Below are 70,750 nucleotides of genomic sequence, written 5' to 3'. Positions count from 1 at the left end.
ATTGGACCCATACCTAGTACCATATATAAAAATTAACTCAAAATGGATAAAAGACCTAAATGTAAGACCTAAAACAATAAAACTCTTAGAAGAAAACATAAGGGAAAGCTTTACAACATTGAATTTGGCAATGATTTCATGGCTATGACACCAAAGGCACAAGTAACAAAAGAAAAAATAGGCAAATTGGACTTCATGAAAATTAAACACTTTTGTGCAGCAAAAGACCCTATCAATAGAATAAAAAAGAACGCACAGAATGGGAGAAAATATTTTCCAATCATATATCTGATAAGGAATTAATATCCAGAATATATAGAGAACTCCTAAAATTCAACAACAAAAAAATAAACAACTCAATTCAAAAATGGGCAAAGGACTTGAATAGACAACTCTCCAAAAAGATACAAACAGCCAATAAGTACATGAAAAGATGCTTAACATCACCAATCATTAGGGAAATGCAAATCAAAACTACAATGAGATACCACCTCACACCCATTAGGCTACTATCAAAAAATCAGAAAATAACAAATACTGATGAGGATGTGGAGACATTGGAATCCTTGTGCACTGTTGGTGGGAATTTAAAATGGTACAGCACTGTGGAAAACAACATGGCATTTCCTCAAGAAATTAAATATAGAATTATCATATGATCCAGCAATTCTATTTCTGGATATATACCCAAAAGAATTGAAAGCAAGGTCTTAAAGAAGTAGTTGTACACACATGTTCATGGCAGCTTTTTCACAATAGCTAAAATGTGGGAGTGATCCAAGTATCCATCAATAGATGAATGGATAAACAAAATATGTTACATACGTTCAATGGAATATTATTTAGTCTTAAAAAGATAGGAAATTTTGACATATGCTACAGCATGGATGAATCTTAAGGACATTATGAGAAGAGAAATAAGCCAGTCACAAAAAGACAAATACTGTATGATTCCACTTATATGAGGTACTTAGAGTAGTCAAATTCATAGAGACAGAAAGTAGAAGGGTGGTTGCCAGAGGCTGAGGGGAGTGAGGAATGAGGAGTTGTTGTTAGGATACACAGTTTCAGTTTTACAAGATGAAAAGAGTTAGGGAGACAGATGGTTATGGTGATGGTTGCACAACATTGTGAATGTATTTAATACCACTGAACTGTACACTTAAAAATGGTTAAGATGATAAATTTTATGTTATGTATATTTTACCACAACAAAAAAATTTGAAGGGAAAAAATAGAAACCCTGTACACTATAGTTATCATCTCCCTACCCACCCGCATCTCTCTCAGCTCTAAGCAACCACTAATCTACTTTCTGCCTATAGATTTGCCTATTCTGGACATTTCATATAAATAGAATCATATAATATGTGCTTTTGAGACTGAATTATTTCACTCAGCATAGTGTTTTCAGAGTTCATCCATGTTGCAGTATGTATGCTACATTGTATGTAGAATGTAGTACATTCTTTTTTTATTGCTGAATAATATTCCACTGTATGGATCTGGCACATTTTATTTATGCATTCATCAGTTGGTGGATATTTGGGTTGTTTCCATCTTTAGAGTATCATGAATAATGCTGAAATTAACATCTGTGTACATGTTTTTGTGTGGGCATATATTTTTGTTTCTCATAGATATATTTCTAGGAATGAAATCGCTGGGTCAAATGGTGACTCTATTTTTAACAGTTTGAGGAAGTGCTAGGTTGTTTTCCAAAGTGGCTGCAGCATTTTACATTCCCACCAGCAGTGCATAAGGTCTCCAATTTCTCCACATCCTCACAAACACTTATCATCTGACTTTTTGTCTCTAGTGGGTGGGAAGCGGTATCTCATTGTGGTTTTGCTTTGTATTTCCCTAGTGACTAATAATGTTGAGCATCTTTTCACGTGTTTACTAGCCACTTGTATATCTTCTTTGGAGAAATGTCTATTCAGATTCTTCGCCCATTTTTAAATTGGATTGTCTTTTTATTATTGAGCGGTAAGAGTTCTTTTTATATTCTAGATACAAATCCCTTATCAGATATATTATTTGCAAATATTTTCTCCCATTGTGTGAGTTGTCTTTTAACTTTCTTGATGGTGTCCTTTGAAGCACAAAAGTTTTTAATTTTGATGAAGTCCAATTTATCTATTTTTGTTGTTGTTTTTGCTGTGTTTTGATGTCTGTGATATTGTGACATAATAAGAAATATATATATGTTGATCTTCATCCCCAGTTCCTGGTACAGAACTTCTAGAACCCTTGGAATTTTCTGAGTGATAGGGGTCAGAGGAGCTTCTTTTGTTAATTATAATAAGCCCTTTTCAACCACACTCGAGTTTACACTAATGAGGTGACTCTTGATGGGCCTCTACATAGCTTCAGGATGGGGGCTGGTTTCCAATGGAATTAACCATGTGAGGGCTCCTCCCCTCCCCCCAAACTCCTGGAGATTGAGTTAACCACCAATGGCCAATGATTTAATCAATAATGGAACCTCCATAAAAACCTAAACAACAGGGTCTGGAGAGCCTCCATGTTAGTGAACACATCCATATGCTGGGAAGAAGGTGCACCCCAACTTCATGGAGACAGAAGCTCCTGTGCTTGGGACATTTCTGGTTCTCGACCTATGTACCCCTTCATCTGGGGTTCATTTGTATCCTTTAAAATATCCTTTACAATAAACCAGTAATAGTACGTAAAGTGTTTGCCTGCATTCTTTGAGCCATTCTAACAAATTTTCAAACTCAAGGAAGGGGTTGTCAGAACCTCCAATTTGTAGTCAAGTCAGACAAAAGTTCTGTATCTTGGGCACGCAGTACTTGCAACTGGCCTCTGAAGTGGGGAGCAGTCTAGTGGAACTGAGCCCTTAACCTGTGGAATCTGCACTAACTTCAGGTAGTTCGTGTCAGAATTGAATTAAATTGTAGGACACCCAGTTGATGTCTGCAGAGAACTGGAGAATTGCTTAGTGTGGAAAACCCAGGCAGTTTGTGTCAGAAGTGTTCTCGTGTTATGAGTGGAAACGGCACCATTTAGTGTCATATCTAAGAATCCATTGCCAAATCCAAGGTCATGAAGATGTTTTCTCTTAAGAGTTTAGTAGTTTTACCTCTTATATTTAGTTCTCTGATCCATTTTGTGTCAATTTTTGCATGTGTTGTGAGGTAAGGGCCCAACTCATTCTTTTGCACGTGGCTGTCCAGTTGCCCCATCACCATTTTTTGAAAATACTATCCTTTCTCCATTGAAGGATCTTGGCGGTCTTGTTGAAAATCAGACCATAGACACAGATACATTTCTGGACTCTCAATTTCATTCCTTCCATCTATATGTCAATATTTATGCCAGTACCACACTGTATTGATTACTTTTGCTTTGTAGTAAGTTTCATAATTGGCAACTTTGAGTCCTCCAACTTTGTTCTTCTTTTTCAAGATTGTTTTGGTTATTCTGGATCCCTTGCAATTCTTTATGAAGTTTAGAATAAAGCTGCCATTTTCTACAAAAAGTACAGTTGGATTGCATTGAATCTGCAGACCAATTTGGGGAATATTGTCACCTTAACAATATGAAGTTCCAGTCCATGAACATAGATATTTTTTTCCTTCTCTTTATACCTTCTTTAATTTCTTTCAATTGTGTTTTGTAGTTTTCAGAGAATAAGAAGTCTTGCAGTCCTTTTGTTACACTTATTCCTAAATATTTTATTCTTTTTGATGCTATTGTGAATGGAATTGTTTTCTTAATTTCTTTCTTGGATTATTCATTGCTAGTGTATAGAAATACAATTAATTTTGGTACATTAACCTTTATCTGGCACCTTGCTGAACTTGTTTATTATTTCTAATAGTTTTTTAGTGAATTCCTTAGGATTTTCTATATACAAGATGATGTCATCTGAGAACAGAGATAGATTTTATCTCTTATTTTCCAATTTGAGTGACTTTTATTTCTTTTACTTGCTTAATTTATCTGGCTAGAAGCTGTACTATAATGTTGAATAGAAGTGGTGAGAGTGGACATTTTTGTCTTGTTCCTGATCTGAAGAGGAAAGCAGGCAATCTTTCACCACTGAGTATAATGTTAACTTGGGGTTTTGGTAGACATCCTTTACCATGTTGAGGAAGTTCCCTTCTATTCCAAATTGCTGAGTGTTTTTATTATGAAAAGCTGTTGGATTTTCTCAAATGCATTTTCTGTGTCTGAGATGATCACGTAGTTTTCATTTTTTATTCTAATAATGTGAGGTATTACATTAATTGATTTTCAGATGTTAAATCACTCTTGCATTCCTGGGATATGTCCCAGTTGGTCATAGTGTTTAACTCTTTTTATGTGTTGTTGGATTTCATTTGCCAGTATTCTATTGAGGATTTTGTATCTATATTCGTAGTTTTCCTGTAATGTCTTTATCTGGGTTTGGGATCAGTGTAATACTGGCCTCGTAGAATGAGATGGAAAGTGTTGCCTCCTCTTCTAATTTTTGGAAGAGTTTGGAAAAATTGATATTCATTCTTTAAATTTTTGGAAGAATTCACCAGTGAGGCCATCTGGTCCTGTGCTTTTCTTTGTGAGTAGGTTTTTGATTATTAATTCAATCTCTTTACTTATTGTAGGTCTATTCAGATTGTCTATTTTTTCTTGAAGCAGTTTCAGTAGTTTGTGTCTTTCTAAGAATTTGTCCATTTCATCTGTTATCTAATTCATTGACTTACAGTTTTTCATAGTATACCTTTATAATTATTTTTATTTCTGTAAAGGTGGTAGTAATGTCCCTGCTGCCATTTATGATTCTAGTAATTTGAGTTTTCTCTTTTTTTCTTGGTCAATCTGGCTAAAAGATCAATTTTGTTGATCTTTTCAAATAATCAGTGTTTAATTTCATTGATTTTTTTCTATTATTTTACTATTCTATGTTTCATTAATTTCCACTACAATCTTTGTTATTTCCTTCCTTTAGGTTTAATTTACTCTTATTTCCCAATGTCTTAAGGTGGAAGGTTACGTTGTTGATTTGAGATCTTTCTTCATTTTAATATAGGCATTTGCAGCTATAAATTTCCCTTTAAGAATTGCTTTAGTTGCATCCCATAAGTTTTGGTATGTTGTGTGTTCATTTTCATTTATCTCAAAGTATTTTCTAATTTTACTTTGATTTTTTTCTTTAACTCATTGGTTAAGATTGTTATTTAATTTCCACATATTTGTAAGTTTCCAAAATTTCTTTCTGGTATTTATCCCATTGTGATCAAAGAACACACTTTATATAATTTGAATTCTTTTAAATTTACTGAAGTTTGTTTTATGGCCTAACATATGGTCTATTCTGGAGAATGTTACATGTGCACTTAAGAATGCATATTCTGCTGTTGTTGGGTAGAATGTTCTATAGATGTCTGTTATGTATGTTTGCTTTATAATGTTATTCAAGTCTATTTTCTTGTTGATTTTCTGCCTAGTTGTTCTATTCATTATTGAAAGTGAGATATTGAAGTGAAGATACTTTAGTACTCTATTATTAGATGCATTTGTTTATAATTGTTATATATTCTGATGGATTGACCCTTTTATTCTTGTATAGTGTCCCTCTTTATCTCTAGTAACATTTTTTATTTCAAAGTTTATTTTGTCTGATATTAGTATTACCATGCCAGCTTTCTTGTGGTTGCTGTTTGCATGTTATATCTTTTTCCACCATTTTACTTTATGTCTTAAAATCGAATGTGTTTGTCCTGTAGACAGCATATAGTTGGATCTTGGTTTTTTAAAATACAGTCTGAAAACCTCTGACTTTTGATTGGTTTCTCTAATCCATTAACATTTAATGTTATTATTGATATAGTTGAATTTACATCTACCATTTTATTTTTTGTTTTCTACAACCTTGTAAAACTCTTTTATTAGTTCTGAGAGTTGTTTTGTTTCTTAACATTCCTTAGGATTTTCTACATAGACAATCATGTCACCTGGGAATGGGGACAGTTTTGTTTTTCCCTTTCCAATCTGTATGCCTTTAATTTCCACTTCTTGCATTATAACACTGGCTAAGACTTTCAGTATGATATTGAATAGAAATGGTGGACCTTTTTTTACTTGTTCCTAATATTAAGTAGGAAAGCATTCTTTTTCATGATTAGTGTGATATTAGCTATAAATATTTGTAGATGTTCTTTATCAGGTGGATGAAGTTACCTTCTATTCCTAGTTTGCTAAATTTTTTTAAAAACCATGTACGGATGTTGTATTTTGTCAATACTTTTCCTACCTATATTGATATGATCATATGATTTTTCATCTTTAAACTGTCGATAAGGTGGGTTATATTGATTTTCAAAAATTGAACGAGTGTTGCATTCTTAGGATAAATCCCACTTAATCATAGTTAATTATTCTTTTTATATATTGCTTGATTCAACTTGCTAATATTTTATTGAGTATTTTTGCATCTAGATTCATGAGGGATATTGTAGTTTTCTTTTCTGTACTATCTGGTTTTGTTTTCAGGGTAACGCTGGCCTCATAAAATGAGTTGGAAAGTATTACCTCCTCTTCTATTTTCTGGAATAAGTTATAAAGAATTGGTGCTATTTCCTCTTTAAATCATTTATGGAATACTCCAATGAAACCACATAGACCTGGAGATTGCTTTTCTGGGTGGTTTTAATTACAGATGCAATTTATTTAATAATTATCAGATTATTCATATGATCTATTGCATCAATGGTAAGTTTTGGTAGTTGGTGGTTTTTGAGGAATTGGTCCATTTCATCCACATTTTTGAGTTTATGTACAGTCATATGTCTCTTAATGATAGGGATACATTCTGAGAAATGTGTTGCCAGGCAATTTCATCACTGTGCAAACATCATAGAATGTACTGGAACCTAGATGGTATAGCCTACTATACACCTAGGCTATATGGTACTAATCTTATGGGACCACCATCATTTATGTGGTCTGTCATTGACCAAAACGTCATTATGTGGTGCATGACTATACATAGAATCATTAATTCCACATTTCTTAATTTCTTAATGTGGAAGCTTAGATTAGTGATTTCAGATCTTCTTTTCTAATACAATAAGCACTTAATGCTATAAATTTCCATCTAAGCATTCCTTTAACTGAGCATTCCACAAATTTTGGTATGCTCATTTTCATTTTATTTCAGTTCAAAATATTTCCTAATTTTCCTTGAGACTTCTTCTTTGACCCATGGATGATTTCAGAATGTCCTGTTTAATTTCAAAGTGATTGAAGATTTTCCTGTTATCTTTCTGTTGCTGATATCTAGTTTAATTCCATTATGGTCGAATAACATACTTTGTATGGTTTCAATTTGTTAATTTTTGTTTTATGAATCATGATATGGTCTGTCATGGTGAATATTCTGTAGGCACTTAAAAAAATGCTTACTCTGTGAATGTTGGGTGAAGTGTTCCATAAATGTTGATTAGATCCATTTGGTTGGTGGTCTTGTTACGTTCTTCTATATCTTTGATATATGTCTTCTATATCCTTGATTTTTCTCTCTATGGGTTCTATTTGTTACCGAGAGGGAAGTGTTGGTCTCTAACTACAATTGTGGAGCTGTTTATTCTCCTTTCCATTCTGTCAGTTTTGGCTTTGTGTATTTTGAAGCTCTGTTATTGGGTTTATGCACACTTAGAATTGTAATGTCTTCTTGGTAAATGACCAAGAATATCAATATGTATCAATATGTATATCAACATGTAGTTTTCCTCTTTACTCCTGGTAATTTTTTTCTGAAGTCTACAGATGTTAATATAGTCACTCCAGCTTTCTTTTGATTAATGTTTACATAGTATATCTTTTTCTATACTTTTAAAGTGCTATATCCTTAAATTTGAAGTAAGTTTCTTGTAGAGCATATATAGTTGGGTCATTTTTTTTAATCCATTCTGATAATCTCTATCTTTTAATTGGTGTATTTAGACCATTTATATTTAATGCCATTATTGACCTATTTGGGTTTGGTCTTCCATTTCATTATATGGTTTTTTTTTTGTTCTTTTGTTGTTCCTCTCTTTTCCCTTTCCTGACTTCTTTTGGCTTATTTGAATATTGTTTAGTATTCCATTTTGAGTTATCTATTATAATTTGACTGTATCTCTTTGTATAATTTTTTAGTGATAACTAGGGATTCGAAAATGCATACTGAACTTTTCAGTCTATTTAGAAACAACATTTTACCACTTGAAAGCTTACCACTAGTAGGTCCCTTAACACTCCTCTCTTTTATGTTATAGTTGCCATGTATTACATCTATATTCATTGAATATCCCATCAACAGTGTTACATTTTTTTCTTTCAACTATCAAACGTATTTTAGAAAACTCAAGAGGAGACTAGTCTATTATATTTACCCAGATAGTTATCATTTTTGTTGTTCTTCCTTTATTCCTAATGTTCCAAGCTTCCTACTGGTATCATTTCCCTTCCATCTGAAGCACTTCCTTTAGCAATTCTTTTAGAGCAATTCTGCTGGCTATGAATTTTCTTAGTTTTACTTAATCTGAGAATGTCTTTATTTCGCCTTTATTCCTGAAATGTACTTTCACTGGATATAGAATTCTAGGTTGACAGCTATTTTCTTTCAGCACTTTAAAAATATTGGACCAGGGCCGGCCCCGTGGTTTAGCGGTTGAGTGCGTGCGCTCTGCTGCTGGCGGCCCGGGTTCGGATCCCAGGCACACACCGACGCACCACTTCTCCGGCCATGCTGAGGCCGTGTCCCACATACAGCAACTAGAAGGATGTGCAACTATGACATACAACTATCTGCTGGGGCTTTGGGGGCGAAAAAAGGAGGAGGATTGGCAATAGATGTTAGCTCAGAGCCAGTCTTCCTCAGCAAAAAGAGGAGGATTAGCATGGATGTTAGCTCAGGGCTGATCTCCCTCACAAAAAAAAAAAAAAAATATTGGACCACTTTGTTCTGACCTCCATGGTTTCTGATGAGAAATCTGCCATCATTTGAATTGTTGTTCACATGTAGGTAATGCATTGTTTTCCTTTGGCTTATTTCAAGACTTTTTCTTTGTATTTAGTTTTTAGCAGTTTGATTATGATTTATCTTTGCATGGATTTCTTTGAGTGCATCCTATTTGGGGTTCACTTAGCTTCCTCAGTTTGTAGGTTTATGATTTTGCCAAGCTTACAAAGTTTTCGGCCACTGTTTCTTCATATATTTTTTCAGTGCTACACTCTCTCCTATCCTTCTGGGACAAAAATGTTAGACCTGTTGTTCTCCTCCCACAGGTTTTTAAGGCTCTGTACATTTTTTAAAACCTTCTTTCTCTCTGCTGTACAGATTGGGTAATTTCTGTTGATCTACCTTTAAGTTTACTGACTCCTTTCTGACACCTCTATTCTGCTCTTGAGCCCATCCAGTGAATTTTTTATTTGGTTATTGTGTTTTTCAGTTGCCAAATTTTCATTTGTTTCTTCTTAATATGTTCTGTTTCTTTGCTGATACCTTTTATCTTAATACTTGTTTCAAGAGTGTTCATGATTGCTCTTTTGAGTACTTTTATAATAGCTGCTTTAAAGTACTTTTTGTATAATTCCAACATTTGTGTCATTGCAATGAAATCTATTATTGTCTTTTCCCATGAGAGGTATGATTTGGAGGATTCTTCATACGCCAAGTAATTTTGGATTGTATTCTACACATTTTGAATATTATGTCATGACTCTCTGGGTCTTATTTGAATCCTGGAAGAATGCTGATACTTTTGTTTTAGCAGCCAATTCACCTGGGTATATTCAGACTGCAAATTCCCACCTGTCTTCTGTAATCTGTGGTTCCAATGTTGGTTCAGTTTGGGAAGCATTTCCAAAGCTACTCGTGTATGTGTCTCCCAGTGGTCAGTCTGGGGCTTGGGCAGAAGTCTAACCATTAGCTCAGTTCTCAAAGTCCTTGCTGTGTTAATTAAGGCCAGATGAGCCCAGAAGTTCATAAATAACTTTATGGGGTGACTTTCCCAAGCCCATCCCTCTGCTGTCTTCTTGGTACTTTCTGGTTCCCTAAGTTCCCCCTTTTTGATCCCCCAGCCAGAAACTTCCCACTTCCATGGTTGTGTCAGGTCTAGGACCAAGAGATAGGGCCACAGAGAGGGAAGGAAAAAAGCAATGGGGTTTGGCCCCAGTCTCTTGGAGCCAGGGATCCACTGAATGAAGAGAAATGTCCTTCTTCCTTGCAATTTTGACTTCTGCCAGATCTTACTGCCAGGTGCTGTTGCTGTCGTGGCTGCTGCTATGGGATTGCCGGCAGGAGAAAAGAGAGAGCAAAAAAAATTCCCCACTGTCTCTGAGCTTTAGGAATTCCTTCTTCTGCTTCTTGAGCCAGGATTCTCCTCGATTTCTCTCTGTCTCACCACAGTGCTCACTTCTGGGTTTTGGACTGTTTAGAGTTCAGGTCAGGGGATATGGGAGAAAAATAAAATGGTAGACTCACCATTGATTCAGTGGTACATTGAATTCTTGTGTTCTTCTCCAGTCCACCTATTGTGATTTACTTTTCAGTATTTTCAAATAGCTTGGCCATGTATTCTGTCCAGATTGTATACTTGCGTTTAGTGGGACAGAAAGGGTGGCATGTGTGTACTCCTTTTAACACAGAACTGGAACTTGGAGTGGACTTTTGAATGTTTGGTTACAGTGTTGGCTATGTGGCAACACCTGTGGGGCTAGGGCAATGTCCTCCAGGATGTGGGATATGCTCTAAATCAGTGGCTAATATACGGTATTGTCTCTCCCCTAGGCAGCGTTCGTGGGTTCAAGAATCAAGGGGTGAAAATGGAAATTGTTCTCTCTATTGCTCCTAGTGATCCACTAGCAAAATTTTGCTGCCTGCCCAGAACTTGAGGCTCTGCTGGCCTAGAGGTCTTAGTTCCAAAGCGAGGAAGGTTTCCACCAGGAAACACAACAACGATTCCGCTGAACTGGAAGTTGAGGCTGCCACCTGGCTACTTCAGGCTCCTCTTGCCACTGAATCAACAGGCAAAAAGGGGGTCACTGCACTGGCTGGGGTGATTTATTCTGACTATCCGGGGAAAATGGGTTGCTACAACACTATGAGAGTGAGGAGTATATCTGGAATGGAGAAGTTCATCTAGGATGTCTCTAAGTGCTCTCAAGTCCTGTGATTCAAGTCAGTGGAGAACTACATCAACCTGGTTCAGGCATGGCTGCTAATGGCCCAGACCCTTGAGAAGTGGAGGTTGGGGTCTCCCCCCAGGCAAAGATCCACGACCAGATGAGGAGGTTGCTGAGGGCAAAGTGACTATGGAATGCTGCCTTAGTCCATTCGCTGCTATAACAGAACACCACAGACCAAGTGGCTTATACATAACAGAAATTTATTTCTCACAGTTCTAGAAGCTGGAAGTCTAAAGTCAGGGTTCCAGCATGGTTGGATGAGGGCTCTCTTCTGGGTTGTGGACTCTCATTGTATCCTCATACGGCAGAAGGGGCAAGGGAGCTCTGTGTGGTCTCTTTTATAAAAGCACTAATCCCATTTATGAGGGCTCAACCCTGGTGACCTAAGTACCTCCCAAAGACCCAACCTCCTAAAATCATCACATTGGGCATTAGAATTTCAATATATGAATCTGAGGGGGATACAAGCATTCAGACTGTAGCAAATGGGTAATGGGAAAGGTAGTCATAAGCATAATTATAAATGCCAGCCATGACCATGTGACCAGGTGCAGAAACAAGAGCTATACTAGTTACAAGTATTTCTTCCTTTTTTTGATACGAATATGTTTGTATATATATTAACCACATACCTTTATTTTCTTTCCCTCTTTCCCCTTAGAAGCTAACATAAGATGTGTTAATGGTAGCTAACTTTATTTCTCAGTATTGAAACTACAAGACATCAAAGGAGTAGTGTGGATCAGGTAAGAGAAGAATGGACATCATCCAGAGACAAAAAGGAGATATTGTGTCCTCTTCTTGGGAAAGGTTTAGCATGGTTTGAGTTTTACCTGGCATAGATGTATACTTTGGGTAAAAGCATGACTGTTATTCTCTTTATTTGGAGATTAAGTATGGTTTAAGGAGATGTGTATGTGCAAGTTGACAAGGGGTGGACTGTGGCGGCTTTGTAACATATTGACCTGCTTTGATTGAACTACATTTCCCAGAATTCCATTTTTGGTATGTTTCCAATTGGGTTGAGCCACAAGGGAGACTCTTGTGGGATATTTGGGGGCAGAGGGAAGTAGCAGCCATTTGGAAGCTCACACATGTTGTCTCTTAACTGCTGGCTCATTTCATTGGTCCTGCAGCTGCTCCCCCTCCCCCTGGATCCTCCTTCAACTGCTCTACCTCCTGGGCCAGGTGTGTGCTTAGCTCCACGATTGAGGGGCCCTGGCTTCCACAGGACACCCACAACACCAAGGTCAGAGGCAACAAGAATGACATGGGGTTCAGTCCATCCTCATGGATTTCAGCTCATGCTGTGGGTTCCAGCTTGTTGTGGCTCTTCCCCACCTTACATCCTTATTCCTTTCCTGAGTGCCTGCCCTGTGGACTTCAAGTTCCAGCATCAGACTCAAAGACAACACACCGACAGCGACTGTTTAACCAACTCCACTGGTTGCATAATATCAAACCCTGTAACAAGTCCCTTCATAGATGTTTATCTCTGTACATGTGTCCTAGTGGTTCTGCTTCTCTGATTGAATCCTGATGGATATACCCGCCAAATTCGTGTTACTTCAGAACCAGAGCCTAGAACGTGGGCATGATCTCTGGGAGGTAGGAGATCTGGCCGGGAGAGAGCTTCCATTAGCATCTGACTGAAGCCTCAATCCAAAAATAAAAAAAGAGGGGAGGATGGAATTCCATAGGGAAGAGAGGAGGAATACCAAACTCAAAAGCTGGAAAGAGGGGGCCATAGGAGGAAGATGGAGAAGAGAAAAAGAGAGCAGGAGAGAGGAGCTTTCACTGCAGATGCCTTCCTTTCCAAGAGCCAAAGCTGAGGGGATCACTTCCCTTATGTGGTTCAAGGAGGCAAGAAAGGTGGATAAAGTGACACTGTCGAGCCCTCCACACAGAGATTTATCACTGTAGGTGACATCTTTTGCTTCCTCCTGCCAGGCAAACACTCTCTCCTCCTTGGGTAACAACACTCATATTTTCCTTTGGGGAAAAGTCCCTATGGTTTGGGGTGTGACTCCCTTTCCTATGCCCCAGGCCTGGCAAATTGTACCCTGGCTACTGTCATTGGTTCTTGGATGGGTACATGAATAAGATGGGCCAATGAGACTCAATTCTGGGACTTTTGTTGAAATTTTGTCTGGGTTATTCAGCCTTTTAATAGAATGTGAACCTGGAGTTGCTGGGGGCCATTGTTCCCCCCAGCAGGGGAGAGTCAGCCTGATAATGAGGCCAACATAGAGGCACACTGAGCTGGTAGAAGGGAGAGAGACACACTTCTAATGTTGTCCTTTGAGTACCTGGATCCAACTATGCCTGAAGCTAAATACTTTGGACTGTTTAATATATCAATAAGTTCCATCTCCTTTGTTGTTGTTCTGTTTAAGTCCATTTGAAATTAGGGTTCTGACACTTGCAACAGAGTCAAAACCAATACACTGACCCCTCAGTAAAAGAACTTGTTTACAACTGCCTCACAAGGTGTGTTTGACTTGGAGGCGTAGGGGAGGAAGACAATTCCTCTACCCACTAGGTCCTTCTGGCTGGTCCAAGGATTAAATTGACATGAGACAGAATAACAGGAGAAAATCAAACAAAGTTTAATAGCATGTATGCGTGAGAGAAACCCAGGAAAACTGAGTAACTTGCCAGAATGGCCAAAGCCTGTCACCTTAAATACCATTTCAGCTAAAGACAAAGGAGGATGCTGGGGGTAGTGGTTTGGGGCTTCAAAGGAGAGGAAGACAATTTACATGTAGATGGAAAAGTAAATGGGCCAACTATAGACAATGTGACCTGAGAGACACATTTTACATTACATTATAGTTATCTTATGGTATAAGCTCCTTCCTGGGACAGACCTTCTATCTTAAATTCTTTTAGGCAGTTAGTGGAGAAGGTCAAAGTTTCTTTCAGAGTCTTTTTGTCCTTAAAACTAATTAAGGCAAAGAGACACATTTTGGAGTGGCCAATTCTGATCCACCGCAGGGGAAAAGCAAGGAGACTGGAGATACCATTAACAATGGCAGCTAGCTTTACTAAGCCCTTATTATGTGCCAGGTGCCCTTTACATACTACGTGTGTTATCTCTTATAATCCTCAAAACAATCTATGAGGTGGCTACCAAGATTGCCCCCGTGTTTTAGATGTGGCACAGCGAGCTCAGGCAGCCGGCTCAAGGTTACACAACAAACAAAAAGCATTGTGGGGAAAGGACTGCAGCCACTTCCTGATAACAGTGACTTCGAGGACTCCGCAGGCGTGGGAGAGGGAAGGGTCGCATCTCCTGATTCCACTGGGACCGGTCAGCCAAGAACAACATCTCGTGTGGCAGAACAGAAGGAGTCCTGCCTCTGGCTGGTCAAGGAAGATCTTTGTTTTGGGCTGAAAGCTGTCCCCAAATAATTGTCACCTAACAGTCCTCATTCTGCCCTGTATGGACACAGTGAAGTTGGTCCCGTCTCGCCCACGCCAAGACTGTACCTGGGGCCCTCCAGGACCAGTTCAACTGACCCCATCTCTTATCAACAGAGTGATTAAGGATTATCTTTCACAAAAACTGCAAAGTCACATAGCCAGAGAACGTGTAAAAGAAGAGATCGTGACCTGAAACAACCTCGGAACTAAAATCCTCCTCCCCATGGAAGGAGGGGGGACACCCAAGGACCGGGACACGACCAGAACGTGAAAGTCGGACTCTTATCAGAAGCGAGTGGTCCCTCATTCAAGAAGATCCAGTGTTACAATTCCTTCCCCGCCCAGTCATAAATGTTTAAAACCTTACCATGAATGCTTGAAGCCCACCAATCGAAACCTGTCCCACCAGCATTTCCACGCGCCAGCCTCTTCTCCCTAACCTCTGAAATTTTGACCCAAATCCTGAACTGGGGAGACAAAATCTGAGAGCACAGGCCCCCTGTCTCCTGGCAGATCAATCTGCAGAATAAAGCTGATTTCTCCCCGCAAAGGCTGGTGCCATAATTAATTGGCTTGTTTATGTGCATCGGGCCGAGAACCCCAATTTTGTGCGGTAACAAGACCAGCAGATGCTGGAATCCTGTGCCCTGCATCTTCTCTCCATCATCCCCCCGTGGTTTCTTCCACTGTTATTGGTTGGCCGTTCTGGCTGCCCTTAAAATATACGCCAGGTGTGGGCTGATGAGCTCCCACACTTCCTCACCTCCTGACATCGCCTCAAAGCTCACCTCAGGCTCAGAGAAAAACCGCATATGCTCCTTGTTTTGCTGTTTTCAGGTAAAATCAGTTTAATCCTTTCTCCATCGCGCCACTGAAATGCTGAGCTTTCCAGGTCTGCTTTTTTCTCATCGTGGTCACATCTGACCATCCAGAGGTCGATTCCTAAAATGCAAGTCTTCATGGTTAACAAAAGGCACATCAGGAAGCGATGGGGATGTCTTTCCTCCCCTGCAGCTGTGTGCAATCTGTATCCTAAATCTCGTTCACAGAATCTGATGGAAGAACGTGTAAAAGAGGGCGTTTACGGGCACGTCTTCCATGCAACGTGGGAGTAGCATTGTGCGACTTGCTCTTAGGATAAAAACCCAGCTCCCCAGCCTGCCGCAGGCCCTGCTGGGCCTGGATGCCTGCATCTCCAGCCTTGTCTCCCCATCTCTCGCTCTGCTCTCATTTGCTCTCTACTCCAGCTCCATCGCTCAGACTCACAGTTCTCTCTCGGCACAGGGCTTTTGCACATGCTGTTCCTTCCCCCTGAAATACTCTTCTCTGCATTCTTTATATAGTTAAATCCTCATCCTTCAAGTCTCCACTCAACATTCATGTCCCCAGGGAAGCCTTCTTGGAGTCCCCGGTATTCTATGCTCTCATGGATTCCTATACTTTTCCTTCATAGCATTTATCACGTTTACTTTTATTTTCGTGGTTATTTCAGTAAACTATGCCCACACTCCCTTTAGAACATGAGCTCTGTCAGGGCGGTGACCAGGTGTTGGTCACTGTTGACCAGTATAGAGCCCTTGAATGTGTAACAACTGGCTATGAGGTAAGGTGGAAGGAAGGGGCGCTAATTGATGGCAATTGCTGATTTCCATGGTGTAAATCTATCACCATAGCTGATTTGAAGCCACTAATTTGATTTCAACCAAAATTCCTGAGAAATTTAACAATCGGCTCTTGCCAGCTGGTGCGAGCCGGCTCCAGCACCCCACTGCCGCCGACTCCCCAGCACCCGGCACAAGTTTGTTGAACGAGTGAATGAATGAATGAAATTAGTCCCACAGAACTAGCTTCCTTAGCTGTGCCTATCCACAGCACACTCCCCATCTGTCTACTGCAGGTTTTTTTTTTTTTTTTTTTGTGAGGAAGATCCGCCCTGAGCTAACATCTGCCAATCCTCCTCTTTTTGCTGAGGAAGACCGGCCCTTGGCTAACATCTGTGCCCATCTTCCTCCACTTTATATGGGATGCCGCCACAGCATGGCCTGACAAGCAGTGCATCGGTGCGCGCCCGGGATCCGAACCGGCGAACCCTGGGCCACTGCAGCGGAGCACGTGCATTTAACTGCTTGTGCCACCGGGCTGGCCCCTGCAGGTTTTTTTTTTTTTTTTTTAAAGCAAAACTATGTTTTCATCAAGTAAAATGCATTCGGTGTAAAGGAATATTCTATGGGTACAAACTTCCTACTTTTTCCTGGTGTTAAAACATCCTTTCTTGAGTGTAATTACAGCTTTGCAAACTGTTAGCTGTGATTCATTAGTGACTCATGAGATAAATTTAGAAGGTCATGACAAGCATTTCTTTTTTAAATGGGATTGAGTAGAAGAGAAATTTCAGAGTTTCAGAGTTTGTCTCAGGCCGTCTAGAAGTGTTGTTTTGGGAAACTTTTGTTGCGAGCATGTGTTCACCCTGAGTTGTGATGTACAGTGACTTTTTAGAGTCAAGAAGTTTTGAAAACCACTGTGGTTGATAGCAATGCTTTTTTTTTAATTAATAAGCTTTGTTTTTTAGAGCAATTTTAGGTTCACAGCAAAATTGAGGGGAAAGTACAGAGAGTTCTCATATACTCCCTGTCCCCACACAGCAAAACCACCCCATTATCAACATCCCCCACCAGAGTGTCCATTTGTTACAACCAATGAACCCACACTGACACATCACGATCACCCAAGTCCATAGTCTACCTCAGGGTTTACTCCTTGGGGTGTGCAGTCCATGGGTTTAGACAAATGTATAACAACATGTCTCCATCACTGTAGTGTCATGCAGAATAGTTTCCCTGCCCTAAAAATCCTCTGTGCCCTGTCTATTCATCCCTCCCTCACCTCTAACCCCCGGCAACCACTGATATTTTTACTGACTCCTTAGTTTTGGCTTTTCCAGAATGTCATATAGTTGGAATCATACATTCTGTTGCCTTTTCAGATTGGCTTCTTCCACTTAATAAAATGCGTTTAAGTTTCCTCCATGTTCTTTCATGGTTTGCTAGCTCATTTCTTTTTAGCAGTGAATAATATTCCACTGTCTGGATGGACCACAGTTTGTTTTTCCATTCACCCACGGAAGGACGTTGTGGTTGCTCCCAAGCTTAGACAATTATGAATAAAGCTGCTCTGAACATCAGTGTGCAGGTTTTTGTGTGGACAGAGGTTTTCAACTCCTTTGGGTAAATACCAAGGAGTGACATTGCTGGACCGTATGGTAAGAGTGTGTTTAGTTTTGTCAGAAACTGACAAACTATCCTCCAAAGCATCTGGACCATTTTGCATTCCCATCAGCAATGAGTGAGAGTTCCCGTTGCTCCACATCCTTGCCAGCATTTGGTGGTGTCGGTGTTATGGATTTTGGCCGTCCTAATAGGTGTGTAGTGGTATCTCATGGTTGTTTTAATTTGCATTTCCCTGATGACGTATGATGTTGAACATGTTTTCATATGCCTATTTGCCACCTGCATATCTTCTTCCGTGAGGTGTCTGTTCAGGTCTTTTGCCCATTTTTTAATAAGATAGCAATGCTTTTTACTTGCAGTTTTTTCCCAAAAGCAAGAACACTATGTCAGACTTCATATTTTTATTGCACACTTTACCAGTTTGTGAAAAAAAAATACCAAAGTCTAAAATAACCCAAAAAACCCTGGCTTCCTAAGTCCCTGTCTTCCATCCTCCGGGGACCTAAAGCGTTGAGACCACCGAGCTCTGAGAGACAGAGAGAGAGATGGAGAGAGATGGAGAGAGAGAGAGGTCTGGCTTGGAGGCCAGGGAACTTCCTGTTGCGGGCTGCCTCACCCCTACCCCGCCCCCTGGCTGATAGTGCCCACGCCACAGCTGTGGGAGCCCTTTCGATCCAGCTGCCCCACCTGGTGACAGCAGGGCAGGGCAGGGAGCACCATGGGGCTGAGGCCTGCTGCCCCCATGCTCCACATGCAGAAGATAGCCCCTAGCCAACACCTGAGAGCTGAAGTGGGGGAGGTTGGAGGGGAAGCCAGACCCAGGCCATTGGCGAAGTCACACATCCCGCCAGGAAACCCCTCTCTGGACTGTAGTTGGCTGAACAAATTTCATCATAAGTCACTTTCCACTTGCTGCCTGGAGCCTCACACTGGACACTTTCACCTGTGTGACCTCACTGAACCTGCATCAGAGCCCTAGTGTGCCTGTGTGCGTGTGCGTGTGCGTGTGCGTGTGCGTGTGCCTGTGTGTGTGTGTGTGTGTGTGTGTGTGTGGCGGGGAGTGGAGGAGCTTCCGTGAGCCCATTTTACAGAGAGAGAAACAGCCCAGAGTGGGGAGGTCACGTGAACAGGGTCACACAGCCCGGAAGCCACAGTCACGGCTGTGATCTGGACCCTGGAGAGTCCAGTATTCAGGTAACCATGGGGCCCAGCTCCCTCCCAGTGGCTTCACAACAATCCCAGGTGGTAATAATAACAATATAGTGGCTGACACCTACTGTGACCTGAGCTCAACGTGCTCCGTGTGCCTTAGACAGGTAGTCTTTGGAGGTTGTGTCTATCGTTATGCCCATTTTACAGAGGAGGAAACTGAGGCACAGAGAGGCCATGATCACTTTGGGAAGGACAGACAGGGAGCACAGCTGCTTGCACTGAGGGCCTCTGAGCTGCTGGCTCTTGAGGCCTCTGAGCACCTACGCTGTGCCAGGATTTGTGCTGGGCATTGGGGTGACAGCTGTGACCACAACCGGTGCACAAACATGAAAGTTTCAGAAAGGAAGTAAAGCTGGGGGGTGTGATCGGGAAAGGGCTGTGGGGCAGAGGGGCAGAGGGGCGGGTAGTTCAGTGGGGTGGTCAGGGAGGGCTGCTCCGAGGAGGAGACACTCGGCTGAGCCCTGAGGCCTAAGAAGGAGCCGGCCTTGCAAGGCTCTTGGGGAAGGAAGTTCCAGGCAGACGGAACAGCAGGCACAAAGGCCCTGAGGTGGGAACAGCTTGGTATGTTTGAGGAACAGAAAAGGGGAAGTGAGAATGAGGCAGGAGGAGGATAAAGGGAGGAAGGGGGGGGGAGAGGAAGCTTCGGGCTGGGGGAGGGCAGCCCAGAGGCTCGGAGCCTCGGGTGTGGAAGCAGGGATGTGGGGCGTGGTCTCCCAGGTAGGGTCCACTGTCAACTCCTCTTCCTGGCTCTTGGGGCGTCCAAACACCCCTCCCCTCTCCTCTCAGGCAGTGTCTGCTCTCCTCACTTCCCTTGCAGGGTCTGCAGTCCAGCTCTAGCCCCCCATTACCGCGAGGGCTCGTGGGTTCCTTCTGAGCATGAAGACGGGGCTCCCTGTATGCAGTTCCTGCCTGCATTCATTCATTCATCCATCCATTCATTCATCCATCCATTCCGTCACGTCTTTATCCACTCATCCATCAAATGTTGATTTGCCTCAGGTCCCCTGCCCTGGCAGGTCCCTCTGGCTGGAACACTGTCTTTTATCCATCAGGGCTCTGCTTCCAACTGTTGCCTCTTCCAAGATGGCTGCCCTGACCACCCCCAGCTAATTCAGCCCCTTATGACCCTGTTAGCAGGTGAGCTGCTCTTCGTGATAAAATAGGAGAGGGTGGTGCTCTCTTTCTATATATAGGAGATATATTAGCCTGATGGGCATTCATTTCCCCTTCTCATTTTTCGTTGGAAACCATCCTTTCCTTCTCTTAGTCTGTGAGATTGGATGGGGCCGGCCCCATTCCCCAGCTCCAGAAATGAGCACATCATCCAAGTAAAGCCAATGAGAGACAGCTGCAGAACTTTTGCTGGAATGACCCAGAAAGCCAAATTTTTGTTCTGCCGTGGTTATTTATCTGGTAGGATATAAGGTTTGAGCTGCTGGGGAGCAGAGGACCTGCCTGAAAACGAACTGAGTACTGAGGAAAGCAGAGGTGAGAGAGGGAGAGAGGCACAGTTCTGAGTGTATTGTTTGAGCACCTACATTCAGCCATACCTGAAATCCAAACTCCCCCTGGACTTTTCCATTATAAGAGCCAATAAGTTCCCTTTGTGCTTAATTAAGCTAGTTTGGGTTTCAGTCACTTGCAACAGAAGACCTGATTGATGATAAATCTTCAAAGATGTGCCGGCAGTCAAGCTTGGGTACTTTCCCCTTGAGGGATGTGGGCAGGTGCTTCCCTCACTCTGAAGCTGTTTCCCCTCTAGAGGCTCCTATTCGAGTGTTTGTGGTTCGTTCAACCTGAGATAGAAAAGCAGAATCAAAGTGCCAGACGGGAGGAGGGGTGGCTATAGGAGCAGCCAGGCAGCCAGCAGTGGGGACTAGGAATCTGCATTATTGATAAGCAAATCCATTTTCCTTCCCTCTTCTCTGTAGGCAGAGCCCTGAATTTATTAGCTCCGTTCGTGTGTCCAGCAACAGCAGTCTAAGTCAGTCGCAGTTCTCCGGTCCCCTTGTTGGTGACTGGTTCTGGAAGGGGCTGTGACACACTCTTGGCCAAGAAGACGTGAGGGGACATCTGCTGGGGAGGGGTCAGCAGGAGGTTTCTGGGGGAAAATGTTTTTGTTCTTCAACAGCAATGCAGGGGAAAGAAACTTCCTTTCTCTGCCTCCCGCAGAAAGCGCGGCAGTGTGAGGGCATTGACTGACACGGAATTCGACTCTCTTGAGCTCTCAGTCCAAAGCAGGATCACGACAGAGTCTGTGTTTGGTTCTGCCCTCCATCCACGTGGGGAAAGAGGGAGTGGTAACAACATTCTTCTAGTTTAACAAAGAAAAGCTCACAAATCTTTATCCTTTTCAGAATCAACATGCCAACTCCCAGGGCAACAAATTAGGTAAGACAACAAATCACAATTACAGATTTGGGGAGGGGGGGGTGAAGTGTCCTTTCCCGAGATGTACCAGTCGTCTCTGAAGTCCCTGTGGCCTACAAAGAATATTTGCAAGAGGAGTTTTATGATGCCGAAGAGTGTCTGATTTTCTCAGCTGCAAAGAAAGATAATTTTTCTACTATCTTTCTGTAATTTCTTTCACCAGCCTTTAGAAGAACCTATAAGAGCTGGAATGTCAACGTCAAGACCTGGAATCCCACTGGTTAGTACCAAAAGCAAAGTCAGAGAGACTAAACACTTCAAATAGGGAAAGGAAATGGGCAGAGTAGGATTTCAGCAAAAGGAAGTATAAGGTTGTAATGTTTTGCATCCACAGGAAACGATGGCTGGAACTGTAGCAGCCACGTTGCCACCCTGAGGGATGATGCTGCCAACATGCCAAGGAATCTTAGTCCATGGGGACATCATTCAAATGACGCAGTGACCACTGTAGAACCTCCCTACCTTGGTGGGACTAGTTGTTTTGTAAAATAATAAAGGCCCTTATTTTTTAAGATGTTTGGGATTTGTTCTTCCCTCACTTGCAGCCAACAGCATCCTACAAGATACACCCAGGGTAAGTGATGCACACGAGATGGCACAGGAACTCAGACAGTGCGACCCACTCAGGGCTCGACCTCGCCGGGCGTGGTCCTGGCTGTCAGCTCTGAGGGCCCCATGTCCCCCCCTCCAGACCCGATCACTGCTGGCATTACAGCGTTGATTATGGTCCCCAAAGTCAGCAGAAGGGAACAGGGAATTTTTTTTCAACTGTAGCCACCAACCCACAAAATTTAATTAAGGCCACTTCCAAAACGTATGTGTCATCGACCCTGATAATTTAACAGTAAATGGATAAAAATATCAGAACCATGATTGCCTTTGGGGGTGAAGTGGGGGTGGAGATTACCCGGGAAGGGGTACAAGGGAACTTTATGGGGTGATGGGAAAGTTCTTTATCTTAATAGGGGTTTGTATTACATCATCTCTGCACCAGTCAAAGCTCTGCAAACACGGTTAAGATGTGTGCATTTCACTGTGTGCAAATTTTACTCAGAAAAGAAATGTAAACATTGAACTCTAGTTGGTGACAAGAATCTGAAACATTTTGAGGTTACGAGTTCTGATGTCTGCTTTACAATTCTTCACTCTAGCTTATTTAAATCAATTAAAGAAATCATATGGACTGATGAATAAATAGAGGGATAGGTGTGTGATAAAGCAAATATAGAAGAGTGTTAACAGTTGTAGAATCTAGATGATGGGTATGTGGGTGTTATGGTAAAATTCCTTTGCGTTTTCGGTAGGTTTGAAATTTTTCACAATTAAATGTTAGGGAAAAAATAAAAGCCTATGTATGGTTTGGAAATGGTGTCCACTGCTATGGCAGGTTCCCAAAATAGCCGTGGCTCAAACCAGATAGAAGTCTGGATCTTTCTTGGTGACAGCCCAGCTGGCCCTTCTCTCCCGCTGCAGTGGTACCCGAGGAGGCTGTTCTCGGAGGCTCATGCTGCGATGCCCACCTTCCAGGCCGAGCGGGGGACAGGCAAGAAGAAATGGGGATCTGTCTATTATAAAGTTACAAAGAGAACTAAAAAGAAATCAGAAACGATGACGACGATGTTGATAAAAACAGCAATAGCCGACACACCACCCTTACTGTGGGCTTCACAGCAATGAATTCATTGACTCCTCACAACCACCTTATGAGGTAGCTACTGTTATTATTCTCCTTTACAGATGTGGAAACTGAGGCCCAGGCAGGTTGAGTGGTATCATTACCTGAGAAGGGACATGGTGTGGTGGAATCCTCAACTTCTAGGACAGGAAGTCAACAGCGAACGGCCTTGTGGGTAACACTGATGAATCAAAGACCAGAGGCATAAACATCTTGTCAAGATGTGGAAACTGTGACAGAAGAGTCCCAGCACGTGACTCTCGCCTCTGGAGGAGGAACTGTGACCACTCTTGCCTCTGGAGGAGGAAGCGGGGGAGGGGAAACAGGGTGGCAGGGCACTGTGGCGACACCAGCATGTCGGCGGTCAGGAAACCAGGCTGGAAGCCACGAATCTCAGAATCTGGTAGGATCCTCTCATGAGATCCCAAGGGTCTGCAAGTCCCACTCATGTGAGCGTCCACACCCCACTGATGATGTCTGGGGAGGGGTCAACATACGCAGGGCCGATGATCGAGGTCTGGAGGCCGCCATTGGAGCCTGGACAGCCTCCTGCAGAGAAGTCCCAGCCTGGAAGCAGGAGGCCACGAGTAGTCCACGTGGGCACACCCACAAGGGCTTCACAGGCCGGGGTCCTTGTTGGAGCCAGGGCTCCCACAGCCAACGTTCATGGAGCACGCGCTTGGCCAGGCACTGTTCTAAGCACTACACAGGTATCCACTCATTCCGTCCTCCCAAGAAGGGTGAGGGGGGAAACTGAGGCACAGAGCCTGAGCCCATGACAGGCCACCGCACTGGGGACTCCTCTGTGAGCCTCCTTCCACAGAGGACCACTGCAGAGCAAGAATAAATCGAACACCAGCTTCCACAAAGGCGGACACTTTCTTGATCCGTTTCTGGGGCCCCCGCTTGAATCTCAGCCGCAGCGACCCCAGCGTCGGCGGGGAAGGTGCTGAGAGCCCCGGGGCAGGGGCCGCGCAGATCCCAGAGGCACCGGGAGAGGCGGCGCGTGGCCGGCATCCTAACCCATGCGGGCGCCCTGGGCGCCGGGAGCCGTCGGGTGGGCGCGATAACGGCGTTTATCCGAGACCGCCGAGGCCGTGCGTTTCCGCACGCGGAGAACTGGCCCCTGGCCCCTCTCCAGTGCTGGCTGTTGTCAGGGCTGTGCTTACGGCCTCCGTGAAAGAGGTCACCAAGGGAAGAAGGAAGACAGGAAGGGAGAAGGAACGAAGAAGAGAGAGAGACAAGAAAGGAGAAAACATTTTAATATCAAAGAGGAGGGAAGAGAGTGCGGAGGAAGGGTGGGGGTGGAGGACGAAAGAAGGAAGCGTGAGGCGGGCAGAATGTTTCCAGAGATTTCCACTAACAACTGAGAGAAGAGTTTTGTCCTCAGAGGAGTGGATGGCCGGGTCCTGGACCACGCAGCTGAGGCAGTTTGCTGGGGCTAGGAGTCACCTGCATCCGTTCCCAGCCCTGCCACCGCCCGGCTGGGAGGCGATGAGCAAGGGACCTTCCCTCTCCAGCCTCAGTTTCCCCAGGCCCGCAGGTTGCCATGGGAACCGGATGCACCCTGCGGCAGAGCCGCCTGCTGTCCTTGCTAAGGAGCAGTGGCATCGCCTGGATTCTGCTCGAGCGTTGTCATTACATTTACCCAGTTCTCAGTTGGCAGACAAATCAAAAGGCTATAAATAGCCACGTCTTGGTTTCCCATAAACGCATTGAATATGACTTGGTGTCTTGCCCAGGCTCCCTGTCCGGGCAGTGGGTGGGGGCTGTTCTGCAGAGTCTAATGGGCGTCAAGGTCATGGGCTCAAAAGGAACCCCAGCTGCCCTGTGGCACCAGGTGCCGTCCCTGCCACACCACACCTCCCTGGCACAGGCTCACACCGGCGGCTCTCGGCCCTAGCGAGCCCTGCTGGTGACTCAGGCCTGGCCTCTGCCTGTTTGGCTGAGCTCAGCCATCTGGCCCAGTCTGCATGAGGTCAGTCTGTCCACAGGTGGGCAGCCTGTGCCAGGCAGAGGGTGGAGGGGAGGAGAGGGAGAGGCAGACACACGGGTAGTGAGAGTGCTGGGCTGTCCTGGGGGTTCCCTCCATCTCACTTGGTGAAGTTCTCAGAGGCTGACCTCACCCCTGGCTCAGCAGTGGAGCCCCGGGGGCAGCAGACGAAGATTCTGGACCCCAGTGTCTGTGTTCAAGTCCCAGCTGCCCCACATGTGACCATAGGCTTATCTACCCTCTCAGTGCCTCAGTTTTCCCATGTGTAAATGGAGATAACAGTGCCTACCCATGGGGTTGCTGGAAGGATTAAATGGATATTATTATAATTATTATTATTATTATATCCCGATGCTCCAGTGTCAGGCACAGAATATCTGCTCTGAATTTGTTGTTAGTGCTGTCAGTCGACTCGAACTCCTATGGACCCTGTCCGGGTGGAGCCCTGCCCGGTCTTTCTGTGCCATCCTCTCACCTTCCAGCACTGTATCAGGTGATGCTGTGCTGCTAGTCACAGGGTTTTCATGGCTAATTTTTTCATAAGTGGGTGGCCAGCTCCTTCTTCCTTGTCTGTCTTAGTCTGGAAGCTCCGCTGAAACCTGTCCACCAGGGGTGACTCTGTTGCTATTGGAAATACCAGTGGCGTAGGTTTCAGCATCACAGCAACACGCAGCCACCACAGTATGACAACCGACAGACAGACAGACGGGTGGTGTGATTCCTTGACAGGGAAACGAATTCAGGCCTCACAGGTGAGAGTGCTGGATCCTCACAGATAGACCACCAGGGCTCTGCTCTGAATAGAGTTTGCTATTACTACTTTTCTACCAGAACTAGTTGAGTAGTTAAGAGCAAGGACTCTAGAGCCAGCCTGGTTGGGTTCAACTGCCAGTCCCACCACTAATTAGCTATGTAACCTTAGACAGGGATTTTCACCTCTCTGCTCCTCAGTTCCCTCACCTGTAAAATAGGCGTGACGGTTATGCGTATATACCCCATTGGGGGTTGTGAGGACTAAATAAGTTGACACCTGCCAAGTACGTAGAACAGTGCCTGGCACACAGTGAGCACTTGGCTGTTGCTATTGTTACGAGAGGTGTGCGCTCTTTCCACGGAGGTTGCTAAGCTGCTGTGATGTAATCCTGGAGCTGCCCTCATCTCCTCTTGGGAAGCATCTGCTTGAGGAATAAGGCAACATAGATGAAAATGGAGTAGAGAGATGAAGGAGGGCAACTTTGGAGGACATCGTATGAACACCTGGATCTAACTGTGCCTGAAGCAGAACCAGCCCCTGGACTTCTCAATTCCAAGAGCCAATAAACTTCTTCTTAGTTTGAACCACTTTGCTTAGATTTCTGTTACTTGCAGACAAACGTGTTGTGACTAATACAGAAGGCTATTGAGGGGTTCAACTAACAGATGGGGAAGGTATGAGAGGAGGTGGGGAAGCTAAGGAAAGGAACAGAAGTGACACAGCTCAAGAAGAGTAGGCTGTGTGGACACGGTGTGCCTCCTGGGTTAGAATCCCAGCTGGGTTACTCACTGCCTCTGGTGAAGGGATTACAGAATGGATGCAACCCTCACTCCTCCAGTATACATTCTTACTATGTGGCTTTGCCACTCTTCCCATCGAGAAATGGAGTCTATTTCTGCTGGAGAAAGAGACCACGTGGAGGAGAGTCCTGCTGCTCCAGCTGATGGCACCTGGTCCAGCCTACAGACGGCTGACTCCCGAACATGTGAGAGAACTCAGCCAAGATCGGCAGAGCCAACCCCAGCCCCCTGCTGATCAGGAAGGCCAACAGGGTGTGCCCTGAGCTGTTGTTGAAGGATGTGGACCCTCTGAAACTCTTTGTCTAATAGGACTGTGTCAGATTCAAAGCTTTGTTTTTACCTATATGTGGGATAAGAAATGGATGCCAACGATCCTCTTATGTCTGAACAAAGAAACAGTGAGTATATATAAGTTTTAGGAATTCAGAGATGTCAATTTAAATATTACTCTCAGGTCAACAAATTAGCGCAAGGAATCAGAATTACAGATTTTTTTAGAGGTTGAAATTGCTTCAGAAGACGTGATCACAATCTCTGAAGCCTGGATTGTGGCAATAATCAGGCAGATGCCCCACAATTTACCTCCTCTTCTTGGCACACAGAAGGCCACATTTCCAAGCTCCCTTTGCAGTGATATGGGGGCTATGTGACTGAATTCTGACCAACGGAATGTGGACAAAACAAACGACACGTCTAAGGCGGGCCCTAACCTCCGCACCTGATTCTCTATTCTCTCTGCCCATGCTGTGATGACCTTGGAAACCGTACTTCAGACGGCAGCCTGTATCTCTGAGTCACCACTTGGAAGAAAGCCTTGAGCTGCATCTGATTATGATAGGAGCAGGAAATAAATCTTTGTGTTTGTTCTGTGGTTTATTCATTACTGACGCAGAGCCTACCCTATCCTGACTAATCCAGAATTCCTTATAGGACTCCTCCAATAGAAGTAACATTTGCAAGGGCAATTTCATGATGCAGAGAGTGTCTATATTCAGGGTTACTGACGGAGTTGTGCGGGGTGAGCACTATGCAAAGCAGCCAGCCAAGGCACAAGTAGGGACCCACTCCACGCCCTATCCCCAAGCCAGTTCCCTGGTACGGGGCTGTGTCCATGTGAAAGAAGCCTTTTCACAATTTGCACTAACATGACTCAGATTAGTGGAAGTCTTGTCTGCATTTCTGCAGCATCAGAAAAAAAAGAGGATATTTTCTCTTTATTCTCCTTTCTTTCTCTAGCAGATACGAGGGACTATAGCAAGGCCAAGTGCTAGAATTGCATTTATTAGCAATTGGGTTTTTTAAAAAGCAGGCCTGAGAAGTTAAAAAATTATAATATGAGACACCTCACCACAGAAGATATACAGATGGCAAATAAGCTCATGAAAAGATGCTCCATATCATATGTCATCAGAGAAATGCAAACTAAAACAGTAATGAGATACCACTACATGCTTATTAGAGCAGCCAAAATCCAGAACACTGACGATACCACATGCTGGTGAGCGTGGGGAGCAACAGGAACTCTCATTCATCGCTGGTGGGAATACCACTTTGGAAGACAGGGTGTCAGTTTCTTACAAAACTAAATCTATCTTACCATACAGTCCAGCGATTGCACTCTTTGGTATTTACATAAAGGAGTTGAAAACTTATGTCTACACAAAAACCTGCATACTGATGTTCATAGCAGCTTTATTCATAATTGCCAAATCTTGGGAGCAACCGCGATGTCCTTCAGTGGCCGAATGGATAAATAAACTGTGGTCCATCCAGACAGTGGCATATTATTCAGTGCTAAAAAGAAATGAGCTAGCAAACCATGAAAGAACATGGAGGAAACTTAAATGCATGTGGCTAAGTGAGAGAAGGCAGTCTGAAAGGCTGACATACTGGATGATTCCAACCATATGACGTTCTGGAAAAGCAAACCATGGAGACAGTAACAAGATCAGTGGTTGCCAGGGTTTAGTAGGGAGAGAGGGATGAAGAGCAGAGCACAGAGGATTTTTAGGGCAGTGAAACTATTCTGTACGATACTACAATGATGGAGACATGTCGTTATGCATTTGTCCAAACCCATAGAACGTACACCACAAAGAGTGCCCCCTAATGTAAACTATGGACTTTGGGTGATCATGATGTGTCGGTGTAGGTTCATCACTTGTAACAAATGGACACTCTGGTAGGAGACGTTGACAGCGGGGGAGGCCACACACGTGTGGGGACAGGGGCGATATGGGAAATCTCTGTACCTTCCCCTCAATTTTGCTGTGAACCAAGTGCTCTAAAAGATGAAGTCTGAAAAAAATTACAATACAGAAAGTAAAAGGGCAGAATAGGATGGCTAAAAATGGCATATGGGGCAAGTTGCATCTTACGCGCACTTGGAGGTGTGGGGGAAGTGTGGCAAGGGTGGCTTGACCACTTCTCCTGCTGGGTGATGAAAGGTCCTCATTGTCCAGTTGGCCACGTGGAGAGTGGCTGCTGCTCTCTGTTCCAACCAGAGGGCTTCCCCCCACCCTTCCCTGTAGGGAACTCTACCTTGTCAGAATAACCTTTCTAAGTGGACATCAGGTCATGTTCCTCCACTGCTCAAAAGCCTCCCATGGTTCCCATCTCACTTCAAATAAAGTCCAAAGCCTACAGGGCCCTACATGATCTGGCTCCCGGCTACCTCCTTGATGTCCTCCCTGCCCCAGTCAGCTCCATCCACCCAGCAGACACCCACCCCAGAGCCATTACAAATGCTGCCTCTGCCTGGGACCATTCGTGGTGGGCTGAACAATGGCCCCACAAAGAGGTCTGCTCCTCATCCCTGGAACCTGCGACAATGTCACCTTACATGGTGGAAGGGACTCTGCAGGGGTGATTAAGGGAAGGGTCTTGAGATAGGGAGACTATTTTAGATTAGTAGGTGGGCCCAGTGTAATACCAAGGGTCCTTATAAGAGGGAGGCAGGACAGTCAGAGTCAGAGGAGGAGCTGTGACCCTGGAAGCATAGGTAAGAGAGTCAGAGAGAGAGATTGGAAAATGCTCCGCTGCTGGCTTTGAGGATGAGGGAAGAGCTAAGAGGCTGGAGAAGGCCAGCAAGTGGGTTCTTCTCCTTGAGGCTCCAGAAGAATCCAATCCTGCCAGCATCTTGAGTTTAGACCCATTTAAGACCCAAATAAGATCCATTTTGGACTTCTGACCTCCAGAACTGTATAATTATAAATTTGTGTGGTTTTAAGCCATTAAGTTTGTGGTAATTTGTTACAGCAGACACAGGAAACTAACACACCCTTCCTCGAGATCTCTACTCAAAGATCATCTGAAATGTCATCTCTTCAGAGAAGCTGTCCCTGGCTACCTCCAGCTCAATAAATATTTGTTGAATGAATAATTAGAAGTGGAAATGTACACTTGACCTCAACTCACACCCGTGGGCTGAATTTAGTCTGCAGATGTGTTTTATTTGGCTGGCATTGTGTTTGAAAACTTTTTCGAGCCAACATTCATAAATTGGAGAGTTTCAAACATCTCAATTCCCAGAATCACGTGAAACTTTCAGAGGAACCAGGCCTGCGTTCGTGCGTGGTGATAATCAGTTAGAACTTTGACATAGCCCCATAGTCCCTCCCCACCTAGCCCGGGATAAGAACTCGTACATCACAACAGGTCCTCACGGCCTTTCTCCTTTTATGTTATCTGCTTGGCTCACGTAGGCCATTGACTTAGAAACCCTAGTGTCTCAGTTAGGGTTCTCCTAAAAACAAATATTAAAATAGAAATATCTGTTTTATAAATATATTTTCTAAATATATATTTTATAATATATAGTAATATATATATACTTATAAAATAGAAATTAAAATAGAAAGTGTCAACAAGGAGATAGAAGGTATAAAGAACAACCAGATGGAAACCAGAGTAAAAGGCTCGCTGATGGACTGAATAGCAGAGTGGAGGCTACAGAGGAAGGAGTCAGTGAACTTGAAGACAGATCAGTAGACATTCTCCAACCTGAACAACAGAGAGATTGAGGGAATTAACAGAGTCTCAGGGACCCGTGGGACAACTACAGGTCTAATGTTCACATCTTTGGAGTCCCAGGAGAGGAGACAGAATGTTAGGCTGAAAAAGTATTTGAAGAATATAGTCTCAGGAAGCAGAAGTGAGGGACAGCGAGGCAGGGAAGGGGGTGAGCTGACACACGGGGCCTCAGTGAGCCGGTGGCAGCTGAACCCACATGGAGCTCGGTGCCACTGGGGACCCTCTGAGAGAATGTGCCTCAGAGTGTGCCATCCAGGGTTGGAGAAGCAGGGTGTCTGTCCCCCCATCCCACCTCTCATGGGTGAGGATTGCTCCTGGGGGCATCAACTGCCCAGCCCCTCGCCTGGCCCAGCAGTCCCCTGGGGGGAGTTAGGAAGCCACTGGCATATCAGGAACCATCCACGTAACTGCTGAAGCTGCAGGGGGCTTCAGGGTGGGCTGGGGGACCATGGGTGGTTGTATTCATTGCCTATCAAATTGGCACACACTTAGTAGCTGAAAACAACACACATTCACGACCCCCAGTGTCTATGTTCAGGCATCCAGACAGGGCTTGGCTGTGTCCTCTGCTCGGGGTCTCCCTGGGCTGCACTCAAGGTGTCGGTCAGGCTGCGCTCTCATCTGGAGGCTCTGCTGGAGAAGAATCTGCTTCCGAGCTGTCAGGTTGCTGACAGAGTTCATCTCCTGGTGGCTCTGTGACGGAGGCCCTGGCTCTCTGCTGGCTGTCACTCTCAGGTAATAGAGGCTGCTCACAGCTGCCCGCAAGTGGGCTTCCTCAACAGGGCTGCTTCCTTCATCACGCCAGCAAGGCTCTCGCTCTCATCCGCGAGGACAGAGTCCTCCGTGGCATAACCTAACCAGGGGAGTGACGCCCAACGCCTGCACACTATTCTGTTGGTGAGAAGCAAGTGACAGTGCCGTCCACACTGACGGGGAGGGGACCACACAGGCGAGGACACCAGGAGGCGGAAATCACTAGGGTCACCGTAGGGTCAGCCTGCCCCCGTGGGGCACAGACAGCCTTGGTGGTGAGTGCTGTGACCTTCAGTGCTGTCCACCTCCAGCTGCTACACGGGGGCTGCTGGGGGTGCAGGACACGGGGGATTTCCTGGGAGCAGGTTGAGGGCCCAGAGGCCTTGCCCTCTCCCATCACTGGCCCCTTCCCTAGTTCACTGATGTTCTCAGCTACAAAGTGAGGTTCGCGGTAACCCCAGCCTCCTGGGGGCTGTGAGGACATAATGTTTGTGAAAGGTGTGAGTTCTGACCACACCAGGGGGCCCACAAATGTTTGCTATTACTATCATTGTTAATTCTCTGCCTCTGCTTCCCAGCAGACCCCCTCAGTTCCCCACCAATGCTCCCCCATCCTGCAGGAATCTTTGCTTCTCTGGTCCCCATGCAAAGCCTTAAGTTTTGGCAACACTGTCTGGTATGTGAGGGGTGAGCTCCGCCCTCTCCTCGGTGGCAGAAGGTCTGTTCTGGAGGTTTCAGATCTGTCCCGTCTTGGCTTCACAATGGAATACTAGGCCAGTGAATTTTATGAGGCATTAATATTTTATTCCTCACTCTGGCACTCTGCTAGACAGTGTATATAATTTCTGGGAACAGCCAGGCCTGGTGATTCCCGGGGGTCGGCTGGGCCAGGCCTGGCGCCCTGTCCCGCTGGAGGGGCCTGTCTCCCTTTCTCAGGGTCTGATGGCGCTCTCTCCACCGCAAGGGCCTGGAAGGGTGATGCGGGTCCAGCTGCCCCGGGCCACCGCTCTGGCAGCGCCTCCTGACTTGGGGAGATACGGCTGAGCCTGAAGGTTCTGGGCGCAGCTGGGACAGGGTGCAGCATGGGACGCCAAGGAAAGGCAGTGCCCAGTGCAGTCTGGGGGCCCGGGGGTCACCTGCTCCCAGCCCCCATCTCAGCCCTTGTCCCTGGGGTGAGTGAGGTGCCTACAGTGTCCCACACCCAGAGATTCGCCCTTAAAATGGCCTCACCCATCCCCCGCCTCCTCCCTGTGGGGAGCAGGCAGGCTGGGTCTGAACTGGAGCCCCCGCCAATCACCAGACAGGCAGTCCTGCCTCTGTTTCCTCATCTGTGGACCATGGATTGTTACCGAGTTAACAGAGCGGGACCTGGCACAGGGAGGAGCTCAGTCACCCTGGAGCTCAGTCACCCTTAGCCGTGGCCGCGGGTCTGCCTAGTCCACACCACACGAGAGTGGGCGTGGGGCAGGCACAGGCAGGTGCTGGGGAAGGGAAGGCGGGGGATGGAGGCGCCGGAGGCCAGGCGTCCGGGCACAGAGGCCCCGCTTTATTTCACCAGCAGCACCTGCTTGCCTCTCTTGGCCTGGGAAAGGCGCAAGAGCCTGAGCAGCACCCCGAGCAGGCCCAGGACCGCGACCGCCAGCAGCATCAGCTGCAGCCCCTTGAGGATGGAGTCGGCCTTCCCCCTCCCGGCCTCCTCTGCCTCCCGCGGTCCAGCGGCCTCTGTCCCGGGAGTCCCCGGCATCTCGGGATTGGGCCAGGGGTTGAATCGAGCCATGAGCTCCTGCTGCACGAAGCACTTGTAGACGGCCGGCTGGAAGACCTGCAGGCGCCTGCCGCCATTGGAGGGGTCCAGGAAGGTGCTTACATCCTGGCCGGAGAGCTGGCCCTGCCAGGTCAGGGGCCTGTTGTTGACTTCCCAGATGATGGGCCTACAAAGGAGGACAAGGTCGGCTTTAGTGCCCCAGGGGAAAAGGGGGACCGATGACTAAAAGGAGGTTGAGACGGTGGCACCCTCCTCCCTGGGAATAGCAAACAGAGCACGCCCTCTGAGGAGTATTATGTAACAGTGAACAAGGTGGGAGTGGGGGCAGGATGGCCGGGAACTCTCAGAGCCCCACCCCTTACTAAACGGGCCACTTGGCCAAACACCTCCAGCTCTAAGCCTCCATTTCCTCATCTGAAAACTGGGGGTGTCATGACTATACCTACCACACAGGGTTATTTGGAGGAATTAGCAAGGATCCTCCCTAAATGATTTGTGCCCCCCCCCCTTTACCTGCCTGGCTTCAATTTCTCCGCTCTCTCCCTCCCTCACTCTGCCACGGCCACATTAGCCTCCTAGATGTTCCTCTGACATGCTGGGCATGGTCCTGCCTCAGGGCCTTTGCCCTGGCTGTTCCCTCTGCCTCCTCAGTGCACACGGCTCCCTTGCCTCCTTTCAGTTTTGGCTGAGAGGCACCTTCTCAGAGACGCCGTCCCTGGCCTCCCTATTCAAAATTTTCAGCCCCACTCCGCCTCCCTGCCCTCATCACCACCTGAAATACTGTGTATCTTATTCACGTGATCGGTGGATTTCCCCATGAGGGCAGTTTTGTTCTTCAGTGCATCCCAGGTACCTGGAACAGAGCTTGGCTTATAAATGCTCAGTGAAAACACGGTGAGTGAATAAGCGATTCAGGCCCGTACGGGCCCCTCGTGGTGGAACGGAGGGCACCCTCAACAGATTGTATCGACGAGACCAATAATCAGACAAGCAATGCCTAACACCCATTACAGTGTGGAACTCTGCTGGACGTGTCTCCACAGGCACTGCCCACTTAGGCATCACAATGACCCCACGAGGCCGGGCCAGCAAAACCTCTGTGCTGAGCTGGATCGTGCCCTCCCCAAATTCATGTTCTAACCAGAGCCTCAGATTGTGACCTTATTGGGAAATCGGGTCATTGCAGATGCAATTAGTTGAGATGAGATCAGACTGGAGTAGCGTGGGCCCTTATAAGAAAAGGAGAAGAGACAGAGACACGGGGAGAACGCCAGTGATGACGGAGGCAGAGACGGGAGGGAGGCAGCCACAGCCCAGGGAAGGCGAGGATTGCCAGCCACCAGCAGAAGCCGGGAATAAACAAGGAAGGATTCTACCCAGCATCTCGGAGAGCACGTGGCTCCGTGGACGCCTGATTTCGGACGTCTAGCCTCCAGAACTGGAAGAGAATGCATTTCTGCTGTTTTAAGCCACCAGTTTGTGGCACTTTATTACGGCAGCCCCTGAAAACCAACACAACCCTATTCTACGGACAGGGAAACAAGCCCAGAGAGAAGCCACAGCGCAAAGTCACAGAGCTGCAGAGTGGCAGGGCTGGAGCTGGAACCCAGTCCTGGCGGAAGCAGAGCCCGAGACAGGAAGCTTACATGAGCGGCCACTCCGCCCGGCTCCCTGGAGACCGGGGCAATTCTTGCAGCCTCGGCCACCCCTCTGGTTCTGATCTCAAGCCCCCTGTGACGGGCACTCGGGAGCCCCCGTCCAGCAGATGACACGGAGTGGGCGTCCCAGTCTAGATGGAGGGAGGGTTCATGTGCACCTTCCTGCACTTCTGAATTGTGGGGCTTTCTAGGAACCAGGTGTTACTTTTATACTTAGAGGAAGAGGAAGAAAGGAGGAAGGGAGACAAAAAGACACAAGAGTGAGAGAAAGAGAGGAGTGGAAGTCACAGCTGGAATAAACAAGGAAGAGAGACCCAGATGGATGCCGTGAGGCCAGATTCCAGAGAACCCGCGGCAGCAGAGGCTACCTGGGGGCCCTCATCACGCGTGCCTGTGCAAGGGAACGGCCGCTGCTGACCCGTGGGGAAGCAGGCAAGGGGACCCCGCGGCCAACTACGTGAGATGTAGGATCTGTGCTGCCACCTCCCACCATGGATCCCCCTGGGCAAGGGCTGTGCCTCCGAGCTGCGGTTTCCCGTCTGTAAATGACCTCCTTGGAGTCCTCAGCTCCTGGGGCCTGGAGGAGGGCGGGGGAGGCTGCAGTCCGTGATGAGAGTTTGCTCGGGGACCAGCCCATGGCGACAGTGCAGCACCGTGAGTGGTTGGGGTTCTTATTGCTGGGGTTGGGGCAGGTGGGTTGGGGATGAGGAGGCAAAGGGGAGATTTGCCAGGGGCTCCAGGCAGGAAGACGAGAAAATGAGTGTGAACCCAGGGAGGCAGGCCCTGCTGGGTACCCTGGGGCACCATCCTCTCCTCCCGGGGCTTGCTCACCCTCCCAGAAGAGTCAGAGGCCTCAGAGCCCCACAGCTGTCCAAGCCTCCCCCAGCACAGTGCCATCTCTCACCGGGCTTCTCCCATCCCTGCCTGAACCACCTTCCCCCCGGGCTGGGGGCTTCCTGCTGACGGCCATGGCCACAGCATCACCCAGCGCAGGGCCGGGCACAGTCAGCTGAGCCCTCCTCGAGTATTACTGTCTTTCCTCTACCTGTATGTGACTCATTAGTGTACGGGCACCAGGGGATTCTGGCCAAACGAACATCTGAAGAAGCCAGCAGAGAGAGCCTGCGGGGTTGTCACGCACGGAGCCCCCACTCCCTGCACGGGTCAACCTCGAAGGCTCCCAGGCTGTGAGAGCCCGGCTAGGGGTCGGGGGTGGGGGCAGTGCACGCTTCCTTCACCTGTAGATGGATCCTAAGGGGCAGGTAAGCCATGCAGATTCCGAATTCTCACTGAGCTTAAAGTTGTCGAAAGTGACGTACGCCACCGTGGACTCTTTGCACTCGGTGTGGCAGGCTTCCACCTGCATCTCAGGCTGCAGGCGGGGGTACCACACCTTCAAATCCCCCAGGTAGAGCCCGCAGGGCAGGGGCTCCTCCAGCCGCTCCTCGATGTAGCAGTAGCCCAGGCGTTTGCGCTCGCCCGGCTGTCCACAGCGGTTGCAGTCCTGCCAGGGCTCCCAGTGGGTGAACACGACGTGCTTGCCGTCCAGGCTCAGCGTCTCGTTCTCCAGGGGCTTTTGGCCCAGGCCCCTGTGAGTGACGTGCAGGTTGCTCACGTCTTGGAAGTCGATACTGTACTGGGCCACCAGGACGCCGTCCTTGTCCCGGCACTCGTAGAGGCCTGTCTGGTAGGGCGGGGGACTCCGAATGAGCAGGCTGCCGTCGGGCATCATCTCCGCGTTGCGGACGGTGTGGAAGTTGTTGGACCAGCCGGTCATGTCTTGCAGGAAGAAGTAGAACCACTGCGCCCCGGAGGAGTTGCAGTGCAGGAGGACGTCGTTGTCCGAGAGCAAGGCCCGGTGGCACTGCTTCCCGCTGGGACAGCTGACAGAGGCATAGAACCCCAGCCCCGGGACAGCACAGCTGAGCAACAGCCACAGGCTGGCCAGCATGGTGGACGGGGCCTGTGGTGGCGGGCCGGGCACCACCCCTGACATTGTGGCCACTCACGACAGTCAGGCCTCGGCCCAGGACAGCAGGATGTGTGAGGTCACAATCCCCGTTTGTTTGGTGACAAGTTAACAACCCTACTTAATTTCTACTTCACGCCCTCCACTCTGCTCGGGTAGGGGGCACTTAATTTGTCTAGTCAAGGTTTTCTCTACCCACCCCCCGCCCCCCACGAGCTTTGGCATTAAAGTGCCACATGTGAACATTCAATGCATTTTTCCTGACCACCTACTATGTTCTGGGCACATTTCTTAGTGCTGAGGATGGAGCGGTGAATAAATCCTCTCTGGTTACCATTCTGATCTCCTACCCCTCTCTCCCTAACTCTCCTCTCCAGCCATGCTGGCCTCCCTGCTGCCCCCTGAATACATCAGGTAAGCAAAGGGCTCTTGCCTCAGGGCCTTTGCACATGCTGGTCCCTGGCTCTTTCCAGAGACATCTGCATGACTCAATTCATTTTAAACAAATATTTTTCTCAGTTGTCCCCTTCCTAAACCCTTTCCTAAATTCCTTCTCGATCCTGAAATTAAAAATAATTATTGCGCAGGCTTGATCTGCCATCATCCACTCATTTCACAAATGTCTATTGCATGCCTACCATGTGCAGCTATTACTCTAGTCACAGCAGTGACCAGGTTAGACAAAGCCTCTGTGCTCCTTGAGCTGACCTTCTAGTGGAAGAGACAGATGATAACAAATACAGAATATGTAACGTCAGATACAGTCGATTCTTGTTATTCACAGCAGTTATGTTCTATGAAGTAGCTGAATTAGCAAATACTGAAACACCGCTCCAGCAGAAATACACAGTTAGGGTCCTACAAGCCTTTGGTCATAACATTTTTGTCAACTGATCAACACATAATCTTGTTTTATGTGTGTTTTTGTTTCCAGACACCTTATTTGATACATACTGTTGGTTCGTTAACATTGAACGTGTAGCCAACAGCACCATAACACATGCCTGAAGGAAGCTCATCTAACACATGTATTTTCTTCATGAGGCACATCACAGCCTTCTTGGGCTCAGAAGCACTAGACAGCACTTCAGCACTACACTTATGAGCCACTTTCAACAGAAAAATCACCAAGAAAAATGCAAAAAAAGTGTCACTAAATAGACAGTGAAAAGAATCCTTGTTAATAGTATGAGAGCTGAAACAGCTCCTTGTCTCCTTGTTCGATCTTGGCTGGGAATGTGCACTGTTAGGTGATCTAAACTTTTCACCACTCTGTGCATGTCTGCAAATGCCTATGAAAGCGCCATGGGTAGTGACTTGGCGGTTACAAACAAATTCTAGTGAGTAGGTGAATTCACAAGTACTGAATCCTCGAATAACGAGGATGAACTGTAATAATTGCTGGAGAAAAACAGAGCCGGGAAACGGGTATGGAAAGTGGACGGTTGGTGTGTGGGTGTGAGCTGTTTCAGGGAGGATGATCAGGCCTGTCCGAGCCCTCTCTGGGGAGGTGAAGTCTCGCAAACACCTGAGTGAAGAGAGAGGGAGAGCCTTGTGGATATCTGAAGGAAGAATATTCCCTGGAGAGGGCCAGACCCTGACCTGGCGGGCTGGTTAGAATATTTAAAGGGTGTGGAGGCCAGAGTGACTAAGGAGTGGACAAGGGGTACAGTGGTGAGTGGGTGAGGTCAGAGGTCCATCCAGTCTTTGCTAAGACATCCCGCCTTCCTATCCACCTGGATCGTTCGGGTGCGGGGCTCTCTTAGTCATGCCTCTGCTGCCTGTGGGGATCCTACAGGCTGTATTCAGCACAAGTTTAGACTCTGGAACTTTTGCTTCCATGGTATCTTGCTGCCACCTCCACCCTGGTAGTGGGTCACACATCCCCTCTGCTCTCAGATCTACAAAACCATCTAGAGCTTTTGTCTGTTTCCCAGGACCTTATGAAGTCCCTCTATCTGAGACACATTAGCATCTACACCCCTGTGGCTTCCCCTCCATCATCTCCCTCCCTCTCCCTCATCTCCCTCCCTCTCTCTTTGTCTCTCTCCTCAGCCCAGGGAATCTTTTCTCAACAGGGAAGCAGGGCTGTGGGGACACTGTGAGAAAGCCTGCTTCCCACTTTCACTTTACCTAGGTGAGAAGTCACAGACTCGCTGGATCCAGCCTGAAGACACATCTTAATAGGCCTCCTGAGGGTGTTTTTAGAATATTTAAATCAGTGACCAACATGTAAAATCCAAGAGATTTCACATGAGAATCCAGATTCCCTGCTATTCTTTAAATAATGTGGGTGATATTTCTGCTTACTGCTACAATTGAGTATCCTATATCATACCAACCCTCTTGCTAATAACAACTGTAGGCTTTAAGGTAACTATTATTAATATGTCTAAGAGATGATGAGATGAGGATTTTGAATCTACAAAGAAGAATCAAATGGAAATACTAGAATTAAAAAAACCAAAATTTGTGAAATTAAGAATTTACTAGAAAGGGTAACAATCTATTATACACAACAAAAGAGCGATTTAGGGAAATAAAAGATGGGTCCATGGAAAAATAGTTATCCTGAAACATGCAAAAGAAAAAGATGGGAAAATACAGAAGAGTGGAAGAGACACCAGACATGATGAAAAGTTCTAACATTCATGTAAATGGAGACCCAGAAAAAAAGGAGAGACTGGAGCATAAGCAGTATTTGAAGAGATACTGAATGAAAACTTTCCAAAACTGATGAAAGACATAAAGTCACAAATTCAAGCAGGTCTTCAAACCCCACATAAGATAAATATAAAGAAAACCACACCGAAGGCCAGCCTTGGTGGCCTAGGGGTTAAGTTCTGTGTGTTCTGCTTTGGTGGCCTGGGTTCGGTTCCCAGGCATGGACCTACACCACTCATCAGTGGCTATGCTGTGACGGTGGCCCACATACAAAATAGAGGAAGATTGGCAACAGATGTCAGCTCAGGGCAAATCTGCCTCAATAACAACAACAACAACAACAAATTATTTAAAAAAAGGGAAAGAAAACCACACCTAGGCACTTTATAGGAAAACACCGCTGAAAACCAAAGAGAAAATCTTAAAAGTGGCCAGAGGAGAAAAAGATACATTACTTTCAAAGCAACAATCATAAGACTCTACACTGACTTTTAAAAAGAAATAATGGAAGCTAGAAGACAATTGAATGACATCTTCAAAGCACTAAAAGAAAATGACTGCCAGTCTAGAATTCTGTGTATAGAATCCTATATACCACAGTGAAAATATTGTTCAAAGATGGAGGCAAAAAATAAAGATATTTTCAGATGAAAACAGAAAATTCACCACAGCAGAGCACACTAAAAGTAATACTAAAGAGCATTCTACAAGCAGTGGGAAAATGATCCCAAATGGAAGCAAGGTAACACAGGAATGAAAAGCAGCAGAAGAGTAAATATGTGGGTCAAACTAAACTAAAACACGAGAATGCTTTAAAATAATGTCTTGTCGGGTTTAAAATATAAGTAAAATAAAATTACCTGATTATAAGAGCACAACGGGGCCGGCCTCGTGGCTTAGCAGTTAAGTGCGCGCGCTCTGCTACTGGCGGCCCAGGTTCAAATCCCAGGCGTGTACTGAGGCACGGCTTCTCTGGCCATGCTGAGGCCGCGTCCCACATAGAACAACTAGAAGGATGTGCAGCTATGACATACAACTGTCTACTGGGGCTTTGGGGAAAAAAAGGAGGAGGATTGGCAATAGATGTTAGCTCAGAGCAGGTCTTCCTCAGCAGAAAGAGGAGGATTGGCATGCATGTTAGCTCAGGGCTGATCTTCCTCACAAAAAAAAAGAGCACAACAGATGGAAGGGGAATAAATGGAGCTAAAAGGTTGCAAGGTCTCTGCATTGCCTAGGAAATGGTACAAGTACAAATTTATATTATATTCTCATGAGTGAGAATTAATGTTGTGATCTCTAGAGAAAACAATAAAAGAATGCATATCTAATAAGCTAATAGAGGTGGAAATGGAATAATAATAATAATAATAAAAATACTTGGAGAATCCAAAAGAAAGAAAAAACGAAGAATCAAAGAAGAGACAGAACAAGTAGAAAGGCAGTAGGAAGATGGGAGATTTAAAACCCAACTATATCAGTAATTACATTAAGTGTAAATGAACTAAATACTCCAATGAAAAGACAAAGATTTTCAGACTTAATACCAAAACAAAAATCTAAATACATACTGCTCAAAAGAGATTCACCTTAAATAAAAGAATATAGAAAAGGTGAAAGTAAAAACATGGAAAATATCATGCAAACACTAACCAAAAGAAAACTGGTGTAGTAGCTATACTAATAACATAAAGTAGACATAAGGGCCAAAAGTATTAATAGAGATTACAAGAGACATTTTATAAAATGGTCCATCCAATAGGAAGATATAATGATCCTAAGTTTGTATGAACCTAAAAATATATAAAGCAAAACCTCATAGTACTAAATGTTGAAATAGACAAATCCACAATGCAACATACAAACAAAAATTTAGTAGAGATATAGAAGATTTGAACCATTTGATATAAACTTGACCTAATTCATATATATGGAACACTGCACTCAACTTCAGAACATAGTCTTTTCACATTCACATGAAATGTTTGCCAAAATTGGCCATACTCTAGGCCATAAAGTCTCAATAAATGTCAAAGAAATCAAATCACACTTTTTGGTCACTGGAATCGAGCTAGACACAAATGACCAAAAGATAACAAGAACATTCCCAGATATTTGAACATTATACCATGAAATGTCTAAATAACTAATGGATCAAAAGAGAAATCACAATGGAAACTAGAAAGTATTTTTAACTAACGAAGATGTAGTTGTGGGATGCAGGTAAGTTCTGCTTAGGGGGAAATTTACAGCCTAAATACATACTTTGGGGAAAAAAGGATAAAAACTGGAGATCTTAGCCAGCATCTCAAATACCAGAAATCAATTAGATAGAAAACAAAAATACAATACAGAAAATCAACAAACCAAAACCAAAAAGTTCTTTCAAAAGATGAATGAGATTGATAAAGCCCTAGCAAGACTGATCAAGAGAAAAACAGGGAGAAGGCCTAAATGACTAATATCAGTAATGAAAAAAGAGACATTACTACAGACCTTACAGGCACAAAAAGGTAATGAGAGGATATCATAAACAGCTTTTGGCCAAAACTTCTGAAAAATTAGACAAAATGGATACATTCATTGAAAAATTCAACAACACTGGCACAAGAAAACAATTTAAACTGTTCTATATTTACTATTAAAGAAATTGAATCCATAATTAAAACCCACGCACAAAAACCCCTCAAAGCCCATATAGCTTTACCAATGAATTCTTCCAAACATTTCTTAACAATTAAGAAATGGCACTGCTAGCATAGTGGTTAAGTCCATGTGCTCTGCTTTGCTGGCCCGGGGTTCATGGGTTTAGATCCCGGGCGCAGACCAACACAACACTCGTCAGCCATGCTGTGGCAGCATCCCACATACAAAATAGAGGATGATTGGCACAGATGTTAGGTCAGGGCCAATCTTCCTCAGCAAAAAAAAAAAAAAAGAAAAGAAATGGCGTCAATCTTTCAAAATCTTTCCAGAGGTAGAAAAAGATGGAACACTTCCAAACTTCTATGAGGTCTGCATCACCTTGATACCAAAACCTTGTAAGAACATTACAACAAAGGAAAATACCATGAACATGGACACAATATCCTCAATAAAATATTAGCAAATTGCCTTAAAAAATGAATAAAAAGGATAAACATCACAACCAATTAGATTTATCCCAGGAAGGGAAGGTTACGTTTACATATGAACATCAATCAATGTAATTCATCACATTAACAGAATAAAAGATAAAAACCATATTATTATCTCCGTAGATGCAGAAAGCATTTGATAAAATTCAACACTCATTCATGGTTCAAAACTCTTGAAATAAAGAGTTCAATAACTAGAAACAAAAGGGAATCTTTTTTTTCTTTTTTTTTTTGCAGGGAAGGACTCGCCCTGAGCTAACATCTGTTGCCAATCTTCCTCTTTTTATTTTCCTCCCCAAAGCCCCAGTGCATCGTTGTATATCATAGGTGTAAGTCATTCTAGTTCTTCTACGTGAGCTGCCACCACAGCATGGCAACTGACAGATGGGTGATGTGGCTCTGTGACTGGGAAGTGAACCCGGGCCGCTGAAGTGGTGAGAGCATCGAACTTTAACCGCTAGGCCATCAGGGCTGGCTCAGAATCTTCTTAATCCGATAAAGTTTTTCTATTGAAAACCTAGAGCAGAATTATACTTAATAGTGAAACATTAAGAATAACATAAGCGTGTCTGCCATCAACGTCTCCATTCAGCATTTTACTGGGGGTAAGTGAATCTAGCAAAATAATTAGATGCAAGGTTATATACAAATACTAAACATATTTTTATATACCAACCACAAACAATTAGAAGATGAAATTTAAAAGACACAATTTGTGATAGCATGAAAAAAATCAAATACCTAGGAATAAATATAATATAATATATATTATATATATATTAAATGTAATAAAATATATGTAAAACCTCTACCTTAATAACTGCACATTACTGGGAGAAATTAAAGAAAGCCTAAATAATGGAAGTTTTTTATGATGTTCACAGATTGGAAGACAATTAAATATTATAATATATTGATTCTACCTAAATTTATCTTTAGATTCAATGAAGTCTCTATTTTCTTAAAAAATAGAATTTTTTTGGATGGAAACCACAAGCCAATTCCAAAATTTTTATACAAAGGGCCAAGAATAACCAAGAAAATCTTAAAAAACAAAATCAGGAAATCTATATCACTGGGTATCATGACTTATTATAAAGGTATAATAATTAAGATACTGTGCCATTGGTTCAAGGATTGATAGACAAATTGTATCAGTCAGAGCCCAGTGAGGAGAGAAAAGCCACACTAGTGCCTATTTTGGTGTGAGCATGGGCTGAAGTGCCTTTGCCTCTAAGTTTGGCATTTGGTCTCCCCCTCAATATCAGGAGCCTATGAAGGCGAGGACTAGGTCTTTGTTGGTCACCACTGTGTCCCCCACATCACTGCCTGGGGCCTGGCTCAGAATGCGCACCAGGGAATTTTTGCTGAATGAACATCTGAACAGGCCAGTGACGAGACCCCTTCCTGCACAGACTGACTATGAAGGCTCATGGGCTGGGAGACAGAGCCTGCTTTTCCATTGGAAGGTAAATCCCTGGCCCAGGCGGGCACAGGAAGCAAAGCCTGGGTGATGGTTAAAGGCAGGGCCGATGATGGTCCAGTCACCTGTAGACGGAGGCCAAGGGGCAGGTGAGCCACATGTTGTTGGTCAACTTGCCCAACTGATAAACGTCAAAGGTGAAGAATGGCTGATTGACTTCCTTGATGTGGTCGCAGGGTACAAGACACGCTTCCACCTGCAGCTCAGGCCGTAAGCGGCTATACTGCACCTTCTCCTCTCTCAGATAGAGCCAGCAGGGCATGGGTCTTTCCAGGGGCTCCTCCATGTAGCAGTACCCCAGGCGTTTGCGCTCACCCAGCTCCTCGCAGCGGTTACAGTCCTGCCAAGGTTCCCAGTGGGTAAAGAGGAGTACGCTGCCACCCAGACTCAGGGTCTCATTCTGCAGGGGCTTTTGGCCCAGGCCTTTGTGCGTAACATGCAGGGTGGTGACATCTTGGAAATCAATCTCATACTCCACCAGGATAGCACTGTCATTGTCTTGGCAGTAATAGAGGCCTGTCTGGGAGGGCTGAGGGTTGGTCAATTGGAGGCTGCCCCGAGGCAGTTTCTTTACGTTAGGCATTGAGGATAGCAGCAAGGGATCCTCCCCCAGAATGGAAGAGAAGTACCAGAGTGCCTTGGGATAGTCACACTGAAGGACAACATCATTGCCCGAGAGTAGGGCCTGCTGGCAGAGACTCTTGTAGGTACAGCTTATTAATATCTGGGCCCACAGAGCGGGGAGAGAAAGGCAAAACAGCCACAGGACAGCCAGCATGGTAGCTCGAGACTACAGGAGGATGCTAGGAACCACCCTGGGCATTGTGAAGTCACCCACAGAACTCAGGCATCAGCCCTCGGCAGTGGAATGAACCTTGGTCTACTGCACTTCCAGAAGTACAATTCATCAAATAGCTTGGTGTAGGCTGCAGGGTCGAAAACTCAGATGTCCACAAGAGCTGGGCAGGAAACAAAATAAGGGAACCTAAGTCAGAACAAGTGAACTAAAAAAACAGATTATTTGTCCTCCACATACCTAATACACAATGATGGAATGAAACAAATGGCTTCATGCCCATCAGAAAGGGGAAGAAGGGGAGACATAGAAATCACTGGTCTGTACCATTTCTAAGATCCAGCAAGAAGCCACTGCAAGGGCCTCTTGTCTTGTACATGGGAGGATTCCTGAATTCGCATCAAATCAGCTCCTTCGGAGGTTGGGGGAGCTTCCCAAACCTTTGCTCTCTGTGATTCACGTCTCCACTCTCCTGAGAGATATCTCCTTTTCCATTACCCTCCTTGGCTACATCTTAAGTGGCATCGGAGGATGTGCCCTCCTTGGCACACGAGCAGTTTTCTCAGCCTGCTTCCTGTCTCCCAAAGTTTGGGAACTACGGATTCTTATAAGCCTCCAGTCACCTCCATGTGCAAAAAAAAACACGTCCACAGTTCTGTTCAAGATGCCCCCCGTGTGTGTGTGTGTGTGTGTGTGTGTGTGTGTGTGTGTGTGTTTGCAGTTACCCTAGGGTCTATCAGGCGTCCATGGAGAGCCATTTTTTGACCGCTCTTTCACTGAGCCATTTTGTCTACCTGGGAGTATCTTAAGGATTTTCTAGGAGCATAATAATTCATTCAGAGATTTTAACAATGGTTAATAAAGAGTTAATTAGTGCTATACTCATGATTTTATGCTTGACAAACGCTGAGTTCTAATTGAGTTTTGTCTTTCAAGGCTTCCTAATTTTCAGCCAACTTTGGCCAACATTCACTCCTAATGTTCTGTATTCCAACTGCTTCCCCTAAATCTGTAAGTTCATTAAGTACATTATCTGCCTTCCAAAACATCTCAGGCAGCAGTCTCTACCCTTCTGGTTTCAAATAAGTTTTCTTGTTCCCTTTGCTCTGTGTCTAAGCCAATGCCATGTGCTTTATTTTTGATTACAGTAGCACCTCACTCCTGATACTAATTTCTGTATCACTCAAGATAGGCTATTTGCTACCAAATAAAACTTCCCCCAAATCTCAATGATTTACAACAGCAAAGGTTTACTTCTCACTCATGTTCCACATCTATAGTGGGCTGGCGTTATAGTCACTCAGGGATCCAGGATGATGGAGCAACCGCCATCTTGAACATTTCCAGTTTCATGCCAGAAGAGGAAGATGGAGAGCTCTGTAGGAGTTCATGTCTACAATTAAATGCTCTGGACTTAAATGACACATGTGACTTGCTCACAAACCATTGGCCAGAAACGGTTACACGGCACCACCAATCCTCCAACTCATCAAAGGAAATGGAATTCTACTATGGCCAGGAAACATTTGGGAAAAGGCAGTCAGCAATGATTAACACAGATAATGTCTACTACAAGGAGTGTTCTTTTACATCATAAAGTTAAAACCACTTCCAAAATCCTCCCATCATTTAGATCTTTCCTAAAGTTTCCTTGGCCAGGATTAGGTCCCATGTGTAGATCCAAACCAATCCCTGAAAGGAAAGCAAATTTCCATAATTGGCTTAAATCAATCAGAAATTGTTCTCCAGGAATGGGGAAGTATAACCTTCTTTGACCACAGAAGTCATTGAAGACCCAAACAAAATCAGGGCTCTGTATGCAGGAGAGATGGAGAAGAGAATACCTATTAGGTATAACCAACCATGTCTGCCACAGCATCCACTGATGGGAAACATCAGTTGTACCAGGATTGTGGCAGGCACTGTGTGAGCTACATGGTCTTAGGCAAGTTGCTGAGACTTGCTAAGCCTCAGTTCCCCCATCAGTAAAATAGAGACATTAGAACTATCCATCACAAAGTATGGTTGTTATAAAGCTTTCAAGGGATTATTAATGTCAAATTCCTGGCACAGTCTGGGTTTGGAATAAGACAGTGGTTAGGACAGTGGGCATGTGGCCAAGTAGTTTCAGTCCCCAGCTCTGGGATTAGTTTCATCTCTTGATCCACCTTTTATTAGAGTAATTTGGGCCCAGAAACTTCACCTTCTTGTGCCTGGCACATTTACTCCATAAATAAGTACCCCTTACTCACCTTGCACCAGGCGCTAAGTATCCAGGTTAAATCCCTGCCCTATTGGAGCTTACATTCTAGTGGGGATGTATTAATCGGGATAAGTTAGGTTATGCTCTGTAATAAAAGAATTCTGAGATCTCAGTGGCTTAACACAATTTTCTTTTTGTTCATGCTACATGTTAAAGTGGGTTGGTGGAGAGGTGTACTTCATACAGTCCCTTCAAATGCCATGGCTGATGGAGGCTGTACCATCTGCAACATTATTAGTTGTGATGGCAAGAGAAGGGAGGATAGTGAGTCATGCACTGGCAATTAAATACTTTGGCCTGGGAGGAATCTACATTACTCTTGCTTTCAGGCCATTAACCAGAATTAGTCACATAGCCCCACTTAACTGAAGAGGGGCTGGGAAATGTAGGCGAGCACATGGAACATTTGCTAAGCAATATTGTCTTTCCCTTGGGGGAAGACAGATGGTAAACAAGTAAATGACTGATAAAACATCAGGTTACAGTAAGTGCTTTGCAGGAAAAAAAAGTGGGAGAGGAATGGGGATAGACTTGTATGGGCTGAATTGTGGACCCCCAAATTCAGATGTTGAAGCCCTAGCCCCAGGACCTCAGAATGTGACTTATTTGGAGATAGGGCCTTTAAAGAGGTAATTAAGATAAAATGAAGTAGTTAGGGTGCCTCTGATCACAGAGGTGCAGACATAGATGCAGGCCACAATTGTTTCAACCCCTACTGGCTGAGGCAGCTTTCAGGAGATTTAAAGAGACAGCCTCTGGGTTTTTTCCCCTTTTTACCCTTTTGGGAGCCAGACATTTAGGTATTAGGACGTTCAAAAGCAACTGATACATACATAATACAGGGGAATTTAGAAAGTCATTGTGCGAGCCCAGGGAAAGACGCACGCTCAGAAAACATCTGAGGTGACTTTAAGCTTTCAGTTCAGGCTGATCCCCAGCACAGAGACACCCTACAATAACAATAACAACAACAACAAAGAAAACCCAGCAAGCCCTGGGGAAGAGGTAAAATATGATTTCCATAGTTACCACATTATAAGATTCAAATGTCCATTTTCAACAACAAAAAAAATCACAAGTCTTAAAGAAACAGGAAAGTATGGCCCATTCAAAGGAAAAAAAATAATAAACCATCCCTGAGGAAGCCCAGATGGGAGATATACTAAACAAAGACTCAAACAACTGTCTTAAAATGCTCAAAGAGCTAATGAAGACCTGGAGAAAGACAGGAAAATGATGTATGAACAAAATGAGAATATCAATAGAGAGGTAGAAAATATCAAAAGGAACCAAAAGGAATTCTGGAGCTGAAAAATACAATTACTGAAATAAAAAAAATCACCAGAAGAGCTCAAAAACAGATGTGAGAGGGTAGAAGACACAATCAGCAAACCTGAAGATAGGATAATTGAAATTATTGAACTGAGGAACAGAAGGAAAAAAGATTGAAGAAAAGTGAACAGAGCCTGAGGGACCTGTGGAACACCATCAAGTGGACCAACATACATATTGTGGGAATTCCAGAAGGAGAAGAGAGAGAGAAAGCTGCAGAAAGAACTACATTTGAAGAAATAATGGCTGAAAACATCCCAAATTTGATGAAAGACATGAATCTCCAAACCCAAAAAGCTCACTGAACTCTAATAGGATAAACTCAAAAAGACACACATCAAGACACATTATAATCAAACTGTCAAAAGACAGACAAAGAGACAATCTTGAAAGCAGCAAGAGAGAACAAACTTGTCACATAAAAGGATCCTCAGTAAGAGTATCAGCTGATTTCTCATCAGAAACCTTGGAGGCCAGAAGGAAATGGGTCAAAATATTCAAAGGGCTGAAAGAAAAAAACTTTCAAACAATAGCTCTGTAACTAGTAAAACTGTCCTTCAACAATGAGGGAGAAATTAACATATACCCAAATAAGCAAAAGCTCAGAGAGTTTGTTACCACTAGACCTGCTCTGCAAGAAACGCTAAAGGGAGTCTTTCAGGTTGAAATGAAAGGAAGCTAGATAGTAACTCAAAGCCACATGAAGAAATAAAGATTTCCATAAAAGGTAAATATGTGGACAATTATAAAAGCTAGTATTATTGTACTAAAATCCACTTTTAATTGTCTACATGACTTAAGAGAAAATGCATAAAAGTAATTATTAGTCTTTGTTGTTGGGCAAACAATGTATAAAGATATAATCTGTGACATCAATAACAGAAAGGAGCTGATGGAGGAATAGGAGCAGAGTTTTTATATGCTATCGACGTTAAGCTGGTATAAATTCAAATTGAAGTATTATAACTCTAGGGAGTTATATGTAATGTAATCCCCATGGTAACCACAAAGAAAATAGCCATAGAATATACACAGTAGGAAATGAGAAGAGAATCAAAACATTTCACTACAAAAACATTAACTAAACACAAAAAAAGGCAGTAATGGAGTAAATGAGGGGCCAAAAAGCTATAAGGCACCTAGAAAATAAACAGCAAAATGGCAGAAGTAAGTCTCTCCTTATTAGTAATTTATTTAAATTAAAAGACAGAGACCGGCAGAATGAATTAAAAAAAACATGATCCAACTATATGCTGCCTACAAGAGTCTTGCTATAGATTCAAAGACACAAATAGGTTGAAAGTGAATGGATAAAAAAGGATATTCCAGGGGCCGGCCCAGTGGTGTAGCAGTTAAGTTTGTGCGCTCTGCTTCGGCAGCCAGGCATTTGCAGGTTCAGATCCCAGGCGTGGACTGATGCACCGCTTGTCAAGCCATGCTGTGGCGGCGTCCCATATAAAGCAGAGGAAGATGGGCACAGATGTTAGCCCAGGGAATGTCTTCCTCAGTAAAAAAGAGGAGGATTGGCAACAGATGTTAGCTCCGGACTAATCTTGCTCAAAAAAAAAAAAAAAAAAAGGATATTCCATGCAAATAGTAACCAAAAGAGAGCTGGGATGGCTATACTAATATCAGACAAAACAGACTTTAAATCAAAAATGGTTTCAAGAGACAAAGGAAGACATTACATATTAAGAAAAGGCCTTATATAGCAAGCTATAACAAATACAAGCTATAACCATTATAAACATTTACATATCTAATAACAGACCCTTAAAATATGAAGCAAATGTGGACTGAACTGCAGGGACAAATAGACAGTTCTACAATAACAGCTGGAGACTACAGAATCCCACTTCCAATAAGGGATAGAACAAACAGACAGATGATAACCAAGGAAACAGAGAACTTGAACGACACGATAAACTAATTAGATCTAACAGACATATACAGAGCACTCTACCCAACAACAAAATACAAGTGAAAATGGGACATTTTCCAGGATATACCTTTATGTTAGGCCACAAATGGAGTCTCAGGAAATTTCAAAATATAGATATCATCCAAAGTGTCTTCTTTGACCACTCTGGGATTAAGTTAGAAACCAATAACCAAAACTGGGAAATTTTCAACTATGTGGAAATTAAACAACACTCTCTTAAACAATCAATAGATCAAAGAAGAAATCACAAGGGAAATTAGAAAATACTTAGAGATAAATCAAAATGAAAATATAATATACTAAAACTTACAGGATGCAGCAAAAGCAGTACTCAGAGAGAAATGTATAGCTGTTACTGCCTACATTAAAAAGGAAGGAGATCTGAAATTAGTAACCTAACTTTACACCTTAAGTAACTAGAAAAAGAAGAGCAAATTATACTCAAAACTATCAGAAGGAAGGAAATAATGAAGAGTAGAGCAGAGATAAATAAAATACAGAATAGGAAAAAAATGGAAAAAACAATGAAACCAAAAGTTGGTTTTTTGAAAATATCAACAAAATTGACAAACCTTTAGCTAGACTGACAAAGAACGGAAGACAGAAGACACAAACAATTAAAATCAGACATGAAAGTAGGGACATTACTACTGACTTGACAGAAATAAAAAGGATTATAAGAGAATACCAGACAACTGTATGCAAACAAGTTAAACAACCTAGAAGAAATGGACAAATTCCTTGAAACTTACATTTACCCAAACTGACTCTAGAAGAAATAGAAAATCTCAACAGACCTATAACAAGTAAAGAGATTGAATCAGTAATTAAAAACTTCTCAGCAAAGAAGTCCTGGAACAGATGGTTTCACAAATTAGTTCAACCAAACATTTAAAGGAGAATTAACACCAATTCTTCTCAAACTCTTCCAAAAAACTGAAGAGGGAGAAACACTTCCTAACTTATCCTATGCTGCCAGTATTACCCTGATACCACAGCCAGATAAAGACATCACAAGAAAAGAAAATCACAGACCAATACCCCTTATGAATATAGATGCAAAAATCCTCAATAAAATATTAGCAATTAAAATCCAACAGTATATTAAAAGGATTATTCACCATGACCAAGTGGGATTTATTCAGGTATGTAAGGGTGGTTCAACATCAGAAAAACCAATCAATGCAATACATCACACCGACAGAATGAAGGAAAAAACTACATGATCATCTCAATTGATGCAGAAAAGGCATTTGACAAAATTCAACACCCTTTCATGACAAAAACTCCTGGAAAACTAAGAATAGGGGGAAAATTCCTCAACATGATAATCGTATTATGAAAAACCCACAGCTAACATCGTACTCAATGGTGAAAGGCTGAATGCTTTCTCCCTAAGATCAGGAGCAAGACAAGGATGCCCACTCTCACCACTGCTATTCAACATTGTAGTGGAAGTCCTACCCACAGCAATCAGACAAGAGAAGGAAGTAAAAGCCTTCCAAATTGGAAAGGAAGATGGAAAACTATCCCTATTCTCAGATGACATGACCCTTTTCTTAGAAAATCCAAAGGAATCCACAAGAAAGCTACTAGAGCTAATGATTGAAATTCAGCAAAATTGTAGGGTACAAGATCAACACACAAAAATCAGTTGTGTTGCTAGACACCAACACTGAACAATCTGAAGAGGAAATTAAGACAACCATTCTATTTACAATAGCATCTAAAAGAATTAAATCTAACCAAAGAGGTGAAAGTCTTGCATGCTGAAACTATAAAAGATTGCTAAAAGAAATTAAAGCATATCTAAATAAACGGAAAGACATCCTGCATTCATGGATAGGAAGACTTAACATTGTTAAGATGTCACTACCACCCAAAGAGATCTACGGATTCCACACAATGCCCATCAAAATTCCAACAGCTTTTTCAAAGAAACGGAGGCAAATTTCAAATTCATATGCATTGGACCCTGAATAGCCAAAACTTTGAAAATGATGAATAAAGTTGGAGGACTCACACTTCCCAACTTTAAAATTTATCACAAAGCTACAGTAATTAAAACAGTATGGTACTGGCTGTGAACAAACCTGGGACCCCTCTCCCTGGTGTAACAGGCAAATCTAACAAGAAAGCTGCATAGGCTTAAAGTCAGTGCAATAAAAATCCACGCTGTCCTGTGAAGCAGCTGTGCAGAAGCCCGTGTTAGAAGGACCTGGCAACCCCTCGTCTCATGACTGAGGATGCCAGCAGGATGAGTCAGCAACAGGAAAAGATAATGGGTACCTCACTCTCACATTTCCCAACTGCATTTCTTAGAGATTGAGGGAAAAAGTGATGACCTGGTCCTTACCTCCTTCCACACATAGATTACACCTACATTACACGCCTTGTTTGATGTATAACCAAAAAGTTCTTGTTTATGTTCTCCTTGAAGTATACGACTATTAGATGTGTGTAAGCCCTTCCCTGCACGGGCACTGCTTTGTTAAAAACTATAAAAACCGCATTCAGATCTGTAGACCTCGGAGCAGATCCTCAGAATACTCTATTGGACTGTTTCCCGGGATTCTAATTCCTCGCTTTGATTATTGAATAAACTCCTTCATTTAACTTTTACCTAGATTCTTTATGTCCATCAACATAGCATAAGGGCAGATGTATAGACTAATGAAATAAAATAGAAAACACAGAAATAAACCTTCACATATATTGTTAATTGTTTTTTTTTTTTTTTTTTTGGTGAGGAAGATTAGCCCTGAGCTAACAGCTGTTGCCAATCCTCCTCTTTTTGCTGACGAAGATTGGCCCTGGGCTAACATCCATGCCTATCTTCCTCCACACTACATGGGACGCCACCATAGCATGGCTTGACAAGTGGTGCGTCAGTGCACGCCCGGGATCCGAATCTGAGAACCCCAGGCTGCCGCAGTGGAGTGCATGCACTTAACCACTACACCACTGGGCCAGGCCCTATGGTCAATTGATCTTTGACTAAGGGTGCCAAGATCCTTCAATGGGTAAAGGACAGTCTTTTCAACAAATGGTGATGGGAAAACTGGATAACCACATGCAAAAGAATGAAGTTGGAGCCTTGCCTTATACCACATACAAAAACTAACTGAAAATTCACCTAACTTAAGAGCTAAGACTATTAAACTCTTAGAAGAAAAACATTGGTGAAAATCTTCACAATGTTGGCTTTGGCAGTTATTTCATAGATATGACACCAAAAGCACAGGCAACAAAAGAAAAAACAGATAAACTGAACTTCATCAACTTAAGAATTTTTGTGCATCAAAGGACATTATCAAGAAAATGAAAAGAATCTATAGAATAGGAAAAAGTATTTTCACATTATATATCTGATAAGGGACTAATATTCAGACCATAAAAGGAATTCCTATAACTCAACAACAAAAAAACAAACAACCCAATTAAAAAATGAGCAGAATTGAATAGATATTTCTCCAGAGAAGATATGCAAATGGCCAAAAAATACATGAAAAGACGCTCAACATCATTAGTCATTAGGGAAATGCAAATCAAAACGGTAACAAGATGCCACTTCACACCAACTGGGATGGCTGTAACCAAGAAACAGAAAATAACAAGTGTTGGTGAGGATGTGGAGAGATTGGCACCCTGGGGCATTGTTGGCGGGAATGTAAAATGTGTGGCAATGTGGAAAACAGTTCAGCAGTTCCTCAAGGTTAAAAACAGAACTACCATATGACCTAGCAATTCACTCCTAGGTATATATCCAAAAGAACTGGAAGCAGGTATCTGTACAGCAGTGATCACAGCAGCATTGTTTACAATAACCAAAAGATGGAAACAACTCAAGTGTCTAACAACAAATAAACAGATACACAAAATGTGGTACATACATACAATGAAATACTATTCAGCCATAAAAAGGAATGAAATTTTGATTGTGATATCTGTTACAACATGGGTGGACCTGGAAAACATTATGCTTAGTGAAAAACACCAGACACAGAAGGACAAATGTAATATGATTCCACTTATATGAGGTACCTACAACAGACAATTTGATACAGCAAGAAAGTAGAATAGAAGTTACCAGGGGCATGGGCAGGTGGGAATGGGGAGTTACTGTTTAACTGATACAAAGTTTATATTGGAGCGATGAAAATGGTTACAGTATAGAAAGTGGTGGTGTATACACGACATCGTGAATGTAATTAATGCCAGTGAATTGGACACTTAAAAATAGTTAAAATCATTAATATTATGGTATGTATATTTTACCACAATAAGAAAAATATTTTTTAAAGAAAAAGAAGTCCGGGAGGGATGTGAACTGGTTGAAATTTTATAAAAAGTGGCCAAGGAAGGTGCCACTGCAAAGGTGACCTTTAAGTAAAGCCCTATAGGAGGTGAAAGATCATGCGGCCATCCGCGGGCAGGGTGGTCGGGCTGAGGGGGCGGTCAGTGCAGTGGGCCCGGGGTGGGAGCGTGAGAGGAACATTCCAGCACAGGGAGGAGGCCATTGTGGCTGAAGTCGAGGGAGCCGGGGCAGAGCGGGAGGAGGTGAGGTCAGAGACTGACGAGGCCACTCTAAGTATTTTGGTTTCTGCTGGAAGGGGCAGCCACAGGAAAATTCTGAGCAGAGGTATGTGATCTGACTTGAGTTTTAACAGGATGCGGTCGAACAAAACATCCCTGGGTTCCGAACCGGCTAGCCAGCGGTCAGTTTGCGACCTCCAGGGATTCTCCTCGAGGAAGCGCCTAGTGTTCCCCAGGACGCGCTTTCCCTAGCCGCCATCGGGGGGCAGCAGAGCCGCGCTGAGCCCCCTGCGTTCCGATTGCCTCGCCCCGCCCCGCCCCGCCCCGCCCCGCCCCGCCCTAGGGCGCAGGTGGCCCAGTCCCTGGGAATCCTTAGGCGGAAACCCGTCCGTAGTCCCGCGCCTCCGCACGGCCCCTTTAAGAGCCAGAGTTTCCGGAGGCCTGACCTGGGGCGAAAGATGCCCCGGGGCCAAACCACCAGTTGGGAATAGGGGGAAGCGGAGAAAATTCCCAAAGGAGAATTCCAACTCTTCCTGGGCCTGATTCCCCTCGGGCATCCGTAAGGCGGCAGGGCTTCCCTTCCAGGAACTTCTCTTGGCTGTTTAAGCGGTTATCTAAGCGGAAGGCACAAGAGGTCCGCAGCTCCTCTGTCCACCCGGACGGGAGCAGCCCCAGGGCCAGTAGAAAAGTTAGGCTCAACCAACTAGCCTCTCCCAGCCCGGAGCGCGCTTAGACTCGCCCCTCCCCGGAGGGTGTACCTAGGCGGGTCCATAGCCAGCTGGGGAGAGGGGTGTGGACAGAGAGGGAACAGGTGCGTGGCAGGACCCGCCCCTCTCAACAGGTGAATCACCCCAGTTGAGTCTCGGTTCTCGTGAGTCACACTCCGCTCGGCTGGGCCCCAGCAGGAGGGGGCCGGACGGGATCCCTGGTCGGCAGGCGCCCTCCCGGCGGCCTGGTCACTTGGTTCGGACCTCCGGGGCCGGAGCGCACCTGGGTCAGCCCACTTCCGGGGAGGGAGGTGGAGGAGCCCCTCCCCGCCGCCCACCCCCTAGCCCAGCCCTCTGCTCTCGCCCTGTATACCTGGGCCGATCCATTCCCCAGAGCGCGCAGGGGGTGGAGTGGCTCGGAGAACCATAGTGGGTTGAGCAAGTTTCTCCCCGAAAGCTGGAAGCGTGCTCTTCACGTTGTTTCCGTTCATTAAAATCCTAGAATAGGGCAGGGTGGGCTTGGAATAGGGACAAGGAACGGAAGCGGGAAGGGGAGGAGCATGCACCCCTCCCAGCCTTGGTGCGCGCCGCGCCCCCTACCCTCCCGGTACCTGGGAGGGGACGCGCGGGCCGGACGCGCCCGGACGGCCGCGATGGCGCCTGCGGCCCGCGGGCTCTCCCGGGGGATGGGCTCCTACCCGGCCACCCCGGGTTGGGGTGCGGTCGTATTCGTGTGGCTCTTTCTCAGCACCTTGTGCACAGGTACGGAGAGCGGAGCCTCTGGTGTCGCGGAACGTCGGGAGGGCACTATAGAAGGGGGATGGATGGAGCTCTACACCGCCGAGGAGGCAGGAGAGCTGGGGGAGGGAGTGTGCAGAGACAAGGACCTCCGGATCCCCAGGGCCCCGGGGGATCTCTTGTGTGCCAGAGTGAAGGGAATTCCCATTCGTGTCTGGGAGCGCTCCCCCGCCCGCGTTCGGAGTTAGCAGGAAGTGAAACTCCCAGGACCGCGAACCTTGGAGCGGCAAGGAGAATGAGACCCTTTGTGGGGTAGGGGTGAAAGACCACCCGATCACTGGGAAAGGCCGGCCTGGGGACTTGGGCGCGCCCCGAGATTTCTAAGTCTTGGGGTAACGGGGAGAGAGCACCCAAGGGCTGGATCGGACGCTTCCTGGAGGGAGGTATCAAGAAACAGCTCCCAGGCCTCGCGTGGGTGCGGGATTGGGGACTCCCCACCCCCCAACCCCACCCGTCCCCCGCGGGCTCCGGAGTTTCTGTGCGGAAGAGACTGGTGGGATGGACTTAGGGACTTGGTTTGAACCACCTTCTATTGGCAAGCTTTCACCTGGATCAGCTGTTTGTTTGGGTGGGGTGGGGGGGACTTGATCTTTCAGGAGGTTCTCCTGACCTGTTCATTTCAGATGGCTTTGGGTAGGGTGAAGTGGGAGGCTGATGGAGACATTATGGGGGCTTTAGCTACTCCATGGCAAAGCAGTTCAGTCAAACTCCAAAATTTTTCTCCCAAATTCTCAAAACCCGAGGTAACCTGGAACCCTCAGTGGTTGTTTTTGAAGTGGGGCCTCCAGCGCTGTGGCTTGTAGTGGGCACTTTGGGCTTGCCTGTAGGGGCCACAGAGAGAGGCCCTATCCATGAGAGAATGGCCAAGGGAAGGGGGCTGGGGTGGTTCAGAGGCCACTATCTGGGAAGAGGGATGATGGGATGTTCTGAGGAGTCTGGCTGTGTCGCTTTTCGCCTGCCCCTTCAGCCCGGTGGGTCTATAAAATGGGCATGATTATTGGGCCACCTTGCCAGTCCTTAGGATTAAGGAACAATGGGTGCCAGGTGCTCCATAAAGCCACACACTTGAAGTGTCGGGCTGGCGACAAGTGATGTTGCTCGTTCCTGCTGGAGCACTTCCCTGAGCTCACGGTGGTCCCTGCTGACTCTCCTCTTGCCCTCAGCCCCTGCCAGCGCCGTCCAGGTGACCGTGTCAGACCCCTACCACGTGGTGATCCTCTTCCAGCCCGTGACCCTGCCCTGCACCTACCAGATGACCACGACCGGCACAGTGCCCATCGTGGTCTGGAAGTACAAGTCCTTCTGCCGAGACCGCATCGCTGACGCCTTCTCCCCGACCAGTGTGGACAACCAGATCAACGCCCAGCTGGCGGCCGGCAACCCGGGCTACAACCCCTACGTGGAGTGCCAGGACAGCGTGCGCACCATCAGGCTGGTGGCCAGCAAGCAGGGCAATGCCGTGACCCTGGGAGAGTACTACCAAGGCCGTAGGATTACTATCACTGGAAGTATGTTGGGCGGGGCAGGGGCAAGGCAGGGGGTGGGGCTGCGCTCACCTGGGTCTGGGCGCTGGCTCCTGGGTGCCCAGCCTGGAGTCCCCACCTGGAAGCTCATCAGCGCCAGGGTCTGGAAGGACTGACAAAGGGAAGGAGCCCTCCCTCGGTCCATCCATCCGTGCCTTCCTTTATTTAACGGCAAAGACTGATTGAGCACTAACACATACCAGGTGCTGTTGGAGGCCCCGGAAATACAGCAGCGAACCGAATCACCAATCTCTGCCCTCCTGGCGTCGAACGCCAGCAAAGGAGGGAGACAAGGTCAACACAACACATACTGTCAAGTGCTTGAGATAAAGAAAAGTGGGTCATGGAGAGAGGGACCAGGGTTCCATAATACTACTAATACCAGCAGTAATAAGTATAATTTATATAAGTAGCAACTGAGAAAGGGCCTCCTGTGTGCAGGCTCTAATCCAGGTGTACATGGATTAACTCGTTTAGACCACACAGTAGCTGAGTGAGCAGGTTCTATTATTACCATTTTACAGAGGTCCAGAGAGGTCAAGTGATTTGCACAGGGTCACAGAGCTGGGATTCAAAGTCAGCCACTCTGGGTCTGGTTCCCGAGCTCGTCACCCCTTGGCTGGTTCACCAAGGAGGTCACCTGAGTGGACTGAAAGGGCAGCGATTTTACTGGAGAAAGTCTATAACGTGTCAGGCGCTTCACACACATTCTCCCGTTGGGTCCTCACGGCCACGTTTTACACTCAGGACAACTGAGGCATGGCGAGGTTAAGTGGCTCGTCCAGGCGCACAGCTAGTGAAGGGCTGGAGCTGGGATTTGAACCCAGGCCGCCCTGAGAGCCCTCATCCTTAACCGTAATGCTGTCTGCTGATAGGAGGTGCCTGCTGGGACAAAGTGAGGGGTGGTGGAGAGGGCATCCATCCTTCCATCCATCATTTGGTGTTTACCGAGCATCTGCTAAGTGCCAGGCGCTGTTGTAGGTGCTGGGGATGGAGTTGTGATCAGGACAGCTGAGACCCCTGCCGTCAGTAGGTGACGTGCTAGTGGAGGAGACAAGCGGTAAACAAGCAGGTAGAGAATGTTGGAGAGTTCCGAGCGCTACAAAGAGAACAGAGCTGGGCGCTGTGCTGTGTGGAAGGACTCGGGGAGCACACCTCAAGACCTTCGAATGTGATTTGGGGAGGACTGGGCCCTGAAGAATCGAGAGGGCAGAGAGGAAGGGGATGGGCAGCAGTGGGCGAGGGGTGGAGGCTCGCCCACTTAGTGGGTTTCATCCTTCCACTGCCTTCAACAAGGATTAGAGTTTTAATTTGGGGCACGGGGGCGGAGGGGGGAGGGAGCATCCCCTTTCGCAGACCCAAGGAGACCAGGGCATGGAGCACCTGCCTTCCCTCACTGTCTAGACCGCCGACGAAAGGCAGGGTTCCAGGGACCCAGCCTGTCAGTCCTGTTCCAGGGAGGGACCAGAGCTGCTTGCCCTAAATTTCCATGGGCAGCTCAGCCCAGAGCATCCTGCTGTTCTTGAGGGCTTCTTGGGGGTTCAACCTGTCCAGGCCCGCTCCCCTATAACCCGGGGACCTCTCCAGCCTGGACCAGGCGTGACTGCCCAGCAGCCCTGCCAGGACAGCCCAAATGCTGGGAGTGCCCTTGAGGCTGGCTGGAATCAGAGTGACCGTCAGGCTCTGTCTGGGGCAGTCTTCATGCTCCAGAGGCCTCAGGCCCGGGTCTTTCAAGCTGCCTTGATCTAGGCCCCTCTTTGATACAAGCCGTGGTCTGTAAACATCCATTGTGTGTATGTCCTCTCAGGAAGCCCAGTAGCCATGGGAGCTTCCTCCTTCCAGCTTTGAGGATGGAGAAAAGTGGACTTCCCTTTGGTGTTCCTAAGGGTCACCAACCGTCCAGGTTTGGTGAAAGTCGTCCTGGGCAGACCAGAATGGTTGGTCCCCCTCGCTATCCCTCAGCTCAGGTGGGTCCCACTCCCCCTTCCAGTCTTCTCTGCTGTGGGTGACGTGGGCACCTGGATGGGAGCCCTGTGTCTACCTCCTTAGGCTGCTTGTGCCCCCCACTCTCAGCAGCACTGGACCAGGGAGCCCATGGGATCCCTTGAGATCATGAGGGCCAGCTCTGCTGTGTGCAGATGAAGAACCAGAGCCCCGGAGATGTGGAGGAGGCCCAGTTTCTCTTCCCAACTGGAGGCCCAGCCTCTCCTCCCTGCACCCAAAGCAGTCAGGGCGATGCCCAGCCCGAGTGATGTCAGGACTAGACGGGACTGGGGACAGGGTGCGCCTTGCAGGAAGGAGGTGGGCCCAGGCCTTAGAATTGATCAAAAGAAGCCGGAAAGCCGTATTCTTTGTGGGTTTTGAAAACATCATGCAGGCCAAACAGGACGCGTTGAGGCCCAGATCTGGCCCACAGGAGCCCAGATCTCAACTCCTGGCCTGTGAACTTGTGCTGTGGCGGGGGGGTCTCGTCCAGCTGTGTGGCCTCAGGCAGGGACCTGCTCTTGAGCTCTGGCTTTGGAGATCTGTGGTCAGTCTGACTTTAAGATACAGGTGGAAAAATGGTGGCCGAGAGGGTGTGATGGAGAATCCGGAGGACGTGGGAGAATGCAGTTGAGGGTTTTATGAGGATTCAGTGAAAGAAAATGTGTAGAGGGGCCCGGGACATCAGTGGCTAGATGTGTGACCACAGAGGGAGTTGGGCCTCCACTCTGTCATGGCTGCTCCGCAGTCACCTTCCCCGGTCACCCCACGTAAACTTGCACAACCCCCACGTCTGCACTGCCACTATGTCTGCCCTCCCTCATGGGTTTTCTCCATACCGCTTACCACCACTGATATGCACTAGATTTACGTTTTTTCATTTGTCTGTCTCTTCCAGTCAGGATCCGGGCCCTGTCAGAGCAGGGGTTGGTATCTGCTCTCCCTCGCAGTGGCTCTCAAACACGTGGCTCTTGGGACCTCTTTATACTCATCATTCCTGAGATCCTCAAAGAGCTTAGGTTTTAGAGCTAGCTAACTGAGAGAAGTTAGAAAAATACTTAAGGGCTGGCCTGGTGGTGGAGCGGTTAAGTGCATATGCTCCACTTCAGCAGCCCGGGGTTCTCAGGTTTGGATCCCAGGCGCACACCGATGCACCACTTGTCAGGCCATGCTGTGGCAGCATCCCATATAAAGTAGAGGAAGATGGGCACGGATGTCAGCCCAGGGCCAGTCTTCCTCAGCAAAAAAGAGGAGAATTGGCATCGGATGTTAGCTCAGTGCTGATATTCCTCACCAAAAAAAAAAAAAAAAACTTAAAATGACAATAATAAACTCATTATAGGTTAATGTAAAGAACATACTTTTTATGAAAAAATAACCATGTTTTCCAAAACAAAACAAAAAATCTTTCGTGGAACGTGTGGCATGGCGTTGTTTTTGCATGTCTCCTTGAGGTCGGGCTGAGGGGAAGAAGCTGGCTTCCCAACACAGCCTCTGTGTTCAGTACATCGTGATTGCACGTGTCACGGACCCTCTGGAAAACTTCACAGGACACTGAGGAGAGATTCAGTGAAAAGGGCAGATAACATCTTAGTATTATCATGAATGTAACTTTGACCTCGGGGATTCCCTGAAAAGGTCTCGGAGACCCCAGGGTCCACGGGCCACACTGAGTCCCCTGGGTGTCCTGTAGTAGACCAGGAGCCTGGGACACTGCCTGGAACACGGTGCATTCAGTAATTGTGTGTTGAATGTTGACGGACCGTGTCAAGGGCCTATTGAATATAGCCACGTGCCCAGAACGCTGGAACAGACCATGAAAGCTAGGGAAAGTCAGCACGATCAGGGAAGGGGTTCATTTCCAGGTCCTTGTTGGGCACTGGGGACTCTGCAGTGACTGAGACAGACCAGGTTCAGCTTGCACGGAGCCCACATTCTCCAGGGGACGGGAGCATGGATGGTCAGCCCTGAGCTGGCTGACAGAGTTCCGCAGTTGGGCGGGGGAGCTGTGCGAACATGATGGAGCCAGCCCTGTGGGGTCTGAGAACACAGTGCCAGGCAGAGGGGCAGCACGAGCAGAAGCCGAGGCAGGAGTGTGGGCCCGGCACCTTGGGGGACAGTCAGGAGGCTGACGTGTCTGGAGTCTAGCGAGCGAAGGAGAATGGTGAGGATGAGGCTGGCGTGGTCACCAGTGGCCAGATCATCCCAGGGGCCTTTCGGGTCGGGTGAGATGGTTGGAAAGGTGTAGGTAGATGTTGCGGGGGAGGTTTCTATGGATGTGAGGTCTTCCTTCCAAAGGAGGAAGGCTGCTCTTCTCTTAGTTCTCAGCAGTTATTGGTAATGCCCTAGTGGGTGCCAGGTGCTGCAGATGGGGGCACACACAGTGACCGTCCCCAGAGCTGTCATGGAGAAGGGCAGTGGGTGCAGGGGTCAAGATGGTAGGCAGGTCAGCGGGGACCTGAGAGCCAGAGCAGCTGGGAAGAGAGAGGCAGGGAGGCTGTGGGGTGCTCCTCTGGCCTGTTCTGACCTCCTGTCCTCCATGTCCCAAAGGCCAAGTTGCCCGGTGGCTCCCACCCTGACCTGCACTGGTGGATGGCTGAAGGGATTTAACTAATTAGGGCCTGAGGAGTAGGCAGGCAGGAAACCGGATGTGCAGACAGACTTTCATTACTGGAGTAATTAACAGGCTCCTTGCCTGGGGCTGCTTCAGACCTGAGCGTCCCCAAGCCCTGGGCCTGACCGGGAATGTGGGGGCTGCTGGTGTGGGGGGCGGACTAGGAAACTGGGGCTGTCCCAGTCTCTCTCCCACCCCTGCTCTTTCTCATGCCTGGGCATCTCCTGATTCCTGGAATCTGGCCTGTTTCTCTCTGCCTCCTTACCCTGGACCTGTGCCCTGGGTCTGCACTAGGATCCGAGGTGGTTCATGTCGGGGAGGTAACTTGTGCTTTGGGAGGTGGTACCAAGGATGGCTGTACGTCTGAAGCCAGACGGCCCCAGCTCCACCACTGCTGAGCTGTCCGACTTTGGGCGGGTTAGGTAATTTCTCATCTATAGACAGGAAGGATAACAGTACCCAGCGCACAGACTGAACAGAGTTGGAGAGGTAGCCTGGCCTTGGTGTGAACTGTGTAACTCTCCCTTGGTCCATTTGCAGCCCCACCCCCTGCCCCTTTCCCGATGTCCCCATGGGAGAGGCTGGCCTGGCACGGTACCCTCACTCTCTCCTCCTGATGCAGATGCCGACCTGACCTTTGACCAGACGGCCTGGGGGGACAGTGGCGTGTATTACTGCTCTGTGGTCTCGGCCCAGGACCTCCAGGGGAACAACGAGGCCTACGCAGAGCTCATCGTCCTCGGTGAGTGGCCTGGGCGTTGAGGGCCTGGGGATGGGGATGTGGAGGGGGAAGGGGGCCTCTTCCTCTGCCACTTCTGTGTGTCTGCCCTCTGCCCTCCTGCTCGCTCTCTGGGCTCTGTCGCCTGCTTTGCTCTGCCCTCATGGCACCGCCAGTCACCTGGGCTTATCCATGCCCCGAACCTCAGGCAGGGACCCTTCCCTCCGCAACATTTCAAATAAGCCAGATCTGAACTAAGAGTGGAGAGAATGGGGACTCCGCCTCTCCCAGTCTCCTACTTTACAAACACAGAAATGGTCAGAGAGGATTGGCAGTGACTGAGGAGGGTTGATGGTGTGTGTAATTGAGGGGAGGCTGGACCCACCTTTTGCCACATCCCCAGGGCCACATCTCATCCCGAGCTCCTTGCCAAAGTACAGGACCCTTGCCCTCGGCCCTGCAGGGATGCCGTTGGTGGCTTCACAGTGAGTGCTTCCTCAGTGAGGCTGCCTCCACAGGCCCCGGGGCAGGGCGGGGTGGCCATCTGAAGCCCCTGTCTGGCTGTGAGGCCCCTGCTCTGTGTGGAGGGGACGCTGCCATCAGCCAGATACTCTGTTCTCAGCCCACACATATAGTCCCGTGGGGCGTGTGCTATATGTGAGTTGCTGGGTGGCACAGCCATCATCACACGCGTGATGCAAGAGACGCGTGTGAGTGAGCACACATGACGGGGAGCTTGCTCCAGGTGCTCAGGTCACGCACAGAGGTCACGTGTGGGTGTAGAACGCGTGCACCAGTGACCCAGAGAAGTCTGTGTCCTTTGCTTTGGTAAAATGCACAATCAGCATTTCTCAAAAATTTGGTCTTAGGACCTGCTTACACTCTAAACAGTTATTGAGGATCTCAAGGAGTTTTTGTTGAAGTTTTTGTAGGTTATGTCTATAGTTGCTTAACATTAGAAATTGAAACCAGGACATTCTGAAAGCACAAGGGACACAAGACACAATCGATCCATTACCATCAGAGCAATGATGTCATCACATGTGGCGGGGCCTCTGGAAACCCCCTCCTGTGCGGGAACGAGAGTGGAAAAGGCCAGTGACGGCTTAGAATTGTGAACGTCGTCCTGGCCCCGAGGGCAGGACCTGACTTTGAGAGCTGCTGGCTTTCTCGCTGGAGCCCCTCGTGGGGCTGTGCGCAGAGCGCGTGAGCTCTGGAGAGAGCTTCGCAGAGCAGGCAGGTGGATGCCCCCGTGATACAACACCCGAGGGGCCCCGAGCAACCCCTGGCACCTAGGGGGTGGCACCATCTGGGCCGGGAGACGTGGTATGGATGGGATGCACGGACCAAGAGGGGACCCTCATGGGCCAAAGAACCAGGGGTCTACTGTGACTTTTATGGGCTGTAGGCACTTTTGCCTTTGTGGGCCTCTTCCTCTGTATTTAAAAAAAGTTCTATTTTATGATTGCCTTGCTATAGAGACAATTCATTATTATATATTCAGTATTATTCAATTTTTTCTTCAGACTTGAAAATAAAATTAAAGCCTTTCCGTGGGCCCTAGGGCACTGTGCCTACTATGCCTGATGGAATGGGACTGCCCCTATCACATAGGATGGAACCCTTTGGGGGGATAGGACCTGTATATGTGGAGAAGATGAGTATCCAAACTAAGGTCAAACCTTCAGAACCCAGGGGATATGTCACGGAACCCTTTTGGGCAATGAAATCCCCCATAACATGAGAGAATGGGTGAGCTGTGATGGAAGCCTTCTGGAAAACAGCACCCACATGGTGGGTGGAGGGCAGGAACCACGTGCTGGGAGCCTCCCGGGCCACGGACCCCTCCTCTGTTTCAGGGCACACCTTCTCTGTGATGAGCCTGGAGCTGGGCCTCAGGGAGGGGTGGCCGGGGCTGGCCCTTGCCAGCATAATCTGTCTCTCTTTTGTCCCTCCAGGCAGGACCTCAGGGGTGGCTGAGCTCTTACCTGGTTTTCAGGCGGGGCCCATGGAAGGTACGGGGGTGGAGTCCCCCACACACCACTTACACTTCTAAGTATTCTCCTCCATCCTAAATACTGCTCGCTGTGGACCCACACTAACCCCGCCTGACTCCAACTCCGTGGCATCTAGCAACAAAGCTCTGGGCTCTGGGGTGGCCTGGGCTGGCTGAGGAGTGGCCTGGGCTGGCTGAGGAGTGGCCTGGGGTGTAGGCAGGGGCTCCTGTGACTGGTGCCTGCCATGCTCTTCTCAGGGATGGGGTCTGGGCAGCTGGCTCTTTGTCCCCCCTCTGAGGCTACAGCCTGTCTTGCTCTGGCCAAGTCGCCTCTCATTTTCTGCCTTGTCCAGATGAGCGCAGGATGAGTTCCCTAACTTTGGGACTGGCATGCGTTGCAGAGAGGTGGGCGTCCCTCTGCTGCTGCACCGCAGCTTCTGACATGGAGAACCCAGCAAGGGGGGCAGCTTCCCCGACTAGCTTTGCAAACAGCTTCACCCCATCCCCGTCTCTGCTCTGCCCTGCCATGCCTGTGTGCCTGTGTCCCTGTCTGTCCCAGACCTGCTGGCTCAGGGCCTGCTCTCGTCTCTCTGCAGACTGGCTGTTCGTGGTCCTAGTCTGCCTGGCTGCCTTCCTCCTCTTCCTCCTCCTGGGCATCTGCTGGTGTCAGTGCTGCCCCCACACCTGCTGCTGTTATGTCAGGTGCCCCTGCTGCCCGGAGAAGTGCTGCTGCCCAGCGGCCCGTAAGTGCCCCTCCCGGGACCACCCCCGCTCAGCCTCCTCCTGGGTCCAGGGGAGGATGTGGCTGCCTGCCCCCCAGGACAGTGGCACTGGTCTGGAGCTCATGAGGTGAGCAATCTGGGAGAAAGTGGGCCAAGGAGGACCTGCTATTAGATTATTGACATACTTCAACTTTTCATTTATTTCTAATTTCCATTTACTTTGACTTTTTCCTTTTGAAAGTATCAACTAGGCACATGGTAAAAAAAATAATTTAAACAGTACAAAACATCATCCACTGGAAAGGAAAGCTCCCTTTAAAAACAAAATCTTAAGGGGCCAGCCCTGTGGTCGAGTGGTTAGGTTCGGTGTGCTCTGCTTTGGTGGCCTGGGTTTGGTTCCCTGGCTTGGACCTACGCCACTAGTCTGCAGCCGTGCTGTGGCGGCGACCCACACACAAAGTAGAGGAAGACTGGCACAGATGTTAGCTCGGGGCTAATCTGCCTCAGCAAAAAAATAAAAATAAAAACAAAATCTTAAGTGAAAAAGGTAAGAAACCAAACAAGGTTTACAGAACTACACGATGTACATCCACACAAGCATTCTGGATTTTACATGGACACCGTTTGAGGACATGTCTGGCACATCAGAGTGGGCACCTGGAGGGCTGGGAACGGAAGTGGGGCCCGAGATGAAGGAGGAAAGAAGTAAATCAAACAGACGGGAAAGAAAGAGAGGCTTGCTCGTCCTGCCGCCCCGTTTCCTCTCCTCAGGGCTGACAGTGTCATTGCCAGGTCCCTGGTTCCTTCCAGAGGGTGTCTGGGTCCACCAGCACCTCTGCAGTCCAGGCTGCATTAACAGTAAGATCGTAGGCCATTGCTGTGAGCGTGGGCAGGTGGGGGTGTGAGGCCCGGCTCCACGCCCTACCTGCTTAGAAGCCCAGTGACTCCCCCTCTCAGCCTCAGTCTCCTCCTCCGTGAAATAGGGCTATGGGAGAGTCTGCTAGACAGGGTGAGTCTGGGGATCTGGTGAGCTGCTGTGTGCAGCACTTAGCTCGGGGTTTGGCCTACACAAAATGTTCCACACCCGCTAGCCGTTGGACATTGCTGCTGTCAGCGTTGGTGATGACCAAGGGCCAGGGAGCACATCAGAGCCGTGCCACTCACCCCGTGTGACCTCAGATAGACAGCGTTCCCCCTCCAAGCCTGTTTCCTTCTCTGCAAGGTCCCAACCTCGTGGGGTGTCGTGAGCATTAAGGCAAGACTGTGCCAGTGCCCAGCACGGGCAGTTACAGTCATTGAACTCGGTGGCAGACAGCCTGGTTCCTCAAATACTCCCCTGAAAAAAATCCACTGCTCTCTGGAAGACTATGCTGGCCGTCCCCTCTCTCTCGTGTTGTTTTTAGTTGAGAGCTTGCTCAGGGGATGGGTTAACCCATTTCACAGGTGAGGAGGGACCCCAGGGGCTGCAACCACGTTTGCAGTTACCCCACTAATAAGGCTGGGCCAGGACTGCAAATGCCTTTCCCAAAGTCCTGTTCCCTCCATCCTGAGACGATTACCCCAAACCAAGGCCCCATTAACTCGCTGTTGGAGGCCCTGTTACTTCTGCCGCTGAGCCATCCCAGAGCACAACTCCCACGGCTAATTATAAAACAGCAAATCACCTGGGCTGCCGAGGTGCCTCTCCTGTGGGGCTGAGCACTGAGCCTTCTGCCTCCGCACTGAATCAGAGGTGAAGGGGGCTTTCTGAGCCTGTCTCCCCACTCGGTTTTCCTGTCCCAGTCCCAGGGAGGAAGTGACTTGCCCAGGCCCGGTGACTTTGCCACAGAGCAGCCACCAGAACCCAGCCTCTGGCCTGAGGGAGGCAGCCAGGAGGATCTGCCCTTGAGCTGTCAAGCCCAGAACCAGGCAGGCAGGGGAGTGGGCACTGCCCACGAGCTGGAAACTTTAGAGGAGATACTTTGCTGCTCGCCCCGGCACGCCTGGACTGATTCCCGTCTCATCTGGGTCTGGAAGACCCCGTGGGGAGGACCCAGCAGGCATGAGAGCAAAGCGGACAGGAGATCCCCCAGATGATTCATTTTCTAGAGCAGAGGCTCAGCCGCCACCAAGAATTCTTGATTCCAGCTTCTGGGTCCAGCACACAGGCTTTACCTCAAGAGGCATCTTTGCCCGCTGTTGCTCTGTAAGAACGCAGGCCCAGGGTGGCCTCATCTACTGATAAGGTGGCTAGAGTTGGGATTTTTTATGTAAAACCTCGTGAAATGTTGGCAGACCGTCAAATAAACATACTGGCCTGCCAGTGTGCACAGAGGCCCTAAAACCTCTGTGAGGAATTGCACAGGAGGTGTGGACTCAATGAAGCTGATGTCCCCTAGACTCAGGGACCCTGCAGAAACCAACCAAGGGCATCGGGAAGCTCCACCGCTGGGGGTTGGGAAGGTCCAGGTGCATGTCCCTCCAGCCCATCACAGTGGACGGCAGCACAGCTCCTGGGCGCCTTCTCACGCTGCGTGTCCTCCCCAGTGTACGCTGCTGGCAAAGCAGCCACCTCGGGCGTCCCAAGCATCTACGCCCCCAGCACCTATGCTCACCTCTCCCCTGCCAAGACCCCGCCCCCGCCAGGCATGATTCCCATGGGTCCTGTCTACAACGGGTATGACTTCGACAGGAATAGCTCAGGTGAGGCCTGGGGGGCCAGGAGCAGCTGGGGCTGGGGGGCTGGGTATTTGAGCACTAAGGGGTCCCGGGCTGGAAGGAAGAGGGCATTGGGGGCAGGGTAGAGGGGGCTGCGAGTGCAGGGCTTGGCTCCCGGTGGCCAGCCACTGACAGCCAGTCTCCCCCAGTTGGTGGCCACAGCTCCCAGGTACCCCTGCTTCGTGACACAGACAGCAGTGTGACTTCTGGTGAGATACGAGGTTGGACATACCTGTAGGGGAGGGGGCTGGGTCAGCATCTCTCCTCCCAAACTGATCACCTCCCTCTCCTGTCCCTAGAAGTCCGTAGCGGCTACAGGATTCAGGCCAGCCAGCAGGACGACTCCATGCGGGTTCTGTACTACATGGAGAAAGAGCTGGCCAACTTCGACCCTTCTCGACCTGGCCCCCCCAGCAGCCGTGTAGAGCGGGGTGAGCAGGAGCCTTGGGGTCTGAGGGGGAAGGGGAAAGCAGGTCTCCCTGATACCTGCCCCAGGGATGCTTGCTGCAAATCCTGGACAGAGTCCCTCCTTCCCTACCATAGCCACAGTGAGGGGTGTACAGGACCCTGCATATCATCCCTTAAGAAATGAGAAGCCCAGGGCCCCCTAGAGAGTGTATGGGCCAAGTGGGTGACACTGCTGGAACCCCGGACCCCTGACATTAAGTCCCGACCTCCTCCCCTGAAACCCTCCTTCCCTGCAGCCATGAGTGAAGTCACCTCCCTCCATGAGGACGACTGGAGATCCCGCCCTTCCCGGGGTCCTGCCCTCACCCCTATCCGGGATGAGGAATGGGATCGCCACTCCCCGCGGAGTCCCAGGGGATGGGAGCAGGAGCCCCCCCAAGAGCGGCCAGGGAGTGGCTGGGGGGCCAGGCGGCCCCGGGCCCGCTCTGTGGATGCTCTGGATGACCTCACCCGGCCAGTGTCTTCTGAATCAGGGAGGTCTCCCCCAAGTAGTGGGAGGCGAGGCCGGGCCTATACACCGCACCGAAGCCGCAGCCGTGATGACCTCTACGACCAAGACGACTCAAGGGACTTCCCACACTCCCGGGGTCCCCACTACGACGACGTCAGGGCTAGAGACCACCCTCTCGCAGACCCTCGGTCCCGCAACCACCGCTCCCGGGACCCTCGGGACGATGGCTCCAGGTCCCGGGACCCCCAATACGATGGGCGGCTCCTGGAAGAGGCCTGGAGGAAAAAGGGGCCACCGGAGAGGAGGAGGCCTTACAGGGAGGAAGAGGACGAGGAGGAGGCCTACTACCCCCCGGCGCCTCCCCCTTACTCTGAGACGGACTCCCAGGCCTCCCGGGAGCGGAGGCTTAAGAAGGTGAGTGGACACCCTCCCTGGCTTTAAGACCCTTTCTGGACCCTCTTCTCCCGTTCCCCCGTCTCACACCCTCCTGTCTTGCTTTCTCCCTTGCAGAACCTGGCCCTGAGTCGCGACAGTTTAGTCGTCTGAGCTCACGTTTTGTATGTAGCTTTTGTACGTTTTTTGTTTTAATTTGAGGGACTACTGCTGATCCTCCCCTCCAAGTCAAATAAAATTTATGATCACAAGGCCGAAGTCCGGAGGGAAGCGTTTGTTTGGCCGCGTGAGGTGGGGAGCCAGGATAGCTGCTCTGTGTGTGTCCACAAGAGGCCGCGGGTCCAGTTTTCTCCCGGGACTCGCGTCCCAGGCCGGGAGGACAGCACCCCGCTGCCTGCTCCCTCCGCCGGCCCGGGAGGACGTGCCCCACGCCGGCCCCGCCCGCGCTGCGTGCGCGCCCCGGCCCCGCCCAGACGTGCGCATGCGCGCGGGGCCTCCGCCTCCGCGCACTTCAGCCCGGCCGCCGGGAGCGCGCGTGCGCGCTCTTCTCCTTCTCCACCCCACTCACCCCTCCCCCCCGACCTACTTTAGTGTCTCTAAACCCCGCGGCCTGCCTCGTCCCCGGCGACCGGAGCCCCCGCGTGCCGTCCGGGCC

The 70,750-nt window shown here is 47.3% G+C and overlaps 3 protein-coding genes and 1 long non-coding RNA gene across 10 annotated transcripts; 2 read left to right on the top strand and 2 right to left on the bottom strand.

Annotated features, from left to right (window-relative positions):
- Positions 1-19,503: 19,503 nt before the first annotated feature.
- On the top strand, positions 19,504-21,988 carry LOC131397841 (uncharacterized). The gene is made up of 2 exons (XR_009216793.1): positions 19,504-19,593; positions 20,099-21,988. It is a non-coding gene; the product is annotated as an uncharacterized LOC131397841 (long non-coding RNA).
- Positions 21,989-33,028: 11,040 nt separating this feature from the next.
- On the bottom strand, positions 33,029-37,030 carry LOC131397799 (protein FAM187B-like). Its single transcript, XM_058530888.1, has 2 exons — positions 36,145-37,030; positions 33,029-33,414 (listed from the first exon to the last, which is right to left on the bottom strand). The coding sequence occupies exons 1-2, from the start codon at positions 36,900-36,902 to the stop codon at positions 33,030-33,032; spliced, it is 1,143 nt and encodes a 380-aa protein (XP_058386871.1). The 5' UTR covers positions 36,903-37,030; the 3' UTR covers position 33,029.
- A 6,460-nt stretch (positions 37,031-43,490) lies between these two features.
- Positions 43,491-55,981, bottom strand: LOC131397812 (protein FAM187B-like). Its single transcript, XM_058530913.1, has 2 exons — positions 55,784-55,981; positions 43,491-45,115 (listed from the first exon to the last, which is right to left on the bottom strand). The coding sequence occupies exon 2, from the start codon at positions 44,932-44,934 to the stop codon at positions 44,218-44,220; it is 717 nt and encodes a 238-aa protein (XP_058386896.1). The 5' UTR covers positions 44,935-45,115; positions 55,784-55,981; the 3' UTR covers positions 43,491-44,217.
- A 168-nt stretch (positions 55,982-56,149) lies between these two features.
- Positions 56,150-70,353, top strand: LSR (lipolysis stimulated lipoprotein receptor). 7 transcript variants are annotated; one of them, XM_058530852.1, is made up of 10 exons: positions 56,151-56,494; positions 57,694-58,038; positions 63,273-63,392; positions 65,327-65,383; positions 65,961-66,107; positions 68,613-68,768; positions 68,933-68,992; positions 69,086-69,214; positions 69,488-70,116; positions 70,213-70,353. In XM_058530852.1, the coding sequence occupies exons 1-10, from the start codon at positions 56,293-56,295 to the stop codon at positions 70,246-70,248; spliced, it is 1,881 nt and encodes a 626-aa protein (XP_058386835.1). In that variant the 5' UTR covers positions 56,151-56,292; the 3' UTR covers positions 70,249-70,353. The 7 variants fall into 7 exon arrangements, with proteins under 7 accessions (XP_058386838.1, XP_058386835.1, XP_058386840.1 ...); XM_058530851.1 differs by having other exon boundaries at positions 56,153-56,494; positions 69,083-69,214; XM_058530855.1 differs by lacking the exon at positions 68,933-68,992 and having other exon boundaries at positions 56,150-56,494; positions 69,083-69,214.
- Positions 70,354-70,750: the final 397 nt, after the last annotated feature.

Source organism: Diceros bicornis, chromosome 34, assembly GCF_020826845.1.
Source record: "Diceros bicornis minor isolate mBicDic1 chromosome 34, mDicBic1.mat.cur, whole genome shotgun sequence".
NCBI classification, from domain to species: Eukaryota; Metazoa; Chordata; class Mammalia; order Perissodactyla; family Rhinocerotidae; genus Diceros; species Diceros bicornis.
This window is presented reverse-complemented; position numbering and strand designations above follow the sequence as displayed.

Bases quoted from the DNA above. Each gene is read 5' to 3' on its own strand.
- LOC131397812 (XM_058530913.1), bottom strand. From the start codon at position 44,934: ATGCTGGCTGTCCTGTGGCTGTTTTGCCTTTCTCTCCCCGCTCTGTGG.
- LOC131397799 (XM_058530888.1), bottom strand. From the start codon at position 36,902: ATGTCAGGGGTGGTGCCCGGCCCGCCACCACAGGCCCCGTCCACCATG. The intron at 33,415-36,144 runs GTGAAGGAAGCG...CCTCCTTTGTAG, and splicing joins CCCTTAGGATCCATCTACAG to GCCCATCATCTGGGAAGTCA.
- LSR (XM_058530851.1), top strand. From the start codon at position 56,293: ATGCACCCCTCCCAGCCTTGGTGCGCGCCGCGCCCCCTACCCTCCCGG. The intron at 63,393-65,326 runs GTGAGTGGCCTG...TTGTCCCTCCAG, and splicing joins CGCAGAGCTCATCGTCCTCG to GCAGGACCTCAGGGGTGGCT. The intron at 68,993-69,082 runs GTGAGATACGAG...TCCTGTCCCTAG, and splicing joins AGACAGCAGTGTGACTTCTG to AAGTCCGTAGCGGCTACAGG.